Below are 67,500 nucleotides of genomic sequence, written 5' to 3'. Positions count from 1 at the left end.
AGAGCAACTTGCAGGTTAGAAGACCCAACAAGTCAATGTATAGAAAAATAATGTAGGAACTAGATTTTCTTTAAAAAAAATTTATAAATACGCTACAGTGGCTTCTGGAGTCGTTTTTGTGAGAAAATTTTACTTCCGCATCTGAAAATGGGCGTGACGGGAGAGAGTCGTGACGTAGCACGAGGGAGAGCGGTCGATTCAAACAACAGGGAAATATGGATTGCAATGACATTTCGGACGCTGAGGAAATTGTTGACGGACCACAGCCATACAATTATGAGCCTGCTAGGATGCCAAGAGAGCAGGGACAGGCCAGGATCAATGTTAGACAGAACATATTGGAACTTACAATAACAGAAACTAAGCTTTGATCAGGCGTTTGTCATGCTCATTAATATCCGCCCAGACTAACGTTACGTGATATAACTTAGCGGTTTCTCATCGAGAGACAGAGAGATATTTATTCCTGCTAACATTTTTTGTTCCATAGGTGCTTGTGTGGGAAATGCGAGGCAATGTTTATAGCTGAGGAAAGTCAGTGTTGCAGGGAGGTGGATGCATACTGGGACTTAGTGGAAAATGCCAAACTTGCATGGTTGCAGTTAGTGTTACTACAGTAAAGCCATGGTGAATGTTGCTGATCTGTGGACACTGGATAGTTCGTTCATTCATTGCACAATGTTTATTCCTGGTTTCCACGTCAGCGCTGTTTGATCCGTTAATAACGGAGAAATGTGAATATTTCTCACTAGATCTCGCAGCGATGTTATTACTTCAGTGGCGAATTCAAATGCTTTATTTACTGGATCTCGCAGTTACAGTGTTGCTTGATCAGGCTCGCGCTGCACTAGTCCAAACTGATAAACGGTCCGCACAAACATAACAACGAGTAGCTCAGTTTCGTTCCGCTTACATTGCGTTTGCCAGTTGATGTTGTGCTCGCGCCTACATCCGGCGGGAGAACCCGAAGATGCGTGCACTGAAAGAGCTCAGGTTACAAATTACAATGGATGTGAATGAAGAAACCTCCAGGTCGATAATTCTCCGGAGTGAAATGTGCGCCACAAACGACCGAGTGTGCGGTGACAGACGCGGCAGTGAAGTCTGCTCTCTTCACCTGAACAAAACGCACCCAAGAACGAAAAGCCTTGTTTTTCCTAGAAGGAAAATGATGGACACGATGTCCTAACAGGCTGGATTTTGTGCAACCAGCACAAACACAATAATTTACCATTATGGCTTCTCTAAAACTCGATCTAAAACTTTCTCTGTCGCTCACTACTGCTCTAACTACTACACCCACAATGAGAGCGCTGGCTGAACGCGAGCTCATATTTACCTCGGCATACGTCATATGACGCGTTGCTATAGGGGGAAAGGCGTATTCCAGAGCCTAGCACATTTTCATCAAAATCTCTACAACCAATTAGATTTCATTAGTAATTTCTACATATGTGTTTTTAAAAAACCTCTTCAGACAAAATCAAGTATTAATTCAGTTATAAATTTAACCTGCAAGTTGCTCTTTAACTTGCTTTAACATATTAAGTAATTAAAGTTATAGGCTTTAATTACTTAAAGTTATAAGTTAGAGGCTATCCTTTAACCCCCTGGGGTCGGCGGTATTTGTGTATACTCACAATAAAAACAAAGTGTTGTGCTTTTTGCCAAATAAAGAAAAATAAACACGAAGCAAGTTCTGCCTTCTCTCTGTCAGTGAAGTCCATTCTGAAACGCGTCCGAAAATGAACAATAACTCAGCGAATAACTCAAACATGCATAGAGACGCACAGGCATGAAGCTTGAATTCTCTTCTTTTAAATGAAGTGATTTATATAAAAAACAAATATTCTCAGTTTGTGAAATCTTTATTAAAAGAGAGCGATTCCAGTCGAGCTCATTAGAGCTCATTCAAATGTAATGTGACCACGCCCACGGAGAGCGCACACTATTCAAACGCAATTGAATGAGGCAATCCACGCAAACCTGTGAACGCCCCCATATCAGCTCGAGAAAACACAAGTTTATTCAGATCATTACTTGTTTACACCATCTCGCAGCGCTGTGAGGAATAATAATAATGGAAAATGTACCTCAGAAGTTCGGGTATTTCGAGGAGCAAGGATCCGACTGAGCTGAGGAATACTGTAGTAAGTTTTTTTCCTTCTCAAGTGAATCGCATTTCTGTTTGTGATGAATGAACGGCAGAGATGCGCGCTGTTTACCACAGCTCGCAAAAAGACAGTTTAAATTTAAATCGCTTTCTGTGTGTGAATGAATGATGATGTTTTAGCAAACTGTATTGCTATACTGAGATGAGTAAAAATCAACTGAAATATGTTGAAATAAAATGTAGGCTATTTGTATAAGCAACGTATTAAACTGCAAATTAACATTTATATGCCCTAATATTTCATAAAAACAACGTTACAGTCAGGCGAAATATGAAAGACAACATTTTGTTGACTAGATTTGGGTACAGTTTTTACTGTAGAATATACTGCCACATCAAATAAGCTTTTGTTTAGCAATTTCTGCTCATATGTTATATATATATATAAAATACTATTTTTGTCAAAAATAAAGTCATCAACTAAGATGTTAGCTGTTCCAATGTTGGCTATATTCAAACTAATGAATACATATGATAAAATGTAGGCCTATAATATTTTTTTTACAAAGAAAGAGTACACTTGAAATATTGTTGAAATTGTAATTATTGTTGTAATTGTAACCTTTTTAATAAAATAGCAAAACATATTTACAAGATAGATGTAAGCAAAATCTTAAATGGTCAATATAAGTCTTCTTCTAAATATATATTTTGTCCTTGCATTGTGGCTCAGTCAGTGTCACACCTGAATGAATGGCTCATTATGCATAATAGGTGGGACATTGTATTCTCAGGTGTAAACTACTCCTCCTTCACGCCCCCCTTGCATATTGGCTTTCCAAGCAAAACCTGTTTTACACAATTTAAATCAATGTATTGTTTTATTGTGAAGCAAGACTATTTTCGCATAATTTTGAAGCCAGAACTCGAAGCGACAACATCCATTAGTCAAAAGTCTTATTGACACATATTTAGTATGAGTTTTGTGGTCTTATTTCAGCAACTTTCATTTTTATTTTTTCCAATTACCACGCATAAACATTATTCTCTTAAAAATACAAACATCTACATTCATGTTGCTCACATATTATGGTAGCCCTGTTTGTGCTATATAGAGTGAATTTACACCTTTGCCATTATCATGTTTATAAATAACTGAAAAAAGCACAAATGTCAGAGCATGTCAGAACATCCCAAGGGCCCCAAAAACACCTTAGACCCCAGAGGGTTAATAAATAAATATACTTCAGACATATACATTGATAAACATGCAAATGAACAGTAGCTATAAAGTATGTATGCAGATGATTGGTTCCATACATTGCAATGGATTTGTGTCTGCATTTACAAATACAATGATTAGTAAGGGGACTAGAGCTCGTAACATGTTGAAATATTGTTTGTACGATTGCCTTCACTCACCTGTGGGTTCAGCAGCAGGGGCTGAGGGACCAGGGACTGGGGAGACAGGAGGAGAGGCAGGGGATCTTGGATGATCTTTGATAATTTGCCTCTGTCAAGACAATATTAAATGTTATTTTTTAATGTTAAACACATTGGTAACAATAGTCAGATAGATTACATTTCTTCATCTGTAAACATGACAGCATAAATGCCTTGTAATGTGGCTTCACTGGAAACACACCTGTCACTGTCTCCCCTGATATTTCTTCAGGCTGTCCCTGGTCCTCGAGGTGGTAGTCCTCTTCGATCTGGGCCTCGACCCCCTCCATGTTACCACTCGTCTCCCGTGGGGTGACGAAGGTCGAGGAATCCCAAGATCTGAGAGAATTTCCACCTCTTCACAGACCCTGCTGCTGATCCACTCCTCTTCTCCATCTCCTTCCTCTTCTCCTTGAGGTACGTGTCCCTGAGGCTTTTCCATTTTTTCCTGCAAACTTCCTCTGAATAAACACATTATCTTGTTAGCGAAAAGTAGCTGTGTAGCGGGAATATAACGGCAAGGTCAATAACGTGACTCAAAAGTGAAATGTGTACATGTTTACAACTCACCAGTTTGCCCTATCTCCTCACTGACCCTTTTCCAAGCAAGGTCCTTTTTATTCCGGTCTCGGTAAAAATAGGAACTGCTATTGTAGAGCTCTGGGTGACTGCTCACAGCTAAAATTATTTTTTTCTCCATTTTAAATGAATGAAACTCCACGCGGGAGTTTATCCCGTCACTTCACCACGTGACAGCAGCAAGGCTCCTATTGGTTAACGCGGCGCGAACTGACGGCAAAGTTCAGATTTTTCAACTTGAGCGGCAAACGCGTGAATGCACCAAAGCACAAAATAAAATCATTCGCGCATATCGCGGCAGACGCTCAATTCGCGCGAATGAGGTGTATTCGCGTCTTCTGCGCCGCAGGAATTCTTTGCCTTGACTTAACATTGAAATCACTCTCGCCTGACGCGCTATTCGCGTCCGGTGTGAACGCACCATAAAACCTACCCCTTAATGGGGTTTAGAGCTTGTCCCTTTCTTAAAACCTAGCCCATAGGAGGGAGGTTTGGCTGGGGATGTAATTGGGCTATCCCTGTACCAGCACAAGCACTAAAACCTACCCCTTACAGGGGATTAGGACTATATTCTTAACATACCTAAACCTACCCCTCACAGGAGGGAGATGTTATTAGGATACAACTGGCCTATCCCTGTACCTGCACAAGCACTAAAAACTACCCCTTACAGGGGATTAGAGCTAAATTCCTCTAAAAACTTAAACTTACCCCTCATAGGAGGGAGGTTTAATTAACCCTCTGGGGTCTGAGGTGTTTTCTGGGTCCTGGAGGTGTTCTGACATGCTCTGACATTTGTGCTTATTTCTGTTACTTGTGACATTTTCATGGCTAAAGTCTAATTACACTGTATTCAGCACAAACTGTGCTACAATAATATATCAGCAGCATGTATGTAAAAGTTTGTAGTTTTGAGATAATGACATTTATGCGTGGTTTGTGAAAATACAAAAAAGAATTCTCACTGAAATAAGGCCATGAAACCCCTACTGATTATTTCTTCACAAGACTTTTGCGTCTACGTAGCCTAGAATATTTGCTCCAAAACGATGTGAAAATCGCCCTGACTGCTCATTCAGATAAGACAATATATTGATTTAAAATTTGTACGACGTGTTTTGTGTGAGAAAGCTTTATGCGGGAGGTGTGATCACATCATTAATATGTAAGCTTTTCACACCTGAGAAAGACAAAGACCCTCCCCTAACGGCCCTATTAGGAGCTATCAGGCCCTGTCATTCTGAGCAACCTTGCACAAAGAATGAGGAGATTTAAAAAAGAATGGCTGTTTGATTGTTTGGATTTATTTACAACACAACATAATCCAAATATACACAACAAATGACAAAAAAGCACTTATTGAAAACAATGATCCAAAGACAGAGACCATTCCTAAAAACATTGTACATACCTTTCATTTCCAAGGTGTTTGATTTTCACTTTACCATGTTCATGTACAGAGACTCATGTGAATGTTGAAGTCAGCAGGACTCAGTGGCATCTGGGCCCTGAAAGAAAGAAAAAAGTGAACATACTGATATCAAGAACCTGCACGATTTTGGGAATAAATTTGAGATTTTTCTGGTTAAAATTGCTTTTAAAAATTCACAGAATACACACACACACACACACAAATGTTTCCAACAATATATAATATAATGAACACCAGGTTTGTTGTGCCTTGTAGGTATAGGCTATGCGCAGTGCTGCATAAAATAATAATAACAATAACCTATAGCAGCCTATAAATCTTACAAAAGATTTCAGTAACAACTAAGCTAGAGAAAAATATATTGATTATCATATGTTACCTCAAATGTTTCCATTCGTTATGATGATATGAAATGAGATAATAGTAAAAACATGAAGCCGTTTGGTGCTTTTTGCTTTTCAAACGCGATCGCGCTCCAAAATATGAAACATTCAAACGCACAGCATGCTGCAAAATATGATACATTCAAACGCGATCGTGCTCCAAAATGTGAAACATTATGGTTACCATATACATATCTACGTTTGAGCAGATATCCACAAACACAGTAACAGTAAACACGGGTCTAAATATTATAATATTCACCATATATCTAGCAACAGTTCAACTGCAATGTGAAATTTCTGCAAAAATAACAAACTAATATGTAAGAATTTCTTACCTTACATCTTTCTTGTCTTCAAATCGCGTTCTTCTTCTTCTGAGGTAAATCCAATGTAAGCTCACGGCACGTCTTTCAAACTCGACGAAAAGCAGAGACTTGTGAAGTTTTTTCGTGCTTTGTTTTTGAGGTAATGAGCGCGTTCGCGTTCCATGTGGAGATTTGCATGTGAATCTCTTTTGCACGAGTAGGCGTGGTCAAATTAAAAATAATGACGCAAGCGTTTGAGATACTGGACATCTTGTTGGTTTTATACAAATTACTTAGAGAATATTTGTTTTCAGTTTGAATCTGATCATTTAAAAGTACACACTTAAATGTGTATAAAGGTATATGGCTCATAAATGTGTGACAAGTATTCGCTGAGTTTTGTTTCAGTTTATAGACGTGCTCAAGAAAAAAAAGTTCACTGCGACGGAGAGGCAGAAAGCACACCCTGTTCATTTTCTTTATTTTACAAAAGCACAATGTTTTGATTTGATTGTAAGTGGACACATACAAAAGTAGAAATATCACAGATTCTTTTTTTATATTTCTTTTTTCTGTATGACCATAAATGACGGAGTAATTTAAGTTTATTGTGCTACAATGTGAAGAAAATCCAGCAAAACGCGCCGGCACGTTTGTCGACCCCAGAGGGTTAATATAGGGTTGAGCTGTCCCGGTGCTAGAAGCAATCATTAGGGTATGGATTAAGGTAGACATAGTAGAATAATCTGATTGTGGGCCTGTTGGTATGGGTGGATCAGCCTCAGCAAAAACATGCGCCGGCCAGTGCATTACTGCGTCCTTCCTAATCTAAACTGGACGACCGGGAGAGGTTCTCTGGGGGAAGGCGTTGTCTTTCCACAAGCCTAACTCTAACCCTAACTACTCTAACCCTAACCTAACCCTAACCCTTTCGTCCAAACAGACGTGAGGTATCTCGTAGATGCCCCTCCTTCACATCTAACCTAAACTTAACATCAGTTTCCCTGCTTGCAGCCCATATTGGCATAACCCATGGTGATTTAGCCCACTTTTATAATTTTATACAGCTCTCTGGACGTTATTTTGGTTCGCCCTTGCGTTTATGTAGAAGCGGCCAGTTGAACGATGGACAGTGCTTAACCTGCACTTTACCTCAGGTGGGTGTATGGACGTTCGTTTCCCCTAACCCTAACCCAAAAAGGGGGACCAGAGGGTGTGTGCCAATTACAGGGAGCTATCACACTTCTCAGCCTCCCTGGTAAAGTCTACTCCAAGGTGCTGGAAAGGAGGGTTCGGCCTATAGTCGAACCTCGGGTTGAAGAGGAACAATGCGGATTCCGTCCTGGTCGTGGAACAACGGACCAGCTTTTCACTCTCGCAAGGATCCTGGAGGGAGCCTGGGAGTATGCCCAACCTGTCTACATGTGTTTTGTGGATCTGGAGAAGGTGTACGACCGGGTCCCCCGGGAGATACTGTGGGAGGTGCTGCGGGAGTATGGGGTGAGGGGGTCTCTTCTCAGGGCCATCCAATCTCTGTATGACCAAAGCGAAAGCTGTGTCCGGGTTCTCGGCAGTAAGTCGGACTCGTTTCAGGTGAGGGTTGGCCTCCGCCAGGGTTGCGCTTTGTCACCAATCCTGTTTGTAATATTTATTGACAGGTTATCAAGGCGTAGTCAGGGTGGGGAGGGGTTGCGGTTCGGTGGGCTGGAGATCTCATCGGTGCTCTTTGCAGATGATGTGGTCCTGATGGCATCATCGGTGTTGTGAATTTCCTGCTGTGAGGAGGTCGCGTCACAGCAAGCTGCTTCATGCAGAGACTGATGGACTGTTTGCGCATGCGCAGTGTGTTCGGAAAAAACTTCCTGTGTAGTTAATAGTTGGCCTTCCACCGACAGTCCGTGGTCTTCATTATTCCTTTGTACAACAGTGTGCGTCGGTGATGATGTAAGTTACGTGATGAGTAGATGTTGTTTATATATTTGAAGGTGGCGTGAGTTATTAATATTACCGGGGTAATATGTTTATTTGTTAACTTCATATGTAGCATGTGTTACTGAACCCCATGAAACAGACGGCCCGACATGTTATTTAGTTAATTACCTCACATTTTATTTCCTTATTCTACTGTTTATTTAGCTGTGTAGCCTTCGTTCATTGAGGCCTTTATTATATTGACGCTAATGTGTCAAATTACAGACTGGTAGCCGACAGGGCTTTCCCAGTTTAGCTTGGTCACGTGACCTACCTGTGGCGCGAAGCTGTGGTGTCGTTTAATGATCCTACACTGACCCCTAGTGGCGATTTGCAGTATTACATGCTATTCATATCTGCTGTAATTCATGTTATTTATGATTATTTACCATTGATGCCACTGAACTTTAATTAGTATTAATATTGTTTTACTGTTGTTGTCTTCTGCAGGCATCACAAACCACACATACACATATTACAATGCCCTGTAGAGTTGTAAGAGGCCAATAAATTCATCTAAAAGAAAGAAGTTGCTGCGTCTTCTCTGACCGGAGGATTAGGCCAGTATACATACAGACAGCATATCATCACCGCAGCTTTTCCGTTACAATCGGCCTGCGACCTTCAGCACTCACTGGATCGGTTCGCAGCCGAGTGTGAAGCGGCCGGGATGAGGATCAGCACCTCTAAATCTGAGGCCATGGTTCTCAGCAGGAAATCGATGGAGTGCCCTCCAGGTAGGGAATGAGTCCTTACCTCAAGTGAAGGAGTTCAAATACCTTGGGGTCTTGTTCGCGAGTGAGGGGACAATGGAGCGGGAGATTGGTCGGAGAATCGGCGCAGCGGGTGTGGTATTACATTCAATTTATCTTCTTTTCACCATTGTGGTGCTTCAGAGGGCCAGAACTGACAACACTGCTTGTAGCCTATACTGCCCTCTTGTGTATGAAGAGGGTAACTGATCATGATTATTTGGGCCATATCTGCAGCCTTAGAACAAGTTGTGAAGCTGCATGTCTTCTTGTGCTCTTAGGTCATTCATGGGAATAACCTTAAACAGGGCCGGACTGGGACACAATTTCAGGCCGGGAAATCCCACACCCACCCAGGCCATCCCATGGACCCAAATAAAATTTAGAAACACGGACAACCCTATTTTTTCCTAAATTACATTTATTGGTCTAAATCCTTAGGCTGGGGCCGTGTAAAATAATTAAAGGCTTTCTCTTGAACAGTATTCTCACTTCCCTTTTTCTTCTCTTCATTTACCCTAATATCTCTATGTCTCTCACTTCCACCAGTATCATCAGCCTCATACACTAATTAAAGTGGAGTACTAGTGTTGTAATTTGTTTGCCCAGAATCTACATTTATTTTAGTAAAAAATCAAAGTATTATATCTATGACAAAATGTTGTTGTTTTCATCTTAAAATTACTTAAATATCCAACATTTAGCAACACTGGGTTATATTTCATACAATATGTTAAAAAAATAATAATCTTATTTTGCATCTACATGTCATCTCACTCTCTGGCTGAATGTGTGATCATTGCACCACAGCTAGTGCTAGGTTGACTGTCTCCACCTTCATTTGATACAAAAAAATTAAAAAAGGAAAAAAGTTTTAAACCTCACAAATGGGCAGACATAATTTTCTAAATTGTCTAATAAAATGATATTGCATTATTTTTTGTTGATGTCTGCACTATCACTCCTGTCTCCCTGCTCCCAGTACCACATAAATGTTAATATTTGTCTGCTAAATTACTAATGTAACTTTACACTATAATATTCATCTCCTTTAGCATACAGTATTTTGAGTGACGATAGTAATAGGGTCGCTATACCGCTTAAATTTGCTAGCATTTCAATACTAAGTTACCGAAGAAAAAAGTAGAGTATTTACAGATGAAACTGACCTGCACTTGAAGCCCTGAACAGGTCATTCATTTTGCAATATTTTGCTGCTTGTTCTCTGAGTGCTTTCTTTTCCGTTGTCCTTCCCCTCTCTGCTCCACCCGGCTGTTTTCTCTCCATCACCGGGTGCTGCTCGCATTTTCTGTTTAACCGTTTGGCTTAAAGTGGAATCGTAGCCTTGCCAGTCAAGACCAACAGATTCATGATTTTATTTTATTAGAATAATTTGATTGAATGACGAATTCGAAAATGATCACTGGACACTGGTAAAGGTAGTAATATACAAAAATTATAATAATAAAAAATAAAAATAAAATGCTGGCTGGCAGCAGGCCAAATTAGTCGGCAGGCCACCAGGAATTCTCCCGGTGCTCCCGATGGCCAGTCCGGGCCTGACCCTAAATAAGTAACTAGATAAGGAATACTGTCTGCAGGAGATAAGAGGGTTGTGGAGGTTATAAATCTGATACAGGGACTGATTCTTTCTGGCCCTGTTTTTCATGCTCCTCGTTGGTCACTTAATTAGAAGACGTTTTATGCTGATTATACTGTACATATATCATTTCTTCTTGTATTCTTGAACCTTCTTGTCAACTATACTGATTCTAAGTTAGGTTCCTTAAAAAGCTGTGATGATATTAAAGGGTAACTACCGTTTATTTCAACCTGGTTCAACCTTTCAACCTTTTTGTGTCTAAGTGACTGATGGGAACAACAATCTTTGACATTGGTCCAGTATTAAGCAAGATCGCTGCAGTCGGCAGCGGTGAAACAAGCTACAATGTAAGTTAATAGGGCAATTGCCCAGTCAAGTCAAGTCATCTTCATTTATATATAGCGCTTTTAACAATTTAGATTGTTTCAAAGCAGCTTTACAGATATAAACATATAATTTAAGGTAACAGAGATTGTTTTGGCTTTATAGCGGTTCTTTAATAAAGTTATTTTCCAGCTAAAGTTAGTTTTGATTGATTCACTTCCGTCGCAACGATCATTTGTTATTAAATTAGGGCCGCCAAGATGACTCCATTCTCTCTACACAGACTTTAAACGCGAACCTGTGAGAAACGCTGATGGCGTTCACATGCGCATTAAGAACTGGTTCTATAGTTATGTACGCACATAACTATAGAACCAATTGAATATGTGTGCGCAGGTTTGGAAATCCCTACAAACCCAGCCTAAACAAAATACTGGTCTTTCCTTATAAATTTTGATACAGAATTTTATTTTATTTTATTAGTGGTAAAGGGATCCTCCATAGGGAGAGACTAGTTGGCACTTCAGCACTGCGTTGTCATCGGGTCCAGGCGAAGGTCCTTCATCAGATCTGGATACGGCCTGGATCCGGCAGGCTGCGGGAAAACCTCGGGATAAACAAAGACACTAAAATTAGTGTAGATGCCATTCTTCTAATGATGTAACGAGTACATCAGGATTTAGGGTGCGTCTCATTTCTCTGTCTTAGCCCTTACCCTTACCCCTCCCCCTCGGTTTTGCGCATTCATGTGAGGGAAAGTGGCGTCTCAATTCTAATTTTGATCAAGGGCTAGGGCCAAGGCGAAGGGCTACATAGCCCTTGAAACGAAGTTTGTAGAGGACCACACTTGAAAGAGAGGGGTAACAACGTAGACATTTTTGAAGAAGTGCCAACATCAAGCTTTTTTATGGCTGAGCGTCGTACTGTGAAGGAGTCGCACAAATGTAAGTATTTTCATCAGTTTAATTGACATTATAATTATGACACTCGTGTTTTAGGATACTTTAATACAATGTTTAAGCGCTTTTAATTGTAATGTTTTTGTTTTGAATCGCTGGTTAACCGCTAGCTAGCAGCTAAGTTATGCGATATTTTGTCGAGCTAAGCTAACGTTAACTTATATCTGTTAATCCTTGACATGACACTTCATATTGCTATGTTTTTTAGGTGAAATTAGTGTGAAGTGAATTTTCGTGACATTACTAACGTTACTCCTTGATTGATTTGACCGGTGGACTGGTTTGATATTGGTAGAACTACGCTACGTGATTCACCTAGCAAGTTAATGTAAACGTATAAAGTTATTTGCCTTTTCCCTCAGGGACACCTGAGGAGACTCGGCGGCTCATTCGCTTCAGGGCAGATAATGAAAAAGAGTTCAAAATCCAAAACAACGTCCAAACAACAATGGGAGTGAGTAATTCATTGTTCAATCATATTCTTGCGTCTGTTCTCTGAAATTGTATTTCTGTGTTGTGCTTAAAATACCGGTATTGAATGTTTGAGCTGTCGGTTGTGATGCAGGAAATTTGTGAAAAAAATTGGCTTAGAGGGCAAGGTGACTGGAAAAATACAAGGTATATGATGTCCAGTTTAAAATAATTTCCAATTACCTAATGAATGTATCAACTAGCCGGTTGTTTAGTTGTTTAGTGTGTGTGTGTGTGTGTGTGTGTGTGTGTGTGTGTGTGTGTGTGTGTGTCAGGAATTGAGGACTCCAAAAACTGGCTCGGGGACAGACCAGAGTGAGGTCACTGTTGCTACATGGCAGTACTATGGAGAAATGCACGAGGTTTTGGGTGCCCGGCCTACGATGGACCCCCCTGTGGTGGTGGCATCCTTCCAACCAGCAGAGGATCCCATTACAATCACAGTAATACTGTGAAGCTGCTTTGATACAATCTGTATTGTGAAAAGCGCTATACAAATATACTTGACTTGACTTGACTTGACTTGACTTGACAATCCTCATGGTGAGGCTAATCATTTACCATGCAATTCAGTACTTTCATGAATTCCACTAACATCAGATTCGCAAACATTCTCTTTAAATTTCATTTCATTTCTTTCTAAATTTCATTAGGAGATATTTGCTGAAAATTTCTAAAAAGTAACACGATTTTCTTTCTTTCTTCTTTAGGATATTGTGGAGCCCTCCACCACAGCAGCATCCTGGAACCCTGACTCAGGACCCAGTAGTATGCCAACCAGTACCCCTGCAGCAACAAGTGCCACGACATCTAGGAGGAGGTCCAATCCTATTATGGAGTACCTGATGGAGGAGTCTCTTCAGGAGCAAAGGCGCCATGAAGAGAGTGAGGCGAAGACACAGAGGTTTTTAGACCTCTTTGAAAGAATGATTGAAAAGATGTGAGAATTACCTGTTCATTTGCACAACTGTTTACTTATTAATTTAATATATTTGTTTTAAGAGTTTATATCGTTTACATTTTTTAATATGTATTATTGTTCTAAAGATCACCTGTTCAATTGCACAACTGTTTACGGTAACACTTTACAATAATAGTACATGAATAATCATGTACTAATACCTGAATTAATAATTACTTTACTATGAACTAATGATGAGTTAAGACATGTATTAATGAGGTACTAACCTTAATTACGACATGAGTATCATGAATTCCTACATGAATATACCATCTTAACTACGCGTTAGTACATGCTTGTTAATTAATGTATTAATTAACATTTCGAGGTAAAGTAAATCAAACATGCTCTAGATCAGAAGAAAGATGTACTAAAAGGGCACAATGTTAAATTGTTCATAAATTTAACACCATCAATTGTCACATACATCATTGAATGACACAAGATGTCTTGAAATATTTATATTAAACCTACTCATTGAACACACATTCCGTTTTAAGTGATTCCACTGCTGCCTTCAAGTGTAAAATACCTACTACACTAGCATATTCATTAAACAGATGCAATTTTCAAAATTAAAATCAGTGTTAGCACAGATGATGGTTATTTTCTGGATTTGTTTACTGTCTTTATATCATAATGCAGTCGGATGTTAGTCTTGTTTGCTGGCTCTTCTTTGGGGCCACTATTGCCCCTTCAAAATTTGTCCACTTTTTTCCTACCGTTCAGTTCCTTCTCCATCTAAATTCAGGCACAGCACCTCTGCTCTTCCACTTCTTTACAAACCACCGACAAGCACCAAATGATATCTGATTTAGAAGAGCTGAATATGTATAAAACATGTGTAATTGATACATTTTTGAAGATTTACTCTTGGATTTTCCAAGTAATTAATGATGAGTTAGTAATGATGTGCCCCTCCATGAAGTAAAAGTAACATGAATTCATGACTTGTTAATGTATCATAATGTCATGACTTTACTTGGGGGGGCACATCATTACTAACTCATCATTAATTACTTGGAAAGTAACATGAATTCATGATTTGTTAATGTATCATGTAATTTCTTGTGTTGGCCCTCCAAGAGTAAATCTTCAAAAATGTATCAATTACACATGTTTTATACATATTCAGCTCTTCTAAATCAGATATAATTTGGTGCTTGTCGGTGGTTTGTAAAGAAGTGGAAGAGCAGAGGTGCTGTGCCTGAATTTAGATGGAGAAGGAACTGAACGGTAGGAAAAAAGTGGACAAATTTTGAAGGGGCAATAGTGGCCCCAAAGAAGAGCCAGCAAACAAGACTAACATCCGACTGCATTATGATATAAAGACAGTAAACAAATCCAGAAAATAACCATCATCTGTGCTAACACTGATTTTAATTTTGAAAATTGCATCTGTTTAATGAATATGCTAGTGTAGTAGGTATTTTACACTTGAAGGCAGCAGTGGAATCACTTAAAACGGAATGTGTGTTCAATGAGTAGGTTTAATATAAATATTTCAAGACATCTTGTGTCATTCACTGATGTATGTGACAATTGATGGTGTTAAATTTATGAACAATTTAACATTGTGCCCTTTTAGTACATCTTTCTTCTGATCTAGAGCATGTTTGATTTACTTTACCTCGAAATGTTAATTAATACATTAATTAACAAGCATGTACTAACGCGTAGTTAAGATGGTATATTCATGTAGGAATTCATGATACTCATGTCGTAATTAAGGTTAGTACCTCATTAATACATGTCTTAACTCATCATTAGTTCATAGTAAAGTAATTATTAATTCAGGTATTAGTACATGATTATTCATGTACTATTATTGTAAAGTGTTACCCTGTTTACATATTACTTAATTATATTTGTTTAAAGAGTTTATATCATTTACATTTGAATATGTATTATTGTTCTAAGGATGACCTGTTCAATTGCACAACTGTTTACATATTAATTTAATAGTAATGTTTTAAGAGTTTATATTTATATTTGAATATGTATTTTTATATTTGTAATGTTGTAATATTTACTGCTGTTGAGAAATAATGATGTTCTTATAAAAAGGTTTTTCTAGATGTGGATAAATTCTACAGTAATACAAAGCATAGTCAGCATATGTAGTGTGTTTTAAAAGATTTATTGCAAACAACTGTAGAAATCCCACATTACACCCCACTCCACGAACAAAAAATAATACCAAGTTAAGAACATGCCTACTCCTCATAAAAAACTTACTTAGTTCTCAGGCTATTGTTTTAAAAAATGCAATAAGAAAATATGTAACAATAACATTTATACAACAATACAAACACATGAATGCCAACGGTTAAGAAATTGGGGCAGAACAGTAGAAGAACAATATTAAAATACTATGAAATTCTTAAATATATTACTTGTATATAATTCTCATGAAGGAAAATCAACAGTGCAACATGTCTCTTCATGTGGCCTGCACATCTACGGAAACTTGGGCAGCCAGTGCGTCTCGTGCAGCATTCCCTGAGGCTTCGTTAAGTGCCATTGGTTCATGGAGAGGTTCATGGAGAGGATGATGGGGGTCAAGATCATCCCTGGTAATATCCTCGTCAGGATCCAGTGTGTCCCCATTGTCCAAGCACACATTGTGTAAGAATGCACAGCTAGCAATTACCTGAGGTGCAAAGGTAGGTTTGACTTCCAGTGCCCGGAACAGAGTTGACCTCCACCGTGTTTTCATTACTCCAAAGGCCCGCTCAATTATGCTGCGTGCCTTTGAATGGCAGTGATTGAAGCGTTGCTGCACTCGTCCACGTACTGACTCTTTGTATGGTGTGAGCAGGCATATAGGGGTCTGGAGGCAGGGGTACCCACCATCACCCAGAATAATGTATCCCGGCGGGGGGTAACGTCCAGATGTGTAAAAGGAGCTGTTTTTCATCACACGCGTGTCATGGACTGACCCTGGGTAACCCACGAAGATGTCCAGGAACCTTCCATCTGCATCACATATGGCCTGCATATTGATGGAGTAAAAGCCTTTGTAGTTAAGGTAGTCTAGACGATGTAGATCTGGTGGTTTAATCCGAATGTGGGTGCCATCTATCGCCCCTACAACGTTGTGGAATGCAGGGGTCCCTGATAGAGCCACAAATCCTTGACCCACAGCTTGCAGCTCATGTTGTGGGAAGGAGATAACTTTGTTTAGATTGTTCCAAATATTCTGTGCCACCTTGTGTATTACTCGATATACTGTTGCCTTGGGGACATTGAAAACACTTGCTACCACCCGTTATGAGTCCGTGTGCCAACCAATATGTATATATGAGGACCTCTAGTTGATTTCCCCAGCCATGATCTTGACTCCTGTCTAGAATCCTCTGTAGGCTGTTCATGGCTCTCAATGGTCAAGCGTAGGTCCTGCTTTATTTCAGCCTCTTCGTCAAACCATAGGCGCAAGATGGGCACAGTCCTATCCACTCTGCAGTACATGGACGATCGGCCTGGAGAAAAAAAAAAAAAAAAAACTTGTTCAAACCTTTATTAGGCAGAGTCAAAAAGGTTACATATACCCTCCCCAGTAATCCGCACAATGCGCACAGAACTACTCTTGTACCCTCAGCTATGAAATTCTGGTAACATAAGACGTTTGGCATTATCAGGACCCACAAATATTCCCCCATTGCATTATTATACATTATAATAAACATTATATAGTAGTTTAATGCAGTCTGAAAACATGATTTTTTTTCTCACACAGTCATTTTTTATTTTGGATGAACTATCCACGATACGTATTGTTGCATTTTTTATGTAAGGGATAATGTATAGAGAGGCGGTTGTTATAGCGAATAACAACCCCGACAGGCTGAACGGGACCCCGACGCGAAATAGTCTATTTAAAAGAATGTTGTGGTCAATGGTGTCAAATGCAGCACTAAGATCGAGTAACACTAATAGAGAGAGATACAACCACGATCGGATGATAAGAGCAAATCATTTGTGACTCTAACGAGAGCTGTTTCGGTACTATGGTACGGTCTAAATCCGGACTGGAAATCCTCAGATATCATTTCTTTCTAGAAAGGAACACAGTTGTGAAGATACTGCTTTTTCTAATACAGGGTTCTCAAGTTTTATCAAAAGCTTGGAGTGAGATCACATGTGGTTGGGGGAGGAGCCTAATGGAGCCCCGCCCCCACCTGTCCCCGCCCACCAATTTTACCCATTGTTCATAATTAACCAGCACAAATTGAAATTATAACAATTGGTAAATCTGATAAATGAAAGAGCAATTCATCACATCAAATTTACTCTTTAATGTTATATTTCAAAATTACAAATAAGTTATACAAAAATTACAAAAATATTACAAATTGCTCCAAACAGTTTGGAAAAACAAATATTTTTGCATTTTGAATGTGTCTAGTTGAAACGGTATAATGATTTATTGTGTGGTGGGACATTGTGAACAAATGACATATTAGAGTATTATTAAGGTGTGTGTGTGTGTGTGTGTGTGTGTACACAAGAGTACACACTCCAGCTTATGAAATGTGTTTTGTTTTGTAAGTGTTTGAAAAATACAAATGCAATGGCAATGATTAATGTATGTTTTGACAGGATATAAAATATTACCCAGAGCACTCTGCTTTAATACGTATGTAGCCTTAATGTAACTAGAAATACTATTAATACAGTATAATATATAATTTAAAATAAAATAAAATAAATAAATTTAAATTTATTTAAAATAAAATGAAATAAAAAGAAATACATCTTCATTCCTTCCCATACCCACTGACATTTCCTCTTAATTTAAGAAAACGTAAGCTAGCCAAACTGAGCCAAAGCTTCTGGCCTGGTTGCAAAGTAGTTGTAGAGTTTTTGACTGCATCAATAATAATGTATACGATGGGCTATATATTAAATAATCTAGCCTTAAAATGTTAGACAAGCTTTCTTCCAACTTACCTTCTCCATCACGACGTGTGTTCGCGCGATGTTGTTGGTTACCTAGTAACGAACGTACGGTGGCCCAGAATGTTCCGTCAACTTTCGTGTTTTAGCATCTATGTTGCCTTGTAACGAACGCAATCTGGCCGAGATACGTGCTGGCGGCAGGAACCTTCACTGTGTGTGCCTGCGCCTCGTATACAACGTTATATATAAAGCTTGTAGGACAACTTGGTTGGCATTGCCTTTTCAGCGTGAGAAATACACGGTGTGGCGTGTGAGCGTGTGAACTGGTTGAATTGCGTGTGTCTCACGGCCAATGCGTGAGACTTGAGAACCCTGCTAATATCTTTGACAGAAAGGTAGATTCGAGATCGGCCTGTAATTGACTAATTCTGTAGGATCAAGTTATGTTTTTTTAACAAGCGGTTTAATCATAGCCAGCTATTAAGAAAAGGATCTATGACCTCTGGAAGCATCTCTTTCAGTAGCTTAGTCGGTATAGGGTCTAACATACATGTTGTAGATTTAGATGATTTAACGAGTTTAGTAAATTCTTCCTCTCCTATAGCAACGAATGAATCAAATTTTTCCTCAGGGAGACTACAATGCACTGCCTGATGCGATACTGTAGTAGACGGTTGCATAGTTATAATTTTGTCCCTGATATTATCAATCTTATAAGTGAAGAAGTTCATAAAGTCATTACTGCTGTGTTGCTTGGAAACTTCGGTGCTTGAAGCTTTATTTTTCGTTAGTTTAGCCACCGTTTCAAATAAATACCTAGGATTATGTTTATTTTCTTCTAATAGGGTTGAAAAATAAGCAGATCTAGCAGCTTTTAAAGCCTCTCTGTAAGCAATCGAGCTCTCTTTCCATGAAATGCGAAATACCTCTAGTTTTGTTTTCTTCCAGTTGCGCTCCATCTCTCCGGCTGCTCTCTTAAGGGCCCGAGTGTGCTCGTTGTACCACGGCGTTGGACTATTATCTTTAATCTTCTTTAAGCGCAAAGGAGCAACTGTGTCTAAAGTGCTGGAAAAGAGAGAGTTAAACGTTTCTGTTGTAATATCTAGTTCTTCTAAGCTATCTGAGATGCTGAGATGATGAAACTGATTAGGAAGATTATTAATAAAGCAATCTTTAGTAGCAGAAGTGATAGGTCTCACATATTTGTAACACGGAGTCGGCTTTGCAGCCTTGGCTAAATGAAGTTTACACGAGACTAGATAATGATCTGAGATGTCATCGCTCTGCTGCAGAATTTCAACGGCATCAACATCTATTCCATGTGATAATATTAGATCTAGAGTATGATTACGACGATGAGTAGGTCCTGACACGTGTTGTCTAACTCCAATTGAATTTACAATGTCTTTAAATGCCAAACCCAATGCATCTTTTTCATTATCGATGTGTATATTAAAATCACCAACAATTAGTACTTTATCTGCAGTCAATATTAATTCTGATAGAAAGTCCGCAAATTCTTTGATAAAGTCTGTATGGTGCCCTGGTGGCCTGTATACAGTAGCCAGCACAAATCTCAAACGTGATTTATCGTTTACACTATATATTTTTACATTAAGCACCAATGCTTCAAAAGAATTATATTTAAAACTTGATTTCTTAGTGGTTTTGAAACTATTACTATAAATTACAGCAACACCACCCCCTTTGCGTTTCAGACGAGGCTCATGTTTATAACAGTAATCTTGCGGGGTGGTCTCATTTAAAGTAATGTAATCGTTTGGTTTTAGCCAGGTTTCTGTCAAACACAGCACATCTAGGTTATTATCTGAAATCATATCATTAACAATGAGTGCTTTTGAAGTAAGCGATCGAATATTCAGCAACCCAAGCTTTAGCATTTGCTCATCTGTATTATAGCTGTTTTTTATTTGTTGAACATCAATTAAATTTTTAACCTTAGATAGGTTTAAACGTTTTTTGGATTTCCAAATTCGGGGAACAGACACAGTCTCTATATGATGATAGCTAGGTAAAAGAGGCTCTATGTGATGGGATTTATCTGACCTGGGTAACGCGAGGCTGCTAGCAGACAGTCGGTTAAGCCAGTCTGTCTGCTTCCTGACCTGAGCCCCAGATTGTCATGTTTGAGCTCTAAGACTATGAGCCATATTACTAGAAAGAAGAGCAGCACCATCCCAGGAGGGATGAATACCATCTCTTTTCAACAGGTCAGGTTTGCCCCAAAAACTTTTCCAATTGTCTATGAATTCTATATAATTTTTTTATATACCAGCCCAGCTGGTATTTACCTTCACAAAAGTGCTAGTTTTGCCACTGAAAGGCTCAGATTATTATTATTCTAAGTGACACCATTATGGAAAGGATCCCTACAGAGATAAACCTTTAAAAACCTCTTTGAGACCTTTCTGCTTAACCAGAAAAAGCTCTGAAGTTGCTAGCGCGAAACACACCAGACTCCATTTTAAAAAGCAATACTTTTAGTGTGTATAGAGCCAACATATTTTCACAGTAAACTGTGTTTATTTCAACCAAAACTACAGTTGTGATGGTTGGAAAAGTGGAAAGACGACCCAAAACGGCTTCTAATAGTTTTATTTTCTTTCTGTCGACTTTGAATTAAGTGTGTTTTACGATGCTAAAATTACTGTTTATTTACATGAAGTCTGGTAGGTTTAGCAAACACTATTTTAGAGAGTATTTTACTCTTGAACAGAAAGGTGGACCTCCTTAAAAATCCTGTTGTTGTCAGACACTTAGAATATAATCTGAGTCTGTCAGCAGCAAAACGAGCACTTTAGTGAAGGTAAATACAAGCTGGACAATTGCCCTATTAACTTACATTGTAGCTTGTTTTCTGTCGACTGCAGCAATCTTGCAAAAAAATGTCAAGTATAAGTGTATGAGCCATAATCATTTTGTATTTTATGTAATTTTGTCCTGTGCCACTAGAGGCTGTATGTGCTTTGTGGCTCAGCTGATCTCGGATCAGCCCGGGTAGGCCATTTAACTTAGAGGAAACCCAGACACAGGTGTTGCTGATTGGGAAGCAAACAGTTTTCGACTGTGCCCAGTGTCTTTGTGCTGTGCCTTTGTGGTGAACAATTCGGTTTGTTGTTTTGTTACTCATGTATTATGAGTCAAGATATTGCCGCTGTATGATATATGGAGGAAAATAAACTTGCTAGATAATACTTAACATTACTGAATTTTCCGTTTGTTTTGTGTGAGGTCGCACGGGCACACGTCTAAAATTAATCCGCTTAGCAACCAGTACTAGACTTCATTTAGGACTTAGTCTGTACAATAAGATTGAGTTATATTAACTGTCGCAACCTGACATTCAATACTAATAGAAAACGTGGATTCAGGGCAACTGATACCAAACTGTCTGCCTTTAAAAAACAACAAGTACAAGGGTTTACTTCGTCTCCCTTTTTTAAGATGAGAAGAATCTACAAAATCAAATAATTTGTTTGTCTGGAGAAAGTTGTTCATGCCTTCATATCATCCAGCTGTATTACTGTAACTCTATATTCTGCATGGAATGGAAATTCAGAAACACAAGTAGTTATTCTTTCTTCCATCTTACAGTTCAAGCTGTGGTCAACAGCAATTGGCTTTGCCCACAAATGTGAGCTTAGCTTCTAGTTAAACAAAATGTAACTATTGGCATACGCCGGCTCCACTCTGCTAACCCTGGACATCCCAGCAAATTCCTCGCACTACACCACATAATAAAACCCAATAATGAAGAGTCGCTTAATGTGAATACGCCCAAATGGAACTAGTAAACATGAAAAACACACACATCCATTCAAATTAAGCACACTGTGATTCAAGATGATTCAACAAAAAGAAACAAATTCAAACTGTGTTCAAAGAACTTAAAGCAACACCAAGTAACTTTTGCTCTCGGGGTCCCCCTACAGTTTGGAAACAGTATTGTCTTCTACTGCGGTCGTAAAATCTGTCATGGTTACACCAGGGGACACACGTGCATTTGTGACAAGCCGATACCCCGAACTCTGCAGGAGTTCTCACATCTTGGGCAGACTGCCTGCGCTGCGTGTGAAATGTCTTCATCCCAGGTACAGTGGCATATATTTCAGCATGTCATATGAATATAATTTCATGGGTTTTATTTTTTTTCAAACGCCAAAAGATCGCATAGGTCACGTTTACAAGCCAGCGTCATTATATTAGGTAATGGTAGGTAATTGCATATATCGTCAATATTATAATATCAAGCTACCATAGATAAATCTGCAAAGTTGAAGAATCGATTTGCAAGACACTTTCACCAGAAAAATAAATAAACAAACATGACTATCAGCCTGCAGTCATTAGGCTAGTTAGCCTAAAAGATGATTTTGTCCGTCTAATCATGTATTATTTACTTGCAAGAATGTAGCTCCTACCAAACTTGTACACGCCGTTTAGAGATAGGCTTACTTCTGGTCCATTTACATCTGGTCACATAACTGTGTTTTTGCAAAACGGATTTAAATCCGATCTTCAATTCTTGCGCTATACTGTATGCAGATTAGGGTTGGGTACCGAAACTCGGTTCCAATAGGGAACCGGTTCCGACGTAAACGGTAGTAACCAGACCGAATAAGAACGAAACTTTCGGTGCCTGATTTCGGTGCCTGACGTTTTTTACCGCCCCCTATGAAACATCTCGCGGCACGAATGATCCAATAATAAAACATCTCCAGTTAACCAGCAGAGCATTCATTTAGTTCGTTTGTTAAATAAGAGATCTAGCGCTGAAATGTGTTTTTTAAATCAAGTGATCAAACTGCTCGTTGCCGCTGCGATCAGTGGCGCGGATACAGTGTTTTCTCGTGGCTCGCGCACACACTTGGCTTCACTCGGACGCGCGCTTCAATACGTTGCGGAGATCGATCTATTTATGAGGCGCCGTCTATATGATTATGTGCGCGGAGAGTTTGTGTGTGTGTGCTCGCGTCTCAGATGAGTATGTGCGCGGAGAGTTTGTGTGTGTGTGTGTGTGTGTGCGCGTGCTCGCGTCTCAGATGAGTATGTGCGCGGAGAGTTTGTGTGTGTGTGTGCTCGCGTCTCAGATGAGTATGTGCGCGGAGAGTTTGTGTGTGTGTGTGTGTGTGTGTGTGCGCGTGCTCGCGTCTCAGATGAGTATGTGCGCGGAGAGTTTGTTTGTGTGTGTGCTCGGGTCTCAGATGAGTATGTTTGCGGAGAGTTCCGCGCATCTCGTGTGTGTAGAGTTTGCGTGTGTGTGCGTGAGCGACTTTAGAAGTTGTGCATTTCGTATTAGTTTGAGCATTCAGTATGTATGTGTGACTACCTAGTAGCCTACATGTGTATGCAAGGGTTTCATATGTGCGTGCATGAAGTTTGATTTAAGCCCTAGACGGCGCCTCTATTCGTTCTGGTGAAATCTCAAAATATAATGGACACAAAGTGTCCCTGCTTGATATACAACCACTGATGAGCATAATCGGTTTAAAAAAAAACGAAATAAAAAAAAAACCTACGAATGCGGATTAGAACCCAAAACCTCTGACACGCTTGACTAAAGTTCAAGTTCAGCTGCCAGTGTTCCTCTTCGGGTAAGTCTAGTATTTTAATGCCAACTGCAAATCTTGAATATCAAGTATGAAGGATATCAATATCAAGTATATTTATATGGCTATACTGTGTGTTAAATATTTCTGCTCAGTGTCAGATATTTCTCTGTTTTGTAAAAGTCATAATATGAGAAGACAAAATTTTGATCTTAACTCAAGTGTCTTGTGCTACATCAGTAGCCTTTTAAAGGGCACAATTTTTCATTTAATCAGAAATCAGAAAATCTTTTTCAGAAAATCACACACACACACACACACACACACACACACACACACACACACACACACACACACACACACACACACAGGTATTATTTTTTTGATAAAGTGTGTACGGTTTAGTTTTCTTAAGTACCGTTTCAAGAACCGTTTAAGCACCGGAACCGTTTGAAAAATACCGAGTAGGTACTGGTATCGGATAAAACCTTACCAATACCCAACCCTAATGCAGATTTAATGGAGTGCACATCACCGAAGCAACAGATATGAGCTGCATTTTATTGATCATCAGCTAAAATTTCTAAATCAAAGACCGCAATAAGAGAGAGCAGTTACAGCCCTGGAAGATCATTTCATTTCTCTACTTTTAATGATGATGATTGTGTGTTAAGCGTCTGCGACTTACTTTCACTTTGATTTGCGATAGTTTGCACGTTGGCTTGATGAATAGATGCTCAGCTTCTCATCTGCGGTGATGCGTGTTCCAGTAGCTTCGTCATATATCGGGGGGGGGGTGTGGTGCAGTGGATAAGACACATGCCTTTGGTGTGAGAGACCCGGGTTCGAATCCACTGTGAGACACCAATGTGTCCCTGAGCAAGACACTTAACCCCTAGTTGCTCCAGAGGCGTGCGACCTCTGACATATATAGCAATTGTAAGTCGCTTTGGATAAAAGCGTCAGCTAAATGAATAAATGTAAATGTAAATATCTGCCAATAACATATAGCTGCATTTTTGGGAGGAGTACACTTTACATATGTGGTTTCAGCAACCAGATGCATTTACACTTGTCCAGTTTCGTCTGGAATGCGTCTCAGATCTCCTCCTGAAGTGGTTTGAGGGATCGGATTCAAATCCGTCTTGAATGCGTTTCAGAGGGCATTTACCCCTGGTCTTTTCACGAGCAGATAGCTATCCTATCTGAGAACACGCATGAAGTGGCCAGGTGTAAACAGCCCCATGACAAAAACATACGCACGAAAGCCGGAAAACAAACGCTGGTTGGCCTCTCACGTCCATAGACAGTAAACGCTCACGTCCAGATTTGAGGAAGTGGGGTGGGGGGGGGGAGTGACGTATGCCGTAAAGCAGTCGAATTTTGTAGTTCTTTTTGTGCACGGGTTACTACCCGAACCCCGAAGTTACGCAGTGCCAGTAAAAGCGATACAGACCCTGTCAGGCTATGGCAGACGCGTCATTCAACCTATTGTAAGTCCATGTACCATCACAAGGGTCTTGGAAATATATTATGAAGGTTGAAAAGTTTCACAGTGTTGCTTTAAGCTGGATGACATTACCGGATAATTTAAGGTCATGTTGGCCAGAATGAGTTAACCTGTAGCCTACTTATCTGGAATAATAAAACAACAGCATTAGTGTGCTTGCAGTAGAAACATGTGTGTGATCCTCTGAGGCTGGTCTGTGGTTTCTGTCTTTATATTTGTCTCTGAGGGACAAACTCCACCTTATATTTATTTATTGCAAGAAGGAGGTGCAAAAAAAGTCTCTCAGAAACAGCGTGACCTGTGGACTGACGTTTTAAATGTGCAGGACAAAGTCTGCAGCCATGCCAACAGCTCTGTGAGGCTGTACTCTTTTGAGCTAAATGCTAACCTCATCATGCTAACATGCTCACAAGGCAATGCTAATATTTTAGCGTGTTAACATACTAAAATTAACTATTATCAGTAAACACAAATACAGCTTTGGCTGATGGGACAATCAATAGTTCTGCAGGTATTTCAGTCAAATGTATTTGTCACGTGAAATCACCCTTATTTAACACATCTGAACCAGATCATCAGCTCATTAGGAGAGACTCCATGAACTGATTTGAGTGTGTCAAATAAGAGACACATACAAAATGTGCAGAGCAGCGGGTCCCGAGGACTGGAATTGAGAACCACTGGCCTAAAATGCCCCCCAAAAAATGATAATGAACATTTATTATAGGGTTATTTATTTCACAGTAGCTTAATTTCCTTTGTGCTTTGTGTACAGTAGGCTATGTCAGTCTACATTTAAATACAGCCAATGCAAGCGAATGGTTCCGTCTTCAATGAGGTCGTTCTCCTCGCCACATCTCATGGAACCAAAACTCTCAAACAATGCACATGATCCAATCCTCACTTATTAAAAGTCAGTCTTTGTTAAAATATCTACTTAGTTAGCAAAATGTATGAGCAACAGATACAATTGGAACTCAATTCCCTTATTAGAATGACCCAGTTTAACAATACGCTATCAGTAGTGAAGTGCTGAAATATTTGTGGAATTACTTTTTGACCCAAAACAAGTCTTGAAACTGACACTGGCATACCTAATTCAGGAGTTTCTGCTGAATCAACCAGGCGTTAAACTGAACAAAGATTATAGTCCATAACCTAAATACTTGGGCTAAATCATTTCAAGAACACATATGGCAATATTATTTCATACAAGGTCTATAAATAAAACAGATTGTTTGCTCACCGATGGAGAAATTGAAACTGGGAAGAAGATTTTTTGCTAATGTAACAGAGGCCAGCTAGTAGTTGCTGTGCGAGTAAACCTCACTCCTCTGATCTCATAAGGCGCTCTAGCGACAGACGCTAGAGGCTGCAGTCTTTAGCCTCCTTGTTAGAGCGTCTGACTCTCATGCCGGAGACCCGGGTTCGAGACCCGCACGGAGCGGGGTGTGAAGGATCCGGGTGAGAGGGGTTACACTAAGTGAAACTTAAACTTATAGGAAACTTATACTTGACCTGGAAATACCAACATTACCTGCAATAAACGGTGTGAGCTGATTAAAAATGGATGATTTAGGGTAGAAAGGAGCTAAAATGAGACAAATATAATCGATGAAATACAAAGAGAACAAAACATTTCGACAAAATCAATTTATTTTCACATCTCAATCACATAACTTTATGGATTTTTGCATGTCTTTTCTAGTATTTAAGGTACAACTGGGCAAGAAAAAACTGTTAAAGAAAAATACACAGAATGCATAATGGCTTAAAATATAGGACAAATTTTATGTAAAACAATGTTTAATGTTTAAATCAATCAGTCAATTATTTCTATATTTATCATTACCAATGCCATCTAAGAACAAAAGTTTGAACTCAAACTGCACACTTTGAAGAGTTGTCATCTGCTGAATTTTGAACAGGATGAATTTCTCAAATAGCAGCTTTAACCTACTAAAAGATACATCAAATCTTCAATTTGATTATGTAAAATAAACATCAATTGTGGTATCGTCGTTGTTACGAACCTCTTATAAGACAAAAAACATGCAGTAACCGCCAAACCCCAAACCCAAGTAATTAATCCTACTTCTTTAGTATATAATCAGAGTATATTCAAAGTACTAAATCGTTTCATCAATTAAAAAGAGAACAAACTCCAGCTGAAATGATGAAGTGATGTTTCTTTTCCACGTTTGTTCTTTTCCTAAACCCAACCCGTGTTTGACATTTCCTAAAACCAACTGGAGCCTCGCAATAACACGTAGCCTCGCGCTAACACACCACGTGGCTTTAGAAAGTGGCGTGTATGTTTACGTTGCTGTGACGTTGGCGGTCCGCTCTATACAGCATAGACATACACACGGATAGCTCAAAATGCGTGCAGATAACACGGCACTTGGCTTTAGGAAAGTGGTGTGTATGTTTACGCGAAGTCATGATGTCATGTTGGATAACAGCTGACAGTAGATGGATGTTTCACGGCTCTGTGCCGGCTCCAAAAACTGAAGAAACAATTCCAAAGCAACAACTCTCCGTCTCGCCTGTGACCCACACCATGTGTGGGCAGAAGGTTTAGCCGGTTAAAAGATACATTCCGTGGCACACACGCTCCGCTAACGGTCCGCATACGTTACACATTCATTGTAGCCAATGCAGAAGTGCTAACATGTCATATATCATGATAACTCTAGCATGATAGCTTACAAAATGATAGCATGTTACCATCATAACAATACAAAATGAACACATTAATGTTAATCATCTCAACATACCAATGGTCTTACAATTGCTCAGCTGTCTTTTTGACTTATTTTTCATGCATTAACTCACTTTTGTTCTGGTTTATGCTAACACATGGCTGCAGCCATGGCATGTTTTTCACTAATATCCAAAGAAATTGACAATTTTTTTAAGTAAACCTTTCTTTTCTTTTACCTCCTGTTTTTCTTCAGACAATTCTTCTTCTGTTTTTGTGAGTTTATCTTGTTTAGCTACTTTGGAGATGATTTTTGCTTTTTCCTTCATTGCCTCCAAAGACTGAATTCGAGCCGTGTAACCCTCTTTTGCCTCTGACTTCTCGCCCTCGATCAGCATGTCGATGTACTCTGGAGTGGTCAGAGGGTTGGGCCTCAGCGCGATCTCTTGCAGACGAGTTATAGATTGAGCCAACTGATCCATGAGGGACACGATCATGTCTTGAAGGTGAACAATCTCTTCCTCTTGCCTCTCAATCAATTCCTGAACGGTCATCTTATCTTTTGTAGCTTTTTTGTACTTGTCTTTTAGCTCCAGCAGTGTCTGCTTCTCTTTTACTTGAACATAGTCCCAACTGTATGTTTGGTTGAAATGCACATTCCAAATGCATTTTCCAGGGCAGACAGTGCACCTCCCTGTCCTATCCATTGATGCACAGCCATGTTTTTGAGCATCATCTGCTATCGCACACGGGTAGTGGCATGTTATTGAACATTTCTGGCAGTTGGTAATGTACTCTCCTTTCTTTGTGAGCTGTTTTTTTACTGGCCTAATAACGTCCACCTCAATCTCAAAGTTTTCATTTGAAGTCATGGCTGTTTCATGCTCTTTAATCTTTTCTTTGGTTGTCCTTATTTCTTCAAGTTTTGCTAATCCAGCTTTAACTTGCGGCTGCAAACCTTCAACTGCTGTTTCAAGATGCTTTCGTTCTTTTAAAACCTCTTGGGTCATAAGCAAGCTTTTGGTTGTCATTTTTTTCAAAGCAGTGAAGAACTTCACCATACTTTTGGCACCCATGTTCCAAAACATTTCGTCAAAGTTGTCATCATCCTCATCAGATCCCTCATCACAGGACCTGTCACTGCTGCTTCTGTTATCTGCAAACAATGCAGAGTTGTTGAACTTGAAGTGAACTGGAAGCCCTATATCATTTTGTGGACATGGAACCCCAGAGGCGCTTATTGCCTCCAGAACCGGTGGCTGCTTGCCATCTGCAAAAGTCACCAGAATCTGAATGTTCTCTGCCACATCTTTGCCAAAAATGGAGAGTACCGAGTCAAACACATATCGCTGCGTTGCTGTTAGTCGTGCAAGAGAGGCCTGGGTAACAAAGCACACTGCATCAATCTCACTTACCCCATTAGCAGAGGTAAAAAGCCTCCTGATTTGCTCTGTGATCTCCCTGTCTCTAACTATTCCTCTCGTGTCCCCAAACCCTGGTGTGTCCACAATGGTCAGAGAGAAGGGGACTTTAAACCCCTCTTGGTAGTTGATTTTGTACACAGTGGCTTCAGATGTCTGACTTTCAGATTGTGATCTCGTCTGATCCTCCTCAATTAATCGAAATCTGAAACTGTCCATCCACTCTATACCAACAATGTAGTTGATCATTCCATTGATCAGAGTGGACTTTCCTGATCCAGTTGCTCCAAGAAGCATTATTGTGCGATTTTGCCTCATGCTTTCTTTGCCAAGGTTATACCACCGGCATCCATCAACATCCATATCTTCTTCTTTCAGAGGCAGTTTGTAAACTGATGGAGATTTAGAATGTAATCTCTTGCTAATATGTTTGAGGAACTCGGAAAGACGTGCAAATTCACGTTTTGTTGTGCAGACATTAACAGGGATGCTTTCTTTGCTTCTGCCAGCCACACCACAATCACATCTGACCCTGACAACATATTCTGTTCCTGACTGAAGCTCTGATATTATTGCCTTTTCAGCTCCTGCCATCATTTCATCCCATTGGAGATCTTCCTCTTTAACCTCGTTGTCTGTTTTGGCGAACTCCACAATGTAGCTCATAATGTGGATATCTTGTCCAAGCTCAGCAGGTTTCTCCCAGCTAACCGATATCTCACTTGAATTTGGTTCGACTTCAGGTTTTCCAGGAGGGCTGCAAGGTAAGGTTTTAGTGGAACCGGGGACTTCATTGGCTGGCCCAAAACCTGCTGAGGTCACTGCTCTGCATCTGAACATATACTCTGTGTTAGGACTCAGATCGCTCACTGTGACTTCTTCAGCTTTTGATGCTGTCTTCTGTTTCCATCCCTCCTCTCCACTGACACAGTACTCAACACAGTAGGAGGTGATGTCCTCTGCTCCAAATCTGGGTGGAGAAACCATCAGCGTCACACTGTTATGGTTTATATCACTTACTGTCACTGTTTCCGGCTTTGAAGGCGGCTCAAAGTTCTCACTGACAGAAACGCCTTCTTTATAAAGGTAGATGCTTGAACCTTTCTGTGTTTCATTTGTTGAACCTACTGTCAGGAACTTAATGTTCTTGTTCTCCTTGTTAGCCTCTGCAAAGTCACTGAAGAGCTTTGCTTTGTTCCGCAATGAATCTGCTACTTTGTGTGAAAGGTACCATTGTTCCTTCTCTACATCTTGGGTATGTGCCCATTGAGGGTCTTCTGGTTGTTTTAAGTAGTTTGATAAAGCTGAGAGGTACGGTTCAGCACTTCCAAGTGAGGTGAAAACAAAACACACAGCATGGTCTGCACTGAGAATTTCCTCATGAAGACCATTTTGAGAAGGGACAATCTTTGTGTTTTTCATCATGTTGGTGAAAGACTTTAACATGCAGATTTCTTTTTCTTTACAGTCCATCCACTCGTTCAGGTGTTTGCTGTTGAAAGGAGAAGAATGTCTCTTCTTCAGGATGTCTGCGAGCCCAGCCTCCTCTTCTCCTCCTCCTCGGATTGATGGAAGTTTCTTTGCCAAGGTTCGTTGGAATTCCAGTTTGAACTCAGAGGACATTTCTTTAAAACTTTTAATCTTTTTGCCAATCTGTGGGAACTGCTGTGCAGTGGTGGTCCTCAGTGCATCATTGCACCTCATTTCCAGCTCACTGAAGTCCTCCAGGACAGTCTGTGATTCTTGAACTAATCTTATACTTATCTGACGGACAAGTTTGGCAGCAGAAGAATCTAAACTTGTCAGTGGCAACAGCCAGACCTTCATTGGTACAGCGTTTTCTCCGTTGGCTCCCAACAATTTTGGCAGGCTTTGGTAGACTTCTACTGCATCCTGAAAGGATGTAGGAGATTTCTGAATTGAAAAGTCTCCAAAGAATCTGCAGGAAAATTTGTCAACATTTTCTCTGTCCTTGTCTTCCATTTTCACCGAACCCTTACCCTCAATTGCAAAGCAGGGAATCTTCTTGATCATCACCTTCAAGTTGCCTTGAATGTCTTGATGATTTTCCTTTTTGGACACTTCGCGGTCAAAGACAAAAAATGCTTGTGCCCCATGAAGGATACCTGTGACTACATGTGTTGCTAATCCTTTATCAAAGACATACGGATGCTTAACATTGCCTCTTCCAAGGTGATTCATCGACAGTTCCCGGAACTTTGTGGTAGCTTTGTACTTCAGAGTTACTCTGGCCTGATTTTTGGATGTCTTATGATCATTCAGGTATTTGGCCGATCCTTCAACCTCGACCAGTCCACCTAAAAAACTTGCTTTCAGAGAGGCTTCAACTGTTAGCGCTGAAGATTTATCCTCGATTGATTCAGAAGCAACTATCTCAAAGTCCGTGTTTTGTTGTGGTCTTTCTCTTGTATTTTTTTCCAAGTCATCACAGTCCCACAGTGTCATGCCTGCCAGACAAGAATTAAAGGAAGTTAGACTTTCTTTTGCTGCATACGCTTGGTTTGGAATTGTGTCGTTCAGTTCCATTTAATAACTTTACATGTGGATCTTACCAGGGACGAGTGAATCTTGGCGGCAGTCATACAGCATCCCGAGGCTGAATGGCCGGCCGAGCGCGGCCACCTCTATCGTTCTGATGGCGTCAGCCATCGCTTAGTCTAGACTAGGAAAAACAGAAAGTATGTTAGTTTACTGCTCATCATTTTTTCTGACATCTTGTATAGTTGCTTTAACAAAGACAAGCTCCTCTGAAGTCAAGAGTAAATAAAACATCTTGCTTTTTTGTGAACACTTTAGGATTTCAATTTAAGGGATAGTTTGGATCTTTTGAAGTGTAATTGTATGAGGTACTTCTCCATAGTCAGTGTAGCTACAGTAGTTTGGACCCAGTTTGGAGAGTGTTCCGACACAGAAGCTAAGCAATGCACTGCTGTGGGTGGTGGGGGGGGGGCAGCTGCTAAAGATATTTTAGACACCTAAAATAAAGGACCACGTAGAAAAAAATCTATTATCAGTTAAGTGTACACTGTATTTCAAATATTTTCACTGCTTTGCCACAGAGGTCTTTCATTTGGCACTACTTTTTCTAAACTGTAGAACTTCTTCATTCCTACGCATGAGTGTGACAGTATTACGCCGCAGATCAGCGTTTGATTCAGGTTGTTTATGGAATGACCTAAACAACTACAAGAAAATAAAATTGAGCGATTGTGACCGCAATGACAAAATGCTGTTCCCAGTGGAGACAAGAGGATATCTATATGAGCCAGTGTATGAAGAAGAACCTTTGTAGAGAGAGACTGAATGGGCATAGGAATACAGATATTCTACGGTTGAGAAGATGTGCAGTAGGAAAGTGCTGTCTAACGGCAAGGTAAAGCGGTGAAAACATTCTAAATATATTGTCTACCGCAACTTATAGAGATGTCTTCTAAAATACGTTTAGCTGCTGCCCCAGTATATTGCTTAGCTTCCAAGTGGGTTCTCCTGCCTGCTTCTCCAAACTGGGGGGCGCGCCGACCGCCATCTACTGAAGCTAATGCACTGACTATGGAGAAGTAGCTCATTAGAGGTGTAGAACATAATCAAATAATCGATGCATCGGGATGAGGTGACGATGCAGTGGCCGACCATAATCGATTATAATGCAATGACATCGCTCGTTAATTTTCCGGCTGCGGCATAAACATTCAAATGAAAAATAACATTCAAAAAAATAACAACATTCTGAACATATACATTCAAACGGATAAAGGGGTAGTTGTGTGTAATATCATTTTAAGAAATATTGCAGTTAGCATATTTGAAGATGTTTTTTTTTGTTATTCAATCTAACGGCTAAATATTATTTGTACATTTAAAGTTATCGTTCAGTAAACAATACCTTTTTTGTTAAAGAGTTGTCTGGGGTCAGTTATTTCAATACAGCACAATAGATTTGCAGGTTAAAAGTAGGGGGGTATACGACTAATCCAAAATAGGTAAACCTTCATGGTTTAAGAAACAAACCCAAACACCTCATCATTCTGTTCTAAAGTTACGTATTGCAGCCTGGGCATTGGGCATTAAAAGTTGGGCATTGCTCTTGACAATGCAAGTTTGTCAAGTCAAATATCCTATATGGCTTTAATAGAAAAATGTTGTTGACGCATCGAGATATCGAATCGAAGACCTGATCATTTTAATCGAATCAAATTGGGAGATGAGTGAAGATTCACACCTCTACAGCTCATCCATCCACACGTTAAAAAAAAACAGAAATAGAGTTTGTATGATGTCAAGTTTAAAAACTATATGATCATCTGAAGGTTAATAAACATCTAACCTTTTTAGCTAATAAAAATCTTGCAAAACCAATGACAAACTAAAAAAAATGTATCTAGTTTAGAATTATTTTTTCATCTTTCATTAAAAAAGTGACATTTAACAACCATATGTTTCTTTTGTGTTCATTATTATTATTATAATTATTATTATTATTCATTATTATTTATTTTTATTCATTTTATCAATCAACAGTGTTCACATCAGACTGGATGGAATAGATCTGAGCTGATTGTGCCATCTGTCGGTGAATTAATTTTTCATCATACAATGAGAAAATGGAAAGCAACAAACTAAATAGTCTTGACAGTTCAATAAACTGGGAAAAGAACAGAAATAAAATGAGTGCCACCTGTCAGCTTCTGCTATACTGACTTCAATTCTGGACCAACACATGGTCCAGAATTTCACACTTTTCTCCTAACAGAAGATGAATTAAATTATGGTTAATCATGGTTTTGCATGGTAAATGGTTAACTGACAAGGTATAAAAATTCCAAGCTTCACAAGAATAACCATTTCCATTACAGGAAGATTGAACCAGTGATAAGTATACTAAAGCAACATTTTTGAACAGAACAAGCTCTAAAACAAGACATATTATCAAATTATAAAGTTGTTATGGTGGAAGTGTTGTAAATTGTAAAACCATGAGCATAGTGCTGCAGAACAGGCTTGTGTACAGAATTGAATTGAGAATGACTCCTAAATTCCGATTCAATTCTTGAATTTGAATTAACCCCTTATATTGGCATAGACATTACATATTTAAAACAGTAATATCCTATACTAAACCTAAACTAATCTTGACAAACTACATATCATTTGAAAGCTTACAATCTCTAGTTTACATATTTGATGATTGATTTTCAAAATAAATTACAGGAGCCGTAATTTATCAATTTGCATCAAGAATATTTTCATACTCCTAAGGCGTGTTCAGACCTTTATTTTGAAATAGTGATGAACATGAAAAGTCATGAAAGAATGGTAGAAACCTCAAGAGTTCAAAAGATAGCATCCATTCAATTCTTTTAGAAAAAAAGGTCTGAAAATGTTTTAAATTTAAAGATAAAAATTATAGGTTCACCATTTGTGGTGAATGTGGCAGCGAGCTGTAATGCACATACATGTTCTTTTTGTGTTTCTTAGGGGTTGAATTCTTTTCAAAATCTGCCAAACTTCCAAAACTACTTCTGACTAGAATGTCTACTTCATAAATTGTATGAAAATTGTAAAAAATTGTAAAAATAATGGATCAAATCCTCAAACAACATATGGAAAAGGAGGCGCCCTTATATGGGCAGTAATGTCAACTAGTGAAAAAGTGTGGTACTGCGCCCAAACAAAATCTTACTGAAAGCTTATTTTTTGAGATATCAACCTAAAATTTGAAACACAGCTTGTTCAGATGTTTAGCTTTGATTTTTTTTTTTAGCATTTTAGTCCAACGTCACAAAAAATGTAAGCTTGGCTATATTGAAAATGTGTTGTAATGCTCGTTACTGAGATTGTAACGGGTATATTACCAAAAATGTATTAGTAATGCGTTATATTACTGTGTTACAGCAAAAAGGAAAACATTACTGTAGTCGCGTTACTCCCAACACTGATTGTAAGTAAACTTCAATGACAGACTCCGAACCACAAATTACCTAATAGACATTGAAAAGTTTACTTATGGTACTGCTTTTTTCTTTAAACACAAGGGTCTGATTTCTCAGCAATCCATACAATACAGTGTGTGCAGAATTATTAGGCACGTTGATTTTCTGATCATATTTTTTTCCAGGCACATTTTACCAATTCCAAACCACATTAATCATTTATAAGTGATATACACTCACCTAAAGGATTATTAGGAACACCTGTTCAATTTCTCATTAATGCAATTATCTAATCAACCAATCACATGGCAGTTGCTTCAATGCATTTAGGGGTGTGGTCCTGGTCAAGACAATCTCCTGAACTCCAAACTGAATGTCAGAATGGGAAAGAAAGGTGATTTAAGCAATTTTGAGCGTGGCATGGTTGTTGGTGCCAGACGGGCCGGTCTGAGTATTTCACAATCTGCTCAGTTACTGGGATTTTCACGCACAACCATTTCTAGGGTTTACAAAGAATGGTGTGAAAAGGGAAAAACAGTCCTGTGGGCGAAAATGCCTTGTTGATGCTAGAGGTCAGAGGAGAATGGGCCGACTGATTCAAGCTGATAGAAGAGCAACTTTGACTGAAATAACCACTCGTTACAACTGAGGTATGCAGCAAAGCATTTGTGAAGCCACAACACGCACAACCTTGAGGCGGATGGGCTACAACAGCAGAAGACCCCACCGGGTACCACTCATCTCCACTACAAATAGGAAAAAGAGGCTACAATTTGCACGAGCTAACCAAAATTGGACAGTTGAAGACTGGAAAAATGTTCCCTGGTCTGATGAGTCTCGATTTCTGTTGAGACATTCAGATGGTAGAGTCAGAATTTGGCGTAAACAGAATGAGAACATGGATCCATCATGCCTTGTTACCACTGTGCAGGCTGGTGGTGGTGGTGTAATGGTGTGGGGGATGTTTTCTTGGCACACTTTAGGCCCCTTAGTGCCAATTGGGCATCATTTAATGTCACGGCCTACCTGAGCATTGTTTCTGACCATGTCCATCCCTTTATGACCACCATGTACCCATCCTCTGATGGCTACTTCCAGCAGGATAATGCACCATGTCACAAAGCTTGAATCATTTCAAATTGGTTTCTTGAACATGACAATGAGTTCACTGTACTAAAATGGCCCCCACAGTCACCAGATCTCAACCCAATAGAGCAAGGGTGCCCAACCAGTCGATCGCGAGAGTAAATTGTACTCTGGTTTGCCCTTTTTCTCTCTTCACCGCTCCCGCATCTCAGACCTCAAAAACATAAAATATTAACCTTTATAGACATAGTATTTCTTGAGTAAAGAAAACACTGTACTTATTTTAAAAAACAGTTCTTTATTTAATCTTACAAGATCACTGATTAGCCTATGTTCAGCTATGCGCTGGCCGGGAGGAGGGGCGGAGCTACGAGGAGCTATGAGCTGTGAGGTTTTGCTTGATAGTCTAATCGAGTAACAATATTTAACACAAGCTGTTTTAATGCTTTTCATTGGTTGTTAAATATTTGTAAAATTCACTGACATACATTAAGTTTGACCAATAGCATTGATTTATTAAAAAAATAAATTTAAGTGCCAGCGCATGGTTTGTGGTCAAAATGAACACAGATTGACATGAAAATATAATAATCTCACCATAAATGCGTTTAATTAAATAAAATGTAGTAATCTCACCATAAATGCATTTAATTTAATTATACTCTTTTTCACAGTCATCTTTTTAAGGCTAGCCAACTTTAAGACCGGGGTAAAGCAAGGAAAACTACAATTTACCTCAAGGCGACATAATGAACACTTGTCTCATTCGTGGAGGTGGAAAAACAAGTTCTTTGTGACATGCAAAGTGTGACTTTTTTTTTTTTAAGTGTGTCAATGACAGCTGTTTAGCCATAGCTCGGTTAGGTTGCCGCTGCGACGGAACAATGTTGATCCGAAACGTGCCCGCGCCCGCGGTGTTGCGTGATAGCATCACTGGACTGACACGATATGTCAACATAATATTTTTATTTTGTAGCTATTTTTCGTAGCTACTGTACATACATTTTTATTAAGAAAAAAAAAACTATTAAACATTCTAAAAAACTATTACAATGGAATTATTTCATTGTATTATTTTCAAATTATTTCAATTATAATTCATTATTAATAAAATTAAAAATGTAAATTGTTTTTATTGATCTGATTGGGTGGGCCATCGATCAATCGTGCCCACCCATAAATCCACGCCTGATACTATTTCAAATACATATCAGAAATAGCAAGAGTAGTATGTTAGGACGCTAATCTGAATTCAGACAGGATTTTAGCTAGGCACGTCACATTATTATAGGGACTCGCTGGCATTCCGGCTCGTTGACTCAGCTCACTGAAGAGACCTTTCGGGTCACAAACGGCTCTTTAGAAAATAAATGTTTTAACTATGACTTTGACTATGATAGGTGTAAAAAAAAAACTATTCTAATTAAATTATTAAACGAAATCAGACTCACAATGTCTAACAATTTTTTTTTAAATGCCTTGATTTGTTATAAAAAAAACTAAACCTTTCCATTTAAATGACATATTTTTAATGTATAGAAACAACATTCAAAACAATAATATTATAGAACCCATATTAAAGAAAGAAAGAATTCAGAAAAATAAATAGGCCTAACTGAAAGGATTAAACTAGTCCCTCTTTTTCTCTCTTCTTTATTGCCATGTTATAACCAGCACTCTATCATTATAACTAGCATGAACACACACTATTATTTTAAATAAAATTATTCAATATTTAATTATTACATAATTATTTAATTTCTATATAGGCTATATTTTTAAAAATAGAGTCGGCTCTTCTCCATTATATATGGATTACAGCTACTTTTCTGTTTGTTTTGTGCATATTAAATCTGCAGATGCGCTGTGAGTAGCGGCTGGCTTTCTGTTTGGACTGGTAGATCTCGGCACACTGATAAATCTAAAAGTAGATCTTTGTTCAAAAAAGGTTGGGCTCCCCTGCAACAGAGCATCTTTGGGATGTGGTGGAACGGGAGCTTCGTGCCCTGGATGTGCATCCCACAAATCTCCATCAACTGTAAGATGCTATCCTATCAATATGGGCCAACATTTCTAAAGAATGCTTTCAGCACCTTGTTGAATCAATGCCACGTAGAATTAAGGCAGTTCTGAAGGCGAAAGGGGGTCAAACACAGTATTAGTGTGGTGTTCCTAATAATCCTTTAGGTCAGTGTATAATTGTTCATGAAGGCTGGAAATGAAAAACACCTTATATTGAGGTGTGCAGAATTATTAGGCATGTTTTCTTTTACACATAAAATAAGCCAAAAAAGAGATTTAACAAAGACTGAAAAGTAAAAAATTAATAAATCCCCATGAGAAGAATGCAATACTAATGCAATACTAGAGATTACAGTTAAGGTATGACCACTGGACAGTGAAATGCTCATTGGGTCAGCAGGGTCAGACAAACACAGGTGGAGAAGAAAAGACACGTTAACTGCAGACGAATGAAGAATTAAGTGTGAAACCATCAGGAACCCTTTAGTCTCCAGCGCCACCATTTTCCAGAACTGCAGCCTACCTGGAGTCTCCAGAAGAGCAAGGTGTCAGGATCTCAGAGACTCGGGTTAGGCAAAGAATCCTAAAAAATGACCCCCTCTTAATAAGAGTCACAAGCTGAAGAGTTGTTAAATACATGAAGACTGTTTTATTTAGGCTTTATAGACAGACAGATTGAGAGTGACTCTTGAAGGACCAGCACCACGTCCTCTTCTACCACTGTTTGAAGAATTCATCTTCCAGAATACGTTATAATAAGTTTTGGGAGTTTATTTTTAGTCCATCTCTGCAAAATGTACTTTTGGGGGTAGGAGATGGACTAAAAATGAACTCCCAAAACTTACTTTCAGTTTCTGGAAGATGAATTCTTCAAACAGTGGTAGAAGAGGACGTGGTGCTGGTCCTTCAAGAGTCACTCTCAATCTGTCTGTCTATAAAGCCTAAATAAAACAGTCTTCATGTATTTAACAACTCTTCAGCTTGTGACTCTTATTAAGAGGGGGTCATTTTTTAGGATTCTTTGCCTAACCCGAGTCTCTGAGACCCTGACACCTTGCTCTTCTGGAGACTCCAGGTAGGCTGCAGTTCTGGAAAATGGTGGCGCTGGAGACTAAAGGGTTCCTGATGGTTTCACACTTAATTCTTCATTCTTTTGCAGTTAACGTGTCTTCTTCTCCACCTGTGTTTGTCTGACCCTGCTGACCCAATGAGCATTTCACTGTCCAGTGGTCATGCCTTAACTGCAATCTCTAGTATTGCATTAGTATTGCATTCTTCTCATGGGCATTTAATAATTTTTTACTTTTCAGTCTTTGTTAAATCTCTTTTTTGGCTTATTTTATCTGTAAAAGAAAACTTCCCTAATAATTCTTCACACCTGAATATAAGGCGTTCTTCATTTCCAGCCTTCATGAACAATTATATATCACTTATAAATGATTAAATACAAAATTAATTGTAGTTATTACGATTAAAATGGTTTGGAATTGGCTAAATGTGCCTGGGAATAAAATATGATCAGATAATCAACGTGCCTAATAATTCTGCACTGTATATTTGTATTGATATATCAGTCTGTACCAAAGTGATGACAATATCTGCTAATATGAGTACAGGCTTATTTTACTCCCAATACACTTTTGCAAACTTCTATCTATCTAATAGTCAAATGTTTTATAATTAAAAAAAGCTAAAGTAAAAGGTGGACTTCTAAACTTGTTGTAAATCTGTTACATTTCTATAAAAACTCTGAACAATGCCTCTCTCATCTGTTTTAATAGGTATCATAAATTATTACACTGTTTTCCTTCTTGCAGATGTATTTGCATAAACCTACCCTGAACAATTTCTCCTTTTCTATGGAGCCTCTTTTTGATCTATCTACTTCAGAATCAGAATAATTGAATTGATCCCCTCAGGGAAATTATTATGACACAGTATCTATTACTGCATTGCTTATACATCATATAAAACATATCCACAGTCGCTGGTTAAGCAAGGAGAAGCTGCAGGACTTTTACTCCACAGCAGAACTGGGGCATGCAACAGCACATTAACAAAAGAGAATGAATGTACTTACAGTGAAGATGTGTGTGTGATCATCTGAGGCACAGCTGTAGTTTCAGACATTATATGGTCTCTGAGAGGGAAACTCCCCTAGATCTTTATTCATTAATAGGGGGCGGCACAGAGGAGAACCAGCCTGACATCCCAGAGATCGCATGACCTGCAGGGTGTAGAGGGAGGGCTGTGAGAACGACCACCAGAAATAGTGTGGATGTGTTGACCAAAATACTTCTGCAGGGGGTTACATTTGTGCTCCGATAGGCAACTTGCTAATGACTAATAAAACATTGCAGCAATTCACTTTCACTTTCAGGTTTAGACGGTGGGCTTCTGGGAAATGGTCTCACTTGCTGTCAAGTCAGTTTATGTCCCTGTTAATCTCAGACATCTGGTAATAAGATTCACAGTTCCGAAAAGTGAAGTTGGATAAATTTAGACTTCTCAAATACATGCTTACAGTAAGGCAAGGCAAGGCAAGGCAAGTTTATTTATATAGCACATTTCATACACAATGGCAATTCAAAGTGCTTTACATAGAAGAAATTAAAATAATAAAAAGAAATAAGAATAATTAAAACAGTTTAGAAGAATACAAAATAAAATACAGTACAAACAGTCGGACGAACATTGGCACAGTGCTCATTCAGTAAATGCATAGTTAAACAGATGTGTTTTGAGTCTGGATTTGAATGTGATTACTGTAGGAGCACATCTGATCTCCTCTGGAAGCTGGTCCAGCATAATAGCTAAAAGCAGACTCGCCATGCTTAGAGTGAACCCTTGGTATTTCTAGCTGATATGATCCTAATGATCTGAGTGATCTGTTGGGTTTATATTCAGTGAGCATATCTGCAATGTATTGAGGTCCTAGGCCATTGAATGATTTATATACCAGTAATAATACTTTAAAATCAATCCTAAATTTAACTGGGAGCCAGTGTAAAGACCTGAGGACTGGTGTGATATGTTCATATTTTCTGGTTCTGCTCAGAATCCTGGCGGCAGCGTTCTGTATGAGCTGCAACTGTCTTATGGTCTTTTTGGGAAGTCCAGTGAGGAGTCCATTACAATAATCCACCCTGCTGGTGATGAAAGCATGCACAAGTGTCTCTAAGTCTTGTCTGGAAACAAAGCATCTTATTCTTGCAATATTTTTCAGATGATAGTATGCTGATTTAGTTATTGCTTTGACATGACTACTGAAACTAAGGTCTGACTCTAGTGTCACACCAAGATTCCTGACTTGATGTTTAGTTGTTTGACCCCTAGAGTGAAGGTATGCGTTCACCTTGAGAACTTCGTCTTTGTTTCCAAACGCAATGACTTCAGTTTTGTCTTTGTTTAACTGAAGAAAGTTTTGACACATCCAACTGTTGACTTCATCAATGCATTGGCACAGGGAGTCAATGGGGCTGTAACCGTTAGGCGATAGGGCTAAGTAAATCTGTGTGTCGTCTGCATAGCTGTGGTAAGCAATTTGGTTCTTTCTCATTATTTGGCTCATTGGGAGCATATACAGGTTGAACAGGAGTGGTGCAAGAATTGAGCCTTGAGGGACTCCGCATGTCATGGATGTCCACTCAGACTTATGGTCTCCTATACTCACATAATAACCTCTCCCATCTAAGTATGACCTGAACCATTTTAGGACTATCCCAGAAAGCCCCACCCAGTTTTCCAGCCTGTCCAGAAGTATGTTGTGATCGACAGTGTCAAATGCAGCACTGAGGTCGAGTAGTACCAGCACTGATAATTTGCCTGAGTCAGTATTTAAGCGAATATCGTTTATTATCTTTATGAGCGCTGTCTCTGTGCTGTGGTGCGGTCGGAAACCAGATTGAAAATTGTCAAAGTATCCATTCGAGCATAAGAATTTGTTCAGCTGATTGAAGACAACTTTTTCAATGATCTTGCCTATGAAAGTAAGATTTGAGATCGGTCTATAGTTGCTTAATATGCGCTTATCCAGATTGCTCTTTTTCAGGAGGGGCTTGACAACTGCAGTTTTTAGGGAGTTTGGAAAACTACCAGAGAGAAGTGAAGCATTTACCACTTCTAGAAGATCTGCTTCTAAACTGTTTAACACACTTTTGAAAAACGATGTGGGAAGTGTGTCGAGAGCGCAGGTTGATGTTTTAAGGTGCTGTACGGTGTCTTCCAAAATTTTGCCATCAATTTCTTTGAAATCAGACATAGTAACTACTTTCTCAGGTGGTTTGATCTGTCTGACCCCAGTGCAACTCAAGGATGTGCTGATCACCTTTCTGATATTATTGATTTTCTCAGAGAAGAAAGAAGCAAACTCACTGCACTTGCTGTCTGAGAGCATTTCACTGGGAATCTGGCTTGGGGGGTTTGTCAGTCTCTCTACAGTAGCAAAAAGAGTGCGTGTGTTGTTTAAATTGCTGTTTATAATATTTGAGAAGAAAGTCTGTCTAGCTTTGCCTAGTTCCATATTGAAAGCATGAAGGCTGTCTTTGTAGATGTTATAATGGACTACAAGTTTTGTCTTCCGCCACATGCGCTCTGCTTTTCTGCATTGTCTTTTCATATTTTGCACTACTGTTGAGTTTCTCCAAGGTGCTTTTTGTCTGCCACTCTTCTTCCTGACTTTAACAGGAGCAATATCATCAATTACACCTTTAACTTTTGAGTTAAAAGAATCAAGGAGAAAATCAACAGAGTCAGCAGATATGCTTGGTGTCAAGGATATAGCCTTCATAAATAGTACACTAGTGTTCTCATTTAAGCATCTCTTCTTGACAGACACAGATCTAGCTTCAGTGGCAGGAGAGATCAATATATCAAAGAAAATACAGAAATGGTCAGACAGTGCTACATCCTTAATAACAATCGATGAAATGTTTAGACCCTTACTGATAAGTAAATCTAGAGTGTGTCCACGATTGTGTGTGGGTCCATGTACATGCTGAGTCAGATCAAAAGTTTTTAAAACAGTTTTGATTTCTTTTGCCATATTGTTTTCTGCATTATCTATATGGATGTTAAAATCTCCAGCAATGGCAAAACAGTCAAACTCTGAGGTAATTGTTGATAACAGTTCTGTAAAGTCCTCAGCGAAGGCTGGAGAGTATTTTGGCGGCCTGTAAATAATGATGAGTAAAATGCGTGGAGCACCTTTTAACACAATACCCAGATATTCGAAAGAAGGGTAATTCCCAAATGATATTTGCTTACATTGATAGATATCTTTAAAAAGAGCAGCTAGACCCCCACCTCTCTTAACAGCTCTGCAGACACTCATAAAAGTAAAGTTAGGAGGGGCTGCTTCATTGAGGACTGTTGCACTGCAGCTGTCTTCTAGCCAGGTTTCATTTAGAAGCATAAAATCCAGGTTGTTTGTGGTTATTAAGTCGTTGACTAGAAGTGATTTATTTTTAAGTGAGCGAATGTTTAAAAGAGCTAACTTAACAGACTTACTTTTCCCCACAGCAATCTTAGTTTGACGTGTAATAGGCACCAGATTAGTTGGGTTTGCTGTACGGCTATTGAAGGCCTTAGACTTTCTATCATGTAATAGAACAGCAATAGAGAAAGATACAGGCACACTGGGTTCCCGCTTGTTTTGTAAACATTTGAGAAAGTTACTGTTATCAAAACGGGGACCCGACACATATCACTGAGAGCTGGTATCAGTTGTTTTTGGTTCACCTCGAGCAGAAGGAGGAGGGTGTGGGCCCTGGCGTTGTGGCAGAGGCCGAAGAGCTCTCACAGGAGGGGGAGGGCGAGCTGGGCCCGCAGGCTTTGGTGGTAGTGGTGCCTGTCTTTTTTTAGTTGGTATCTGGGGGCTTGCAGCAAAAGAGTGGGATAGTCTGGTTCCAGCATGCACCAGTTCTTCCATTTTCTGTGAGAAGCACAGTAGTGGCGTTGCAGGCGAGAGGGAGAAAGTGTCTGGTGAAAGGGGCTGTTGCTCCGGTGTTATAGGAGGCTGTAATATGCTGTCCTGGCTTCCCTGGCTGTTTTCCAGGAAGTCGTCCTTGGGTGCTGAATCTTCAAGCAGTTCTGATATGGCTGTCTGTGGTGAGCTCTGTGTGCAGGGCTCAGCTGAGATTGTGTCCGTGAGCAGAGGTTGTTGTGGCGGAGTGGTGTTATCATGTCCATTTTGCTGCTGAAGTGAAGTCCCGTGGTCATTCATACTGTGTCCAGGTGTGTGTGTGCCATTCAGATTGAGTGGATTGGCACAAACCGCAGAAGGATGATTTAGGGAGAAGTAGATATTGTCCTTTAACACTCTTGAACCAAGTTTGTTTGGGTGATGGCCATCCCGATGAAACAGTTGTCGTTGACTCCAGAAAAGATTGAAATTGTCAATGAAGTTCACTGCTTTTATATTGCAGGTTTTTTGCAGCCACGTATTAAGCCCAAGCAACCGTGAAAACCTGTTTGTTCCTCTTGCTGGGAGTGGTCCACTGATGAATGTTTCAACTTTCAGTCTTTTAAGTGTTTCAAAAAGTTCATTGAAATCCTTCTTAAGGAGTTCTGACTGCTCTTTATGAATATCATTCTTCCCCACATGTATGATGAGTCGATTAGCAGTCTTATGTTTCATCAGAATGTTCTGAAGTTCCCTGTTTATATCAGAAGTTGTTGCTTGTGGAAGGCAGCACGTAGTTGTATCCCTGCTGCTAATGTTTCTGATTATGGAGTCCCCCACTATCAGAGTCCTGGGCCCGGCTGCGCTCTGAGCTGAGTGCCGCTGTCTGCTCGACCTTGAGCGCCAGTTAGCATCAGTGTTAGCTACTGGCCTATTCAGTCTGTGTTCGATCACATTCATCACATTTGTGGATTCCTCATTTACATTCATTAGTACTTCAAATCTGTTCTCAAGATGTATAGGCGGTGGTAGGAGGCCAGTGTTTGCAATCCTTGTCAGAGCTGTATCTGGGGTAGAGGATGCTACTGCGGTAATATGTGATGCTCGTGACAATCTGATGTCTCGAGTGCCTTTGGGTCTCGCTCCCTGTTTGTGCCATCGATTAGTAAGTCGATCGGCTTGTTTCTCTACCTGCCGAGGAGTACTAGTTTCATGGGACTCACCGGTATGCTGAGGGTGTCCATGACGAAGCTCTGTTGTGTGCTCCGTCTGGTTTGGTGGTCCCGTAAATAACTTTGTTTCTAGAACTGCAATCCTTTGTAAAAGTCTGTGGCAGTTAGTGCAGCAAGTAGATTCCAGAAGAGGCATTTTCTCTTATCCTTGTAGGCAGTTGTGTTTTCCTTTCCCGGTATGTAAGCTGGTCGGGTAAAAGAATTCTCAGTTTTTGTAGTAATCCAAACTTTGTCGTATGAGCACTGTGCTGATTTGCTGAAGTTAAAATTAGGTGATAAAAGGAAATAAAATAAAGGAAATCAAAAATAGAAAAAATAGGAGATAAAATGTAAAAGCGATAGAGCAAAGCGCGGAGCAGTAAGCAAGAGCGTCCGAACAGACGTAAGTGTTATGCTTCTACTATAGTGATTATTTAAAGGAGAACTCAATTTTAACATTGAGCTCATTTTTTTGTACATTTGGAGTGCTGTCAATACAGAGAACAACGACAAAAATCGGTGTTGCCTACACCGTGTTATTCTATTTTTAAAATTTGCACCCTGTTGACTTCAATAGGGCAAGTACTAAACCTGCTTTTAGCCTCTTAACATCCTTGATGTGTCATTACAAGTGCACAGAAAATGTGAGTGATTCCTTCAGAGTGAACACGGTGAATCTGACTGCAGTAGATGCGAAGGATATGAATAAAAATTATATTTATTTAGCCAGCACTCATACCTGTATTTACATCCTGTTTTCAGTCAAAGTCCAAAGTAATCGATTGTCGAGTTCGGGCGCATGATCATACGTACTAAACCAATGCGCGTGAACTCGGCATTCGATTACTGTGGGCTTCGACCGAAAACAGGAAGTAAATACAGGTATGAGCGCTGGCTGAAATAACATCATTTTTATTCATATCCTTCGCATCTACTGCAGTCAGATCCACCCGTGTTCACTCTGAAGGAATCTCTCACATGACCTGTGCACTTGTAGTGACACATCAAGGATGTTAAGAGGCTAAAAGCAGGTTTAGTACTTGCCCCATTGAAGTCAATAGGGTGCAAATTTTAAAAATAGAATAACACGGTGTAGGCAACACCGATTTGTGTCATTGTTCTCTGTATTGACAGCACTCCAAATGTACAAAAAAATGAGCTCAATGTTAAAATTGACCGGAGTTCTCCTTTAATAATTAACTCAATGTAGCCATGTCTAAGTATATGTCTATAAGTTGCATTCACTGTGAACTTTGCTTCCAACTCAACTTTGCTAAATACAAAAATACTTGGTTTAACTTGGTGATGCTGAATTAAATGATTGCATATGATAACTTTGTGCTAATTTACTACTTATTTTTAAGTTTTGAGTATTTTTTACATGAGATGGTTTTCAGTATTAGGTTTTGGAAATTAATTACTCTTCTGTTTTAGATATTTGCTTAATTATATGCATGTGTTATCAATCTATTATAATTGAGTGCAAAGATGCCAAAGCTAATTTTGCTTTCAATATTATGGAGAGAGGTTTCTGGGAAATGGTCTCATTGGCTGTGTGTGTGTGTGTGTGTGTGTATGTGGGGGGGAGGGGGGAGGGAGGGGGGGGGTGTGGACTGTAATGTAGGCTGAGTGTATAAAAGGAAGCAGCAGAGTAAACTAAGACAGAACTCGTGCTCCGTTCCTGAGACTAGCTGAGCGGTAACTTGCTGAACACACTGATTTGTAAGTCCACACTTTTTATCTTTTAGTGTTTGTGATAGTGAATATATTAGTTGTATTAACATAACTGTATTACCGGTAATTCATTTTAGTATTAGAATTATTTGTTTTTGTAATCCATCTTGAGCAAACTTTACAAATGCACTGGTCAATTTTGCTCCCAGTTTGAGTTTTGCAGAAATCGTTATTTTGCATGACGTAAAAAAGAAGTTTCGGCCATGATGCCTGGGTACAAGCATGGTAACCATCATATTAGGGCCGCAACAACGCGCCGACGTCATCGATTACGCCGACTATGAAAATACGTCGACACGCATGAAATGCGTCGACGCGTCACATTAATTATTTACGTTTAAATATCGAGTAATGGCGGCTTCTGCTTCATGGTGAAAATGACAGAGCACGATCATCCAAAGTATGGGAATACTTTAAACTACGGTTTTTAAAAGTTGTGAATGCACATGTAGACTGGAGACCTGCACTCCCGCGGGACCCAACGCAACAGAGTGCGGCGCGGAAATATTGATCTGATGGCCGAGTGCGGTAATGCACCCGTGTGTGTGTGTGCTGGTTGCGGGAGAATAAAACGATTCGCAAGACTCCCACAAAATAGAATTATCTATAAACTGAACATCTATAAACAAATAAATTGTCATTCATCTGTTGCACAAAAGCAACAATAACAAACAAAATAGAAACGATTTACAGGCCAGAGTCTCTATCTATTTATAACATGTTTGCAGCGTTGAACAGTGTAGCCAATCACAGACAGATGTGTTGATTTCTTGAACGCAAATCAGATGCATTTATAGAATCCCCTCACCGCTCAAAATGGACTTTTTTGTTCAGTGCTGAATTCTGCACACTGGCAAATCATCTGATTATAGAGCTGGTAAGTCCCGCCCATCCGCTAACCCCGCTGGACCTCTAGGTTGAAAAATCGTCAATGCAAGTGAATGGGAGAAAATAATTATTTTCTGGTCCCGTTTGAATTGTGCCATGAATTAAAAGTTATAATATTTTTTTTTTTGACAAAGTGGGACTATGCGGGCTCCGTAGGATACAAATTGGTTATGGTTGGAGAATCTCTCGAGCCCATCGGCTCCCTTGGAGACAGCATTATTTTTGGAATAAAAGAAATGGAGAGAACTTAAAATGAATGGATCGCCTGTACTCATCGTATATGGTCAATGTTGAGGAAGAGACGGGGTATCCCTTTAACAACTTCACGTGCACTCCAAATAGCCAAACTGAGTGACTTTCCTCCAAGTAAAATGGATCCTGGTTTTTTGAATTGGGCAGGGAAGGGACTGATAACTGTACATCAGATGTTTGATGGGGAAATCCTAAAATCCTTCAAACAATTACAGGACAAACATGGACTATCCTCCAAAGATTTCTTCCGATATTTGCAGATACGGGACTATATAAGGTCGAGTGGGGAATGGGAATCCTTGAAAAGATTGCCTACCTCAATGGAATCCTATTTGATCAAAAATATCACTGAAAAAAATATAATAAATTTGTATAATATCCTACAGTCACAATTGTTAGATAATTCTTTTGACATAAAAGGCAAATGGGAATTAGAAGCAAATATTATTATTGAAGAAGAAGAATGGATTAAGGCATGTGAAATTAGTCACAAAACCACAAAAGAATTCTGTTAGAAAGTCGTGATGAGATTCTTTATAATTCCCTCAATTATATTCAGTTTTGACAAAAGTAAATCAAATTTGTGTTGGAGAAATTGTAACCAAATTGGAGATCAAACTCACATTTTTTGGGATTGCCCCATCCTGAAACCCTTCTGGCGGGGAGTTACGCGGGAAATTAAAGTCATGTTAAAATGTAACTTGTCATTAGAATGTGTTCACTGTGTAATAGGAGTAGCCCCAAGAGAGGGTCTTAACAAACAGGGCCGCGTTCTCCGAAACTACCTTAACGCTACGTCGTTCTTAAGTTGTACCTTAAGAAGTACCTTATCGTTAATACGTGTTTTCCGAAACCTTCTTAGTTAAGTATACGTTCGTAAGGTTGGTCTGGAGCGCTCTTAGCTATACCTTATCGCTGCTGACGGTTCACACCGCTAGTGGCCACCACTACGCAAAAAGCTTTTTTACATCGCAGTTTAATTACACATAGAACATTTTATATGAACATTTAAAATAAATCTGATTTAGTATTAAAATTACATTTTTACTTTACCTTTAAATTTTACATATAAAATACTTAAGTTGTTATAGCCTACACCCAGTGTATGGAAGTGTTTTCATTGATAAAGTTTCCATACACTAATGGTTGTTAGCTTTTTTAATTACTATCCTAAGGCACATCAGCTGGCGAACCATTTGACAGAAAAGGCTTAGGAGTCTATATAAAGAAAGATGAGTTTACACAAACTTTATAGCTATGGCAGCGAGACAGCGAGCACTTGTTTTAAATCAAAGACGGCGCTTCTTTATAAAGAACATTGTTTTCTCAATACTTTACCTATACCGCTGTGAAGGAAAGAGCGCACAATCGATCATCGAGGCATCGATATCAACCTATTCAGCGCCTCCACCATGGACAGCGCCTGCTAAGGTCGAACTTAAGAAGGTTTACCTTAAGCAACATCCTAAGGTATAGTTCGGAGAACACACGTAGGAAATGTATACCTGTAGTTAAGGTGTACCTTTTGAGTCTTCGTAGCGCGCTAAGAGACAACGTTATCGGAGAACGCAGCCCAGTACACTAAATTGATTCAGATATTACTCTTAGTGGCAAGAAAAATTATTACTAAGTCCTGGCTCAAGGCCCAACCCCTACACTTGAGCAAAGGGTTAAAGGAGATATACTGTATGGAGAAAATTACGGCCCAACTTCACTTGAAAGTTGATCAGTTTAAGGATCTTTGGGATCCGGTTATTCATTATTTTGGCTGGCCACAATAAAATGTGAGTGAAGGGGGATTTTCTTGCTTATTTTTCTTGCATTTTTTTTTTTTTAAATGCAGTAAAATGTAGATAAAGAATATTGCACTATAATTGTATGGTATGGGAATATCTAACTGAAAAAATGTAATTGTTATTTTGGATACTGATTGACATTTTACTATGTTTTTTTTGTTTTTTTGTGTGTGTGTGTGTGTAGGACACTGCAGAGTTTGCCGTTGTTCTTCTACGCTTGTAAAAAACAAAAGTCAATTAAGATGTGCATTTACTTAAATAAAAATGTTCAAAAAAAATAAAATAATGGCATGTATTAAAATGTGGTAATTCCTCTACTCCTGCAGGCTTTTCTCCCTGGACTCTTCTGATTGCCTCGGGCAGGTCATCCTGGAGCTAACTTGGTTTCCCCAGCCAGGTAGGCAGACACAGCCATTACACGAAATATATGTCGTAAAGGAAATGCGCAGGTGTTAAGAACAGGTACAGGATCCCTATATAATCCCTAGTGGCTTAAAAAGTCTTAAAGGAGAACTCCGGTCAGTTTTAACATTGAGCTCATGTTTTTTGTCAATACAGAGAACAACGTCAAAAATCAGTGTTGCCTACACCGTGTTATCGTCTTTTTAAAATTTGCACCCTGTTGACTTCAATGGGGCAAGTACTAAACCTGCTTTTAGCCTCTTAACATCCTTGATGTGTCATTACAAGTGCACAGGTCATGTGAGAGATTCCTTCAGAGTGAACACGGTGAATCTGACTGCAGTAGATGTGAAAGATATGAATAAAAATTACAATAATTCAGCCAGCGCACATACCTGTGTTTACATCCTGTTTTCGGCTGAAGTCCACAGTAGTCGATTGTCGAGTTCACGCGCGTGATCATAGGTAGCTAAGCAACAGTGGAGAACTCGACAATCGACTACTGTGGACTTCAACCGAAAACAGGATGTAAATACAGGTATGTGCGCTGGCTGAAATAACTTTACTTTTATTCATATCTTTCACATCTACTGCAGTCAGATCCACTCTTGTTCACTCTGAAGGAATCACTCACATGGCTGTTCACTTGTAATGACTGTGTAGGGCTGTGGCCCTCCAGGAACTGAGTTTGACACCTGTGTCTTAAAGCATAACTCTTGCCAAAATGCAACCTAGGGGTTTTTTGTGAATGTACTCGTGGCAAACGTTCGTTTAAAAGCACAATTAGGATGGAAGAGCCACTTTAAGATTTACCGTATTCTCGTTTTCGGTCAAATGGCCTTTTGAATGGGAGTGCTAGGGGCGCTACTATGATAGCATCCAAATCACTAAAACTCTAAGAAGGCTCGTCACAACATGAATCTCTCCTTGAAGTATCACCAGGGCCTCTACACATGAACGCAAGCATTGAGAACATTGTTTGTGTACACAGAGTTTACTAAAAAGAAAGGTTTTAACATCTCACGGTAACACTTTAGAATACTGTTCCTTCGTTAATGAATAATTACACAGGAACAAACGAGTAACGTATTATTAACATTCTAGTAACTACTATTAACTAACAAGAAACTCTGATTAACAAATTAGTAAGTAATAGCGCTCAGATGAATGTAGTTGTTCACTATTAGCTAATCAAATACTATTTTTTTCATACCTCCCAGAGAACTACTATATACAGGTTCATAATTAACATGAATAATGCATAATTTAGAATAAAAGGTAATGGTAACCCACTAGTAATGACTCAAGTATTACTACATCATTCTAAAGGAACTACTAATTATTTGGATCAGTATCTAAAGTGAGAAACATGATAACTACCTAATATTGACTGAAGTCATTGTAAGCTTTTGAGATTTGTGTAAGATTTTGAATAGCAATTCCTTCCAATGGATTTGGTAACACTTTAGTCATTACTAGTGTGTTCCCATGATCTTCACTTTAGAGACTGATCCAAATAATTAGTAGTTCCTTTAGAATGATGTAGTGACACTTGATTCATTACTAATAGTAGTTACTAGAGTGTTACTAATGCATTACTCATTTGTTCCTGTGTAGTTATTCATTAATGAAGGAACAGTATTCTAAAGTGTTTCCCATCTCACTGTAGCAGTTGGTGTTTACGCTCTCCACCATCTTATCAGTCAAAAGGAGTCGATCTCCGAGTGCGAATGAGTGGACTCCATAGGAGGAACTTTACATGGACACAATCGGAATGAAATCAATACGATTGATGAATCCGAACATTGGGTCTCATTCATGAAACACGAGCAGAACGAATGTTTGTGTAAATCGTGTGTAAAGTGGTTCTGCCGTAAATTTTCGGATTCATTAAAATGTTCGTATTTTCCAAATGTTAGTTGGGAGGAAAGAAATCTACACCTGCTCCCAGCCACGCGTAAATAGTGCGTTTTAACATCCGAACGTTTTGCTCATTAATAAGGCTGCATTTTAATTCACCTTAATCAGGTACATATTTACACAGAATTTTGAAAAAATATTATATATAGTAAATACAAAACAGGCTGCGCTGGCCGTATGAGGGTCCAGCAAAAATGGGGGTAATGCGATTAGGCTGCTGCGGGGGGGCCACAGGGGGAACTAGAGCTGTCAGTCTTCCTCTGTAATACCATTCGAATTCCATTTGATTATTTTTTTTTATATTCGAATAATATTCAAATATTTAATGCTCAATTGCAGCCTGTTAAATAATATGTACTACACTACTCAGGCTTATGCATCGTCAAAGCTACTACAAGCATGTGGTTGTTGTTACACGTTCTGTCCACTAGAGGGACTTCTAACATTAGCCTGGCCTTGAGGGGACCTGTACGCAACTTTTGTTTGCATTAATTTTCCACCACGAGCACACAGCGACAAACAAATCAACAGAGAACTCTGTAATGAAACATCTTACAATTGTAGTGAAGCGGCATTGTTGTAAAGCCTAACGTTGCTCAGGTTAGCACAAGGACATCAAAAGAAGGCAGCAGGCCTGAGGTACTTTTAGAAAAACGTAACCCCAAGTCACGCTGTGGCGGCCAATCATGTCACTGCCAATCAAACTTGTCAGTGTGTTTTGAGCTATGCAGGGTTTCAACAAGTCACATTTAAGACTTTAAGACCTTTTTAAGACCTTAATTAATGAAATAAATTCAAGACCTATATCCCGACACAAAAGTATATTAAATATAAGTATATATATTAAATGCAGAGTCATAGTGTAAGTACATACATATATATGTAAGGGTTAATGCCCTTCGAGGTGTCCATTGTCAGGTATTAATGGACGACGGCGAGGCGTGAACTGTCCGACGCACAGCGGAGTCCATTAGTACCTGACAATGGACACCTCGAAGGGCATTAACCCTTACATATATATGTATGTACTTACACTATGACTCTGCATTTAATATATATACTTATATTTAATATACTTTTGTGTCGGGATATAGGTCTTGAATTTATTTCATTAATTAACTTGCCAAATAACACATTTTTAAAACATTAGTTTGTATTTTAATTAGTTTTACAATCGAAATCTAAAGTTTTTACAAACAATAACTTGGTTTCGGAGATATTTATAGTCTGCTCAGCTCGTAGAACCCTTCAGTTTTGTTTTGATACAATAAATTGTAAACGGATACTTTGACTGCCTGTTGCTATGGTTACTCACAGCTGATGTAGCCAGCGCATTTATTAATTAATTTCGAACAGTAAACAGTCAGTTTCACCAGAACTCCTTTACTAGGTGTCCTACATCACTTTTTAATGGACACCCTCCAGCCAATCAGAATCGAGTATTCACCCAGACCATGGTATAAATAAATAAAATATATATATATATATATATAAACACTGTATATACAAACACTGTATATATAGTATAAATACAGAGACACAAAAGTTACTGCAAAGTTAATGAACATTAAAATTAAACAAAAGTGATGAGCAAAAGAAAGAACTACACTGTAAAAAATGATCATAATTTTAACGGTAAAAGACTAAAAAGACTACAGTGAAAAACTGTTAATTGGTTAACAGAAAGTTTCCGTACTATATACGGTAAATAACTGTGATAGATCTAACGGTACATTTAATGTAATTTTACTGTAACATACCGTTAAATTTACAGTTTTTGAAAGTGAAAAACAACTCATTGTATAATTTACAGTGAAAAACCGTAAATTGACATTCCCACAATTCCCTGTGACACTTCACATTTGATGTATTTTTGTTGAAATAACTATGTTTGTTTCTTCATAGTTTTCTTCGTATTTTTGTTGAAATAACTATGTTTGTTTCTTCATAGTTTTCTTCGTTTTTTTTATCAGTTATGTACATTAGGGGTTTATGTTACATTTAATGTTGTTAAATTAATGTTTATTGCATTTTTAAAATTTCATGTGTTACCATGATGGTGTTTAATGTTTGTGTGAATGACACTGTGCAGCTTCTATAAATATTAGTATTGACTTTCTTGTGGAAGAACTGCTTGTGTTGAGCTTTGATTGATCATGTGACTCTCATCACTGCTGTGATTGGTGGTTATCAGTGTACAAAACAGATATTAATACTTCAATAGGACGGTAAATTAACATTATATCATATTACTGAAATTTACTGTTATATTTACTGGATTATACTGTAAAATTGACATGTTGTTCAGAATAACACGTACATTTTACAGTTTAAACCAGTAAATATAACAGAACTCCAGTGTGTTATATGCTGGTTTAAACTGTAAAATGTACATGTTATTCGGTAAAAGCAATTACTGTTTTGTTGAATATTTTACGGAATTGTTCTGGTAACCCCAGCTGCCATTTTTTTTCCGTAAAAACTACAGGATTTTTTTTACAGTGTATAGAATTAAAAAAAAACTTTCAATGCGCATTGGTAGGATGAGAAGGTAGCGTTACATAGACATAGGGAAATTAAGACCCGTTTAAAATAATTTAAGACCTAGAAGACTTCAGCGCATTTAAGACTTTTTAAGGCGTAAAATTTGGATTTTGAAATTTTTGACTTTTTAAGACCCCGCAGAAACCCTGGCTATGGCGTGAGAGTCCTGTATATTCCATATATTCCGTACACATCACAAAACAAAAAGAAAACAAATCCAAGGCAGTAGAGCAAGCAGTATTTATGTAGCACATTTTAATACCCACTTGATTTGTTTTACATAAGGATTAAAAGATAATAAAGATAATGGTATCCATTCCCAACAAACATGCAGCAACATTGTCTTAAAACTTTAAAAATGTATGTTATTTCAGGAGACCTGACAATACCTTCTGCTATCTTTATGATGTTTCTAGGTGAAACTGTGGGCTCCACTTCAGAAAGCAGGTTTAGTGAAAACTCAGTGTTGGTTGACTCTCTGGGTTTGGGGTTTCACAAAAACAGTTCAGCCGCAACTCTGAGTCTGTTCCTATGGCAACGTACTAACGGTCTAACCTGCTCGCTAGCAGGTTTTATTCAGTTTACTTTCCCTTATAACCCTAGATGTTAACAATATTTACCTCTCCATGTGTTAAAGAGGACCTATTATGCAAAATTCACTTTTGCATGCTGTTTGGACATAAATGTGTGTTGGCAGTGTGTGTACACAACCAGTCAATAGTGATAAAATCCACTCACTCCTTTTTTATTAATCCCCATAAATAATCAGCACTGTCTCCCAGCGACCTGTTTTCAGAATGCGGCTTTAGTGACGTCACTAAGCACAGGCCCCGCCCACGAGTGTTGACAGACACTGCCGTTTCAACATAGCCCCGCCCACGAGCCACAGGCCCCGCCCACGAGTGTTGACAGACACTGCGGTTTACCATAGCCCCTCCCACGAGCCACAGGCCCCGCCCACAAGTGTTGACAAACACTGACGTTTCAACATAGCCCCTCCCAAGAGCCACAGGCCCCGCCCACGAGTGTTGACAGACACTGCCGTTTCAACATAGCCCCTCCCACGAGCCACAGGCCCCGCCCACGAGTGTTGACAGACACTGCCGTTTCAACATAGCCCCGCCCACGAGCCACAGGCCCCGCCCACGAGTGTTGACAGACACTGCGGTTTACCATAGCCCCGCCCTGATCGAGTTCACAGCCATAGATGAGAATGTCTCCCAAGCGTTGTAGGTGTTGTGTGGCTGGATGTATTAATCCACATAGCTCTCTCTATTTACTCCCGAAATCTGAGGCAGCCGCTGAAGACGAGGTGGAATTATTTTGTTTTTAAAGAAAATGCTCCCTCAACTCTACCGAAATTCGTACTTGCGCACTTCTTATAACTTACTGTGTTTACTCAGCTCTTACGGTGATTTTCTGGAGTAAAACTGACGCTTCATCTTTTGTGTGATGTGCAATAAACTTTATTAAACTCATCAGTATATGTTTGATCATCATTCGGAATCAGACCTGGTCCGAAACAGCAGACTTGTAGGCTATTACTAGTGGATACATACAAGCAGATGACAAATACATTATAACCGTAATTAAACTACTAAACTATACCTGTTCCATCTCTATACAGCACTCTGACTCTGTAGGCATTATTGTCCGACTCCGGGTCGAAATGAACGCCATTACTGAGAGTTTCTGATATTATCATCATTCCGTGAGATGAGATTGTCCTGAGAGACTGAGCGCGAGCTCATGAAGCTCCGCCCCCTGGGTCATCCAGCAGCAGCTCATTTGCATTTAAAGGGCACACACTAAAACAGCTCGTTTTTCTGAGCCCCAAAAAATGACACTTTAAACATGCTGTAAAAAATGATCTGTGGGGTATTTTGAGCTAAAACTTCACATACACACTCTGGGGACATCAGAGACTTATTTTACATCTTGTGAAAAGGGGCATAATAGGTGCCCTTTAAAAAACAATAACTTTTTTATGAAGAGATATGCTACAAATGCAGTACAGTACTTAATATTTGTCATGTAGTTGAGAAAAGTAAAATTATCCACCTCAAACCACTCCCTTTAATTAAGTTAATCGTAATCTTGATATGTAGCTCTGTTTGCTAACTGCTGATTTAAATTTGTCAGTTGACCCAATAGATATGGTCCCATAACGTGCTATAATGGAAAATATTCCACACAAAGATCTTAACAATAGTTTTACATTAATACTGCTTCTTGACAGTAGTCCACTGTATCTGTCCCTTAGGTAATTCAATATTAATTCAATATAAGGTTGCACTAGTAGGCAACACACAGTGGTGCTGCAACTGAGGGTCGAATTCTGTGCATTTTTATTTTTGTACATTTCATCTTTTGCAGATTTGGACCTGAGTGCACTTCCAGAGCAGAAGACATAGACCTACACTTGTACTGCACAGACTTGGTGTCTTACTGTTTTCTGATTAGAACCAGTTACTGCCTCCTCAGAGGGTTGGTCTTGGTCATCTTGATTGTAAATTTAGGACTTCAAAATGAATTTTTTCAGAGGCCAAAAACGGCTTGCTGATGCTTATAAAGAAAAAAGCACATTGCTAAAATCCAAGACAGGGGCTCTCCCGGTTTATATAGTTCCCCTGGAAGAAGAAAAAATCAATGTTGATGGGTGCAAGCGATTCAGTTTAGGTAAAGAGTCCATTAAACCTAATCGCACCATAATGGTTCTCGGAGCAACTGGGGCTGGGAAGTCAACTCTCATCAATGCATTTATCAATTACATTCTAGGTGTCAAATGGGAGGATTCATATCGGTTTAAGTTAGTTAATGAGGGCCAGTTGAAATCACAAGCTGAAAGTCAGACTTCTGAAGTCACTGTGTACAAACTCAACCACCAGGAAGGCTTTGAGATAGATTGCTCACTGACCATTGTTGACACTCCAGGCTTTGGAGATACAAGAGGCATAAAAAGAGACCAGATGATCACAGAACAGCTACGTAATCTCTTCTCTGCTGACTGGGGTGTCAGTGAAATCGACGCTGTGTGTTTTGTGGCTCAGGCTGCTTTAGCACGACTCACACCAACACAGAGATATGTGTTTGATTCTGTGCTCTCAATCTTTGGCAAAGATGTGGCAGACAACATCCGGGTTCTGGTGACGTTTGCAGACGGCCAGCAACCACCAGTTCTAGAGGCAATCAATGCTTCAGGTGTCCCGTGTCCTAAAACAAAAGCTGGGCTGCCAGTTCACTTCAAATTCAATAATTCAGCGTTGTTTGCAGACAACAAATCATCCGCAGCAGACAGTATGAGTGGGGATGATGAGGATGAAGGAGGCTTTGATAAGATGTTTTGGAGCATGGGAATAAAAAGCATGAAAAAGTTCTTTGCTGCTTTAAATATCATAGAAACCAAAAGCTTAAAAATGACGAAAGAGGTCCTCAGAGAAAGAAAGCAGCTCGAGAATTCAGTTGAAAATGTGCAGAAGCAGGTTAAGCTTGGGTTAGCCAAGCTGGAGGAGATCAAAAAGACAACTGCAAAAATAAAAGAGCATGAGGGAGAAATCAGCAGAAATGAGAAGTTTGAGTTTTATGTCACCATCACAAAGCCCGTTAAAATAGATATTTCTGGATCTGGAAATTTCATCACCAACTGCCAGCAGTGCTATGTCACCTGCCACTTTCCCTGTGGGATACCAAACGATGCCGATAAAGCAGGCTGTGTGGCAATAACAGATGGATACTGTACTGAGTGTCCAGGTAAATGTCATTGGAATGTACATTATAATCAGAAGTACAGATGGGACTATGAGAAAGTTCAAGAAAAACAAACAATGCAAGAGCTGAAAGAAAAGTACCTAAATGCCACAAAGGCTAAAACAACTGTTCAGGTATTGGTTGATGAGCTGGAGGCTGACTATGATAAGGTGCAGGCTGATGTGGTGGAGCTGATGGAGAGGTCTTCTAAGTGTTTAAACAGACTTAAAGAGATAGCACTGAAGCCAGATCCTCTCTCCACTACAGACTACATTGACATGCTTATTGAGGGAGAGAAATCTGAGGCCAAGATCGGCTGGAAGGAACGTGTTGAGTCCTTGATGGACATGAGACATAAAGCAGAGTTATTGGCTAAAGCAGTCAAAGGAGAGAAACTCCTCCATCGCCAAGAATCACAGATCTAGGGCGAGGGGTTTATACTGTGCCGACACGGCTATCACATTGCTTCAGCTCTAATCAGACAGTTACTGAAGGAAAGGCATGTGTTATTTTCATTGTTGTAAAATGTGATATTGTTCAGCCGGAAATTAAGCCAAATACTCTTCCAAAGTACATTGACATATTATTGAAATCTGAGGCCAAGCCTCGGTGGAGGCAATGAGTTTGGTCTATATAGTCATAAGACAAAAAGCAGAGTATGTGTCTTATTACTAAGCCTGAGATTCACAGGTGTCTTTTACAGGTCCCCATCACTTTTTCTGCTTTTTCTCCCAAATGTTCTGAAAACAACAAGAAATGTAAAATAACAAATGTAAGTGATATGAGAGTTTTTTTTTTTTTTTTTTTTGGCACAATAAGAAAAAATGCAAAGCAATGTAAATATATAGAGAAAACACATTTGCATTGTCCAAAAAAAATGACTTAAGCTAAAAGAAAACTATTTACTGATTACTGCATTATATTCTTATATATTTTTATATTCTGAATCGTCACCTGCCACCTGAATGCTGTGTTTCCCTTTATATAAATAAAGACATTTCCACCATAAATGTCTCCAGAAATGCCTCTCTTGCTGAGATTAAAATTACTTTGACTAAGGAAATCTCAAGCATAAATTTGTCTAAGATAAAATCTGCCGTTTCTTTTGTAAAAACGTATTCCTGCAAATGTATTCCTGACATATCTCTATGTGCTGTTTACCAAAAACGAACACAGATTAATGTGTGGCGATACACTTTAAGTGTGACCACACTGTGTGCTGGAACCATTGACTGTCACCATCACCACCTGTGGTAAAAGTCTGCAGCTCTTTTAACTCTGCAAACCTGAACACTGAAAACGTGATGTTCATTTTTGTATTTTATTATCATTTATATAATTCCTTAAATGTTTACATATATCTACACTGCACTTAGTTTACAGTATCCAATTCACTTCTTGTCAAGTTTTAAAGGTTTGGTTTCTACTCAATTTTTTCCTTTGAAATTTGTCTCCTACTGAATAATGGAGAAACTGTTAAATGACAAACAATAAAAAAAAATCTGTTTTGCATAAATGCTGCTTTAAGTGTTTCTTCTGTCTTATGATGTGTCGACTCCTCTTCTAGGACCTTTCAAATCAACCTTTACACAGTTTTGGCAACAACTTCAAATCATTTAACATGATCTTCATTTTCTCAAATAGTCCAACATCTTTTGGGCTAGACTTCTAGTCAAAGCAGTAAGTTACATAGAGCCCGACCGATATGGATTTTTGGGGGCCCATGCCAATACCGATAAAAAAGCCAGATACCGATATATCGGCCGATATTATTTATGTGTTGTTTTATGGTGTTCAATTCAATTCAATTCAAATTTATTTGTATAGCGCTTTTCACAATACATATTGTTTCAAAGCAGCTTTACAGAAAGTGCATTTCAGAAATGTACATAGAGAAAAACAGTTAGTTAATCATGTATTGATTTAGGGCATAAACATATCGCCAGCGTCGAGTCGTCTCTGCACGGGTGTTGGAGAATCTGTAGTTTCCATGAGAGGCTGGATACAAACTGGAGCTGACGATCTGTATTTACCTCGGGACTAGCGTCCCGAGATAACAACAGAAAAGCATATGGGAAATAATTAGCGTAGCTGCTGTTCGCAATATTAATGCATTCAATCTGATTCAACTGTAGTATAAAATGTAAGTATTATGTGAATGCCTGGCTGAAGAGATGCGTCTTTAATCTAGTTTTAAACTGGGACAGCGAGTCTGAGCCTCGAACAGTATCAGGAAGGCCATTCCAGAGTTTAGGAGCTAAATGTGAAAACGCCCTCCCTCCTTTAGTACACTTCGATATCCTAGGAATGACCAGAAGCCTCGAATTTAGTGATCGTAAAGAGCGCGATGGATTATAGGGCGATAGAAGATCCGTTAAATAGACTGGAGCTAAACCATTTAGGGCTTTATAAGTCAGGAGCAATACTTTGAAATTGATACAGAACTTAATAGGTAACCAATGCAGTGATGATAAAATCGGTGTTATATGATCATATTTTCTTGATCTAGTAAGAACTCTAGCGGCGGCATTTTGGACTAACTGTAGCTTGTTTATTGAGGATGCAGGACAACCGGCTAATAAAGCATTACAGTAATCTAGTCTCGAGGTCATGAATGCATGAACTAACTTTTCTGCATCAGAAACAGATAGCATGTTACGTAGCTTAGCAATGTTTCTAAGGTGGAAAAAGGCTGTTCTTGTAACATATGAAATATGATTTTCAAAAGACAAGTTGCGGTCTAGTATAACACCCAGGTCTTTTACTGTAGAGGATAAAGTAACAGGACACCCTTCTAAATTAAAGTTGTATTGTAAGAGGTTTTGTGGGCAGTTTTTAGGACTAATAAGTAATACCTCCGTTTTATCTGAATTTAATAGCAGAAAATTACATGTCATCCAGTATTTTATATCTTTAACACACTCTGTTAATTTAGATAATTTAGCGTTTTCATCTGGTCGTGATGAAATATATAATTGAGTGTCATCAGCATAAGAGTGGAAACTAATTCCATGTTTACTTATAATATTACCAAGTGGCAGCATATATATTGAGAATAGCAGAGGGCCTAACACAGATCCTTGCGGTACTCCATAGTTTACTGACGTTATCTTAGATTTTTCCCCATTTACGCAGACAAAATGGTAGCGGTCAGATAAATATGATCTAAACCAGCTTAATGCTTGTCCTTGAACACCAGTATAATTTTGTAGTCGATCTAAGAGTATTGTGTGATCTATAGTGTCGAACGCAGCACTAAGATCAAGTAAAACTAGTATTGAGATGCAGCCTTGGTCAGAAGCTAAAAGTAAATCATTTGTGATTTTAACGAGTGCAGTTTCTGTGCTATGATGCGGCCTGAATCCAGACTGAAACTTCTCATAGATATCATTTTCTTGCAAGAAAGAGCCCAGTTGGGCAGACACAACTTTTTCTAGTATTTTAGACATAAATGGAAGATTTGAAATGGGTCTGTAATTTGCTAGATTATTATGATCTAATTGTAGTTTCTTAATAAGAGGTTTTATAACTGCCAACTTGAATGTTCTTGGAACATGACCTAAAGATAAAGACGAGTTAATAATATTGAGGAGAGGCTCTTCCACTACAGGTAATACTTCTTTCAGTAGTTTAGTTGGTATTGGATCTAATAAACACGTTGTTGGTTTAGATGCAATGATAAGTTTATTTAACTCTTCCTGTCCTATAGTTGTAAAGCGCTGTAATTGTTCTTGCGGGGGGATAATTGAGTCTGAATCATAAGACACCATTAAAGATTGTACATTTACAATTGTGGTTCTGATGCTTTCTATTTTCTCAGTGAAGAACTTCATAAAATCATTACTACTACACTGTAACGGGATATTTTGTTCGGGTGACGTCTGTTTATTTGTTAGTTTAGCCACGGTGTTAAATAAAAACCTTGGATTATTTTGGTTATTTCCTATTAGTTTGCGGAGGTGCTCAGCCCTGGCCGCTTTTAGGGCCTTTTTATAACGTGACATACTGTCTTTCCATGCGATTCTAAAGACCTCTAGATTAGTTTGTTTCCATTTACGCTCTAAAATACGGGTTTCTCTCTTTAGAACATGCGTAGCACTGTTGTACCATGGTGCTTTCGTTTTCTCTCTAACCTTTTTTAGTCTAATTGGTGCAACGATGTCTAATGTACTAGAGAAAATGGTGCTCATAGTGCTAGTCATTTCCTCTAGTTCATCTGTTTGTTTGGGTTCACTGAGCAGCTGAGACAGATCAAGTAAGCTATTTGAGAAATGATCTATAGTTGTTGGAAGGATTGTTCTGCCTGGTCGATAATGCGGCGCAACATGACAAATTTCAGCGGTACGTAATATGCAAGTTACCATGTAATGGTCAGTGACTTCATCACTTTGCGGTATAATATCTATATCGGTTGGATCGGCTCCATGTGATATAATTAAATCTAGCGTATGATTAAGACGATGAGTGGGACCAGTTACGTTTTGCTTGACCCCAAATGAGTTTAATAAATCTGTAAACGCAGCCCCTAACGTATCATTTTGATTATCTACGTGAATGTTAAAATCTCCAACAATTAATGCTTTATCGACATTGACCAATAGATCTGAGAGAAAGTCTGCAAACTCTTTTAGGAAATCAGCGTAAGGCCCTGGAGGTCTATATACGGTAGCCAAGGCTAGAGATAATATGGATTTCTTTCTTACATCTAAGAGCGTAACATTTTAATGAATTAAACCTGTGACCTGTTTTCTGAGTAACATTGAGAATATCTTTATAGATTATAGCAACACCACCGCCACGACCAATCAGACGGGGCTCATGCTTATAACAGTATCCAGGAGGAGTAGACTCATTAAGACCGAAATAATCATTTGGTTTAAGCCAGGTTTCAGTAAGGCAAAGTACATCGAAACTATTATCTGTGACTATTTAATTTACAATAACTGCCTTAGGTGTGAGTGATCTAATGTTTAAAAGACCTAGCTTTATAAATTGTTTTTGTTCACTAATATTGAGATTTTCTGGTTTAATCACAATTAGATTTTTCTTAGATCCTGCAGTAGATTTATGATTTGATCTCACTAAACGAGGAATAGACACAGTTTCAATATAATGTTCTACATTGGTACTCATATTAATTAAGTTTGGACAGCAAAGAGTGTGATTTGGACTTTGACTTACTAGTCATATGGTGTGTAGCGTCTTGGAGATGTTGTCCGACAGAAGAGCCGCTCCGATTCTGCTGGGGTGAAGGCCATCAGCGCGGAAGAGCCTAGGTCGCTCCCAGAACAGATTCCAATTATTTACAAAGAGCAGTCTCTGTTCATTCTCAATTCCTTCTGGTTCTTAAATATCTGCACCTTCTACCTTATTTTAATTATTCTCAGGTTAAGGTAAAGTAAGTCAAATTCGTACTAAACAATAAATATTCAAATGTCCATACTCACAATCCAGTCGAAAGACTTCTCCGTGGTTTTGTTCAGCTCAACTCTTTCATAAAGTAGAGACTTCTAGCAAGTTGGTTCTTTTTATATCAATTATTAGTGTTTTATTTTTCCTATAACAGTTGTTCTACATACAATATCAAAAGTCAATATAAAGTTCAAGAGTTGTCAGTTCACAAGCTTCGTCAGCAGGTGTCAGGCTTGGACCATCACACAAGGGAGAGGCCGTCTTCCTTCACAGCGTCTCCCCTCACATGTCTTACTGTACTTTTTATAATTCATTTCATCACACCCCTTCATTACATATTCAATTACATATGGACAATTTCTCCAATCCCAGATCTGGACCAATTGTCAACTCCTTCATTCCTTTCACAATTTTCTTATAAGACGCCTTTCTTTGCCTGGCTCTCTTCATGCGAGCTCGGACCCTCAGCTGTCTTCTCCTCTTGGTCTAGAATATAACAACCAGGTAATACTTTTTCATTTTACTGAATATACTTTCTAATACATGTTATTTCTTCTATCTAACCTATTTCTTTCTATAGTGCATGCTTATAACACAGGATATACTTCAGTCATTGATTTCAGTATTGTATTATTTCAATAAACATTTTTTCTCTCATAATGGTTTACAGTGTCTTTTCTCTAACCAATCAGATTAGCAAATAAAACAATTTCAAATTAAACATGGCTCAGTGTTTTTACTATAAACCAATTAAACAATTTCCAATAAAACATGGCTCAGTGTTTTTACTATAAACCAATAAAACAATTTCAAATTAAACATGGCTCAGTGTTTTTACTATAAACCAATTAAACAATTTCCAATAAAACATGGCTCAGTGTTTTTACTATAAAAAACAAAGTCAAGAGTTTCTTATAAAAACTCTTCCTCCTGTTTTCCTTTATAAGGTTTCTTATAAAAACCTCCACATAACGATTTCTCTTATAAGGAATCGCATTACATTGTTTATAATCCTGCTTTCAGGTCATACCAGAATAAATTGCATGTTTTACACAACAGTGTATATTATAATACAGTAGTAATATTATTTATGAAAGGGAGCACGTCGCTCGCGTCACTTGCTCGTGTTGAGCCCTTAGAGCTCTAAAATGCAACTTTTAACATTCAGAAATCACACTATTATCTAGAAATTAGCCAAAACTGAGCTGCCCCCCCCCCCCTGCACCACTTCTGCATGCCACCTTCCACTTCTTGTGTGCCCGTGTGAATTTGTCACGGGCACTTTTCCAGTCCGCTTTCACTTTATCTACACTTTTTCCCATTGTGGTTGCAATCTCCCTCCAGGCATTTTCCAACGCTATTTTATTTGCATGTCACTGAGACAAACTATCATACAAATCATGCGGACGTATTAATAATGTACAATACTTGCAGTATCGCCCCCACCAACAACGCATATATTGCATGCAACGGTGCGTCGCGTATCAAAAACTGGGACGACACATTTTGCTACGCATAGACGCATAATGGCGGCCGAAGCGTAGCGATGCGTAGCCTTGCAGGAGCGTACATGCGTATCAGTGCGTTGACTTTAAGAGCCCTTAACATTGAAATCACTCGCGCCTGACCGCTATTCGCGTCCGGTGTGAACGCACCTTTAGTCTTTAAAGAACCCGCTACACACACTTTACACTCTAGTGTAGGGTTAAAGTTAGTGAAAGCGAACACACACACACACACATGCTTAACATTACTCTCCTTTTGTGTTCCACTGAAAAAATAATCATCAAGTGCTCTTGAATGTCCTAAATTATGGCTACATTTCTGTTTTTAGCTGAATGATTTCTTATTTAAGGGCTTATCAGTTATGACATTTCATAATGCTGCTCACACTTCTGTCTGTCTGTGTGATATGTACTCAAAACTGAATGCAGGATGTTTATGACAGATTCTGAAGGGGAAAAAAAGTGGAAACAGGATTACAACCACGATTACACGGCATTGGAAATAGTTATTATGGTATTTTTAGGGATCTCGAGCGACCAAAGTCAACAGATGACATTACTACACAAACCTGTGTTTCGATAGGAACTCTTGTTCTGTTGTGGTTTCCTCCCGGGCGCGTTTGAGTGACGCACTGCCGCAGACGCGCGCGTGGGGGATTTAAATGAAACACTGATGCTCATGATTGTGATTTATGTTTTTCGTTTAATCATAAGTGAACGTATTTAAGATGGAAAGCGATATTCTCGACATCCTGGATCAGCTCGGGTAAGCTGCAGATCAAGCGCATGAGAAATGTGGTTTGTTTTTTATTACAATGATTAGAAACTGTGATCAAATGATAATGGTTAATGGTCGGGTGTATTTATTTGTTGCACGTTGATGAGCAGTTAACGTATTTTCCTCTGGTATCCTGGTAAAGTGGTTAAGTGTTGTGTTTATTGCAAATTTCAAGTATAATGTGTTCTGACTCTCTTCATGTTCACTTTTATATGTTTCTGTATTCCACAATGTGATAGAATAAACATATTGGCATCAAAACTGAAATCACAAAATACCTCAAGAAACGGAAAGAAGTAATTAAAGTCTTTGTATTATTCACCACCAGTTAATTATTCATGTGGAGAGACTCCAGTTTAAATGTTAAGAGGGTAGAAATACAAAAAAAGTTGCAATTACCTTTTGTTTTTATTAATTTGTTTATTAACCCAAACCCATTATAAAGTAATTATTTATGAAAGCATAAACCTGTGATGATTGGCAGGTATGAGGGGCCACTGTCGGAGGAGGCGGGGCTTCTGGCGGCGTGTGGGCGGGGCTTCAGCTCATCTGAATATGTCAGTCTGGTGACGTGGCTCTCCTGCAGACTCTCACGCATCACTGACTCACACACACTGGAGTCGCTCATCACAGGTGACACACACACACACACACACACACACACACACACACTGACAGGAGTCACGCTGCTGCAGACTCTCACGCATCACTGATTCACACACACTGGAGTCGCTCATCACAGGTGACACACAGACATACACACACACACACACTGACAGGAGTCACGCTGCTGCAGACTCTCACGCATCACTGACTCACACACACTGGAGTCGCTCATCACAGGTGACACACATACATACACACACACACACACACACACACACACACACACACACACACACACTGACAGGAGTCACACTGCTGCAGACTCTCACGCATCACTG

At 39.0% G+C, this 67,500-nt stretch overlaps 3 protein-coding genes across 3 annotated transcripts in view; 2 read left to right on the top strand and 1 right to left on the bottom strand.

Annotated features, from left to right (window-relative positions):
* Positions 1-26,919: 26,919 nt before the first annotated feature.
* On the bottom strand, positions 26,920-40,606 carry LOC311281388 (uncharacterized protein). The gene is made up of 3 exons (XM_084394233.1): positions 40,546-40,606; positions 31,980-32,089; positions 26,920-31,874 (listed from the first exon to the last, which is right to left on the bottom strand). The coding sequence occupies exons 2-3, from the start codon at positions 32,074-32,076 to the stop codon at positions 28,171-28,173; spliced, it is 3,801 nt and encodes a 1,266-aa protein (XP_084250359.1). The 5' UTR covers positions 32,077-32,089; positions 40,546-40,606; the 3' UTR covers positions 26,920-28,170.
* Positions 40,607-47,237: 6,631 nt separating this feature from the next.
* LOC311281436 (uncharacterized protein) lies at positions 47,238-59,866 on the top strand. Its single transcript, XM_084394375.1, has 3 exons — positions 47,238-47,300; positions 50,575-50,645; positions 57,491-59,866. The coding sequence occupies exon 3, from the start codon at positions 57,643-57,645 to the stop codon at positions 59,284-59,286; it is 1,644 nt and encodes a 547-aa protein (XP_084250501.1). The 5' UTR covers positions 47,238-47,300; positions 50,575-50,645; positions 57,491-57,642; the 3' UTR covers positions 59,287-59,866.
* A 6,502-nt stretch (positions 59,867-66,368) lies between these two features.
* The window catches only part of fam98b (family with sequence similarity 98 member B), a 14,013-nt gene continuing 12,881 nt past the window's right edge, over positions 66,369-67,500 (top strand). The window contains exons 1-2 of the mRNA XM_084392434.1: positions 66,369-66,544; positions 67,041-67,189. Coding sequence (XP_084248560.1) covers positions 66,507-66,544; positions 67,041-67,189 — 187 coding nt within the window. The 5' untranslated portion in view covers positions 66,369-66,506. The remainder of the gene's footprint in view (positions 66,545-67,040; positions 67,190-67,500) is intronic.

This window comes from Rutilus rutilus (genome assembly GCF_951802725.1).
Source record: "Rutilus rutilus genome assembly, chromosome: 21".
In the NCBI taxonomy this organism is placed as follows: Eukaryota; Metazoa; Chordata; class Actinopteri; order Cypriniformes; family Leuciscidae; genus Rutilus; species Rutilus rutilus.
Note: the sequence above shows the minus strand (reverse complement) of the source record. Positions and strands in the feature narration are given on the sequence as shown.

Coding starts and splice junctions, on each gene's coding strand:
- LOC311281388 (XM_084394233.1), bottom strand. CDS start 32,076: ATGGCTGACGCCATCAGAACGATAGAGGTGGCCGCGCTCGGCCGGCCA. Junction 31,875..31,979: donor CCAAGATTCACTCGTCCCTG/GTAAGATCCACA, acceptor CTTGTCTGGCAG/GCATGACACTGTGGGACTGT.
- LOC311281436 (XM_084394375.1), top strand. CDS start 57,643: ATGAATTTTTTCAGAGGCCAAAAACGGCTTGCTGATGCTTATAAAGAA.